At 39.8% G+C, this 72,089-nt stretch overlaps 2 protein-coding genes across 3 annotated transcripts; one reads left to right on the forward strand and one right to left on the reverse strand.

The window, feature by feature from the left end:
* The first annotated feature begins 1,587 nt into the window (after positions 1-1,587).
* Positions 1,588-14,813, forward strand: ZNF518B (zinc finger protein 518B). Of its 2 annotated transcripts, XM_068404120.1 has the most exons (3): positions 1,668-1,863; positions 2,181-2,359; positions 8,518-14,813. In XM_068404120.1, exon 3 carries the CDS (start codon positions 8,728-8,730, stop codon positions 11,974-11,976), a length of 3,249 nt encoding a protein of 1,082 aa, XP_068260221.1. In that variant the 5' UTR covers positions 1,668-1,863; positions 2,181-2,359; positions 8,518-8,727; the 3' UTR covers positions 11,977-14,813. The 2 variants fall into 2 exon arrangements, with proteins under 2 accessions (XP_068260222.1, XP_068260221.1); XM_068404121.1 differs by lacking the exon at positions 2,181-2,359 and having other exon boundaries at positions 1,588-1,702.
* Positions 14,814-15,706: 893 nt separating this feature from the next.
* On the reverse strand, positions 15,707-57,314 carry CLNK (cytokine dependent hematopoietic cell linker). Its single transcript, XM_068403125.1, has 19 exons — positions 57,213-57,314; positions 53,923-53,927; positions 52,282-52,353; positions 50,974-51,023; positions 46,426-46,463; positions 43,800-43,962; positions 41,312-41,391; positions 40,961-41,006; positions 38,075-38,103; positions 37,702-37,721; positions 36,113-36,241; positions 32,124-32,151; positions 28,849-28,867; positions 27,639-27,714; positions 26,400-26,440; positions 22,298-22,431; positions 21,847-21,924; positions 21,561-21,716; positions 15,707-15,850 (listed from the first exon to the last, which is right to left on the reverse strand). The coding sequence occupies exons 1-19, from the start codon at positions 57,312-57,314 to the stop codon at positions 15,707-15,709; spliced, it is 1,410 nt and encodes a 469-aa protein (XP_068259226.1).
* Positions 57,315-72,089: the final 14,775 nt, after the last annotated feature.

Genomic DNA, 72,089 nt, shown 5'->3' on the forward strand with positions numbered 1-72,089 from the left:
CACAGGTTTTAAAAATGTATAGTAAACTACAGTGTTCCAAACTCCACTGCTAACAATGTTTTCTTAGACTGCTGATCAAAAGATGTAACAGACTTTGAGGGCAATATCTCATTTTGGAACTAAAAAATTAATAGTTGAGAGGATTCTTTTTCCCCAAAGTTCCCTGTCTGGTAGCTTCAGCTTTCCCTTTCCTTTTTTTGTGACCCAAAGAGCTATCCCAAAATCTAAGATCCCTTAAGATCCGTGTTCATGTCTAGACAATGGTAAGGATAGGTCAAACCCTGTTTCCAGTCATTCCAGTACAGAATTGATCAGAAGATGTAACTTGTGGTTCCTCTTATCACACAGAATCCAGGCTAACAGAACAATCATCAAAACAGAGTATAATGATGAAGTCACATACCAAAAAGCTCCATTTTAAAGACGCCATCTGGAAAGACTTTAGGCCCTATGCTAAATATCGTTTCCTTTTTAAGCAGAATGGTTAGATACTGCAGTGATGTTAAATGTACTTTGAGGGCAAGATGCTGGCAGTTAAAATCCTTTTTTCTCCCTTCAAATTTGACTAAGAATAGTTTATTTAAAGAAAAATTTGGATTTTATAGGAAGCATCTGAAAATAGGCAACTAGTATGTCATCGTGCTACTTAACTGAGCAATCCCCATGAAATGTAGGCCCATGCCATAAGCTAATAAAGCACAGCGGTATCAGGGGGACACAGTGAGATCAGCGGGAACAACAGCTTCTCCTTCGGCCGCTTCTCCTGTCAGAATCCTTGAGGGATGGCTAGCAGGCAGCAACCCGATGGCGCACCTCCTTATATACCCTTGCCTGCCATCTTGCAGCTGCAAAGGGTTTGGAGAACAAGTCTTATGAGGAGCGGCTGAGGGAACTGGGGTGGTTTAGCCTGGAGAAAAGGAGGCTCAGGGGAGACCTTATCGCTGTCTACAAGTACCTGAAAGGAAGTTGTAGCAAGGAGGGTGTCAGTCTCTTCTCCCAGGTAACAAGAGACAGGACGAGAGGAAACAGCCTCAAGTTGCGCCAGGGGAGGATTAGATTGGATATCAGGAAAAATTTCTTCACAGAAAGGGTTATCAAGCCAGTGGAACCGGCTGCCTAGGGAAGTGGTGGAGTCACCATCCCTGGAGGGATTTAAAAGACAAGTAGATGCAGTCCTTAGGGACATGGTTTAGGGATATTTTTTTAGTGGATGACTTGGCAGCGTCAGGTTAATGGCTGGACTCGATGATCTGAAAGGCCCTTTCCAACCAAGATGATTCTGTGATTCTGTGTGTGATTCTGTGATTCTGTTTCAACACCAGCCCAGCCTCTTCCCGCACGGCTCACACCGCGTTCCCCGCGCGGTGCTGGGTCCCACACGGGTGACAGGTCCCCAGGCGGGTGCGGGCTGCGCTCCCCGGGGCTCCTCGAGGTGTCTCCTCAGCGCCCAGGCCTTCCCCGCGGGGGCCCCGCCAGGCCGGGCCGGGCCGAGGTGCGCAGCGCGCCTGCGCGGCCGCGGCCGAGGCGCCTCGGTAGAGCTCTACACGGCGCCGCCGGCGGGAGCAGCGGTGCGGCGCTGGCCAATGGGGCGGTGCGGTGCTGCCGCGGCCGCTGAGGTCAGTTCCGTCGCTGCGGTGGGCTGTGCTGAGGCGGCGGCGGGGGTCCCGTCCTCGTCCTCGTCCTCGTCCTCGCCCTCGGTGGGGTAGGTACCTCAGGGCGGAGCGGGAGGGCTGTGGGCCGGGGAGGATGAGGATCGGCGCTGCGCTTCTTACGCGTCTGGAGACAAGGGGAGCGGTGGTGGTTGGCGGAGTGTGCCCCTGCGCGAGGCAGCCCCTTTTTTCTCCCCGTCCTCCTCCGAGCCAGGTAAGGCTCCCCGGCCCTCGGCCTGTGCCAGCCGGCGCAGCGCCGCGGCTGTCGGCTGCTCGCCGCTGCCCGGGCGGGGTGGGGGGACCCAGCGGCAAGCGCGGGCTGCGGGCCGCGCGGTGCTGCCCCCTGCCGGCCGGCGGCGGTACTGCGCGGCGGCGCGGGCGGAGACGCCTCTCCGGTGTTGGCGGCGGCGGGCGGAGGTCTGCGCGGCCTGCGGAGGGTCCGCCAGCCGCTCGGCCGCCTTCGCCCAGGCAGCGGCGGGGCTCGGCCTCCGGCGACGGGCCCGGAGCGAGGGAGGCCTCTGTTCCCCGCAGAGGCGGCAGCACTCCTTCGTGGATGGGCTGGATGCCCAGGAAGATGGGATCTGTGGTGGTGGCTGGCGGGTGCTGCAGTCTTGTGGACGCCATCAGGCTGCTTTAGACTCGACTGGGCTGTGAAGCCGTTGTCCAGGTTTCTCATCTTGGTTTTCTTCCTGAAGAAGAGAAGCTTTCGGGTTAGTAACTGTATTTACTGAGCAAAGTAAAACATCCTGTGTTTTTGTATGTAAATTTTGTCCTTTAGAGTATTTGGGCATGAGATTCTTTTAATCAAATCCGACATTAAATTTTGTTGCAAGAGAATCTATCATAAAAAAAGTATTACATTGGACACTTAAGATAATTTAGAGGTATAAAGTGACTTGGATTTCTTCGAAATAAATGATCCAGTGTTCTCACAGATGTAGCCTAAGTGTCCTGAAATATACCTTTAATAAAAAAAGTCTGTTTTAGCATTAAGATGACTAATGGTATTCCACAGGATTTTTCTAGCATTCTCTTCTGCATTGTTACTACAGTAAAAGGTTATAGTCAAGGCCCTTTTCTTGGAGATACATATGTATGTGGCTAGTTTTAGCAGGAATTAAATCTGTAGAAATGAATTTTAGCATCTACATGAATGTTTTGAGAACTGGACACGGAGGAATATGTACTTTTAATGGGACTCTCCCCGCTCCTCTCCCATTTTCTTCAGTGCCATACTTCCTTGCTTCATTGCTTACAGGCCTTAAAGCAAGATAATGCTGAATACTAGTAAGTGTGCTTTGGATATACAGAGAGATTTTTTAAAAGGGTTGTAAATTGTGTGAAATGCTGAACTGTGCAGCATGAATTTAAAAGTTGATCATACATGTAATGATAAACAGCTGTATAAACATCTCTGAGCACTCTTTAAAATACTACTTTTGATGTAGTAGTTATTTGAGAATGCGTTGCTTAGCTTATTGGAAGAAGATCACCAAGCAATTGAATGATATGTCAGAAACGTGTATCTTTCAGATACAAATAAAGCTAGGCCTCAGTCCTAGAGCCACAGAGAAGCAGACCTCCATTTCAGTAGAATACTGTATAGTACATATAGGTACCTGTCTTCATACAATGCCAATAACTGTCAATAAATTGGACATTTTTTCACCTATGCATTCAAAAAATAGTGATCTACTTTTAATCAGTATTTTGCATAACTTTATAATATAAGTAGTTAAAATTTTGAATGTAATTGATTTTTTCCTGTAGAGTGAAATAACTGTGTATTTTATAATAAAAGTAAGTTATAAAAACCTGATGCTTGGTCTTTGCTCTTCTTTATTCTCTGCACTGACATTCCTCATTCATTTTGATGGAAAAACTTCATGTGAGTTTCAGATACAAAAAGTGTTATGACTGTGTGATTAGCTGTTATTGTGAAAGAAAATGTATTTTTAAGAAGAAATAATTATAGAAAAAATTTCTTTGATGTATTTGAATCGTTTGTTTTAAATACAAAATCAGTTCTTTTAATTAGTACAATATGTTGTACTTGAGTGAAGCACTTCGGATCTCTCCCAGTCATTAGGCCTAAAATTAGTGACTGATAATTGGCGTCTGCGTAGCTGGGTCAGTAGAACAGTTAACTCTGCTTAACAGAGATAGTCAATTGGTGTTAAATGGGTAGTATATGGCATATATAAAATTGTAAAATACAGACAAGAAAATTTTAAGCTGACACAGGTCTAAGTTTTTCACAGAGGCTCAGATTTTACACACTGCATCTTCTTGATACAGTGATGCACAGTGTCTTCCAATTCTGTTTAAACTTCTTTCTCTTAGGAGATTACTTACGTGGGCTTTTCAATACCGAAGCAAGCCTTGATTGTTGGATGCAGGCTGTGAACTTAGCGTGAAATGTGTGCTTTGCTGAAGTAAGGTCTTATTTGATAATGTTTGATAAATGCATGCTGCTTGTCACACCCATTTCATTGATAGCAGCATATAATTTGAGATTAAAAAAGGAACTAAACCACTGGAAAATAAATATTTTTATTTGAAAGGACGAACGAAGTATTACTGTATGTGAAGTAAATGGAAATTTCAGGAGTCTAGAATAATGGGAAGACACTGGCAATTCCTGTCTGACAGTGGCCACGTCAGTGGTTTATAATGTGCTGCAGTGCAAAAAACCTTGTGCTGGATGAATTTGGCAGTCACGATGCAGAGGATGTTTCTTCCTAGTTTTCTTGGTTTTAATTGATCTTCGTTTTCTAACCTTTATGTACATGTTTGGAGTGCCTTTTGACTCCTGTGGATCTGTTGATTTCTTTGTGTTGAGCAGCAAGGTTCAGGATATATTAGTGTTGTGTGAAAGGCAGGAACATTTCCTTTTACTAAATGCCTGACTTTTTAATGTCCCTGAATTGCAGGTGTTTGGTAGAAGGAGTGAATGAGAAAGTTTGATTTGTCTTCCTTCTGTTGTCCTTTTTCCATGTACCTCTAAGTTTTTGCTTCCATTTTTTTTCAAAAGTAGGGCCTCTACGTTTTTTTTAATTTCTCCTAATTCAGGTACCTTATTGTATCTCAGAGTATTTCTAAAAACTTTTTCTGAATCTATTCCTGTAAAGACAGTGACTGGAATTTTAACATTCCTAGTGTCTCTTACTCCATTCTTCCATCTATCCTGTTCTTGTGTTTGCTGTTCAGACTACATGTACACTTAGAGGTCCTCCTTTAATGATATCTTTGGATTGGTCTGTGTGCTCTGCATTTGCTTGTAACTTGAAAAATCGAGTATGTATCTTTCAATTAAATCTTCTGAAGCATGTCTCTGCTAACCCTTTAAATACCAAAACAAATCTTCAGGGGAATTCCTTCCCGCCCCCCACTGGTATGGAGTGAATGGATACTGGATTACACCACCTCTCTGTACATTGATGATCTCATTTTTCCGAAGTAACCAGAAAAAGCAAATTATTTTTTTTAAATATAAGAATGAAATTACAGTGTACTTTTGGGCTTGTTTTATCCAAAATAATGATAAAGTGGACCTGTGTGCATCAAAACTTTTTTTATTAACTATTCAGTGTTCAAGAAAGATTGCTGAATAACCAGCTAGGGAGACAACAGTGATGTCACTTCAACATCAACTGATTATTCAGTTCTTTTTCACCTTGTACTGTGTCTGGCTGGCATGAAGTTAAATTTCTTCAAAGCAGCCTGTGTGGTGCTATGTTTTGAATCTGTGGCTAAAACAGTGTTGATAACACACCAGTGTTTTGCCTGTTGCTGAACAGCGTTTGCACAATGTCAAGGTTTTCTTTTTTCCCCCCCTCTCTGCCTCCGCTACAGTGAGTAGGCATGGGGTGGGCAAGAGACTGGGAGGACACACCGCTGGGACAGCTGACCAGAATTGGCCAGGGGCATAGTCCATACCATGTAATGTCATGTTCAGCAATGAAAACTGGAAGTAGAGGAAGAAGAAGGGGAGAGGGGGTTTGGCTTCCAAGGTGGCTGTTGCTCAGAGTCTGTCTGGGCATCAGCCTGCTTGTGGAAGGTGGTGAGTGATTTCCTTTGCATCACCTCCATGCCTCTTTCCTTCACCTATTAAACTGTCTTTGTCCTGACCCATAAGCTTTCTTGCTCTTTTTCTCCAGTTCACTCCCCTTCCTAATCAGGGAGGGATGGGGACCCTGCGAGCGGCTGTGTGGCTGCTTGGCTGCAGGCTGGGATCAACCCACCGCACATCACAGAATCACAGATACGAATCACAGAAATGAATGCATCTGAAATTCAGTCGCAGTAACTCCCAACAACGTTTGAAACGTGGATTCTAGCATCATGGTATTTGTCACAGGTCTGAACGAAAGCTTGGTTTTGAGGTTATATAACTATTTGTTTTCACTTTCACATATAAAGTTGTTTGAGTTAGGAAAGTTTAGAAGGATTACTAGCCTCTTCCTTGAATTACCTCTGTTAAATTTTTCTAGCATCCTCTTGGATGGAGCAGCCCAAATCTGTCTGGTAAATTGAAGCTTTCTTAAAATGTTTGACAGTTTTTCTTGTACTTTCTTGCTCTTGAAAGGTGGTGGATCCTTTTTCATGTTGTCCCGTAAGGAGAAGTTTACAGTGTTAAAAAAATATAAGAAAACTCTCCATGTTTTTAACACTTTTTTGTGGTCAAGGATGTTGATGGCATAGAGCGCTCTCTGCTTATCTTTTGAGCAGTTCATATGGAAGGCGGTTTCAGTATCAATGGATAGCTGTTAACAGCAAAAAAAAAGCAAATATTGATCTAACTTCACCCTTTCCTTTCAAATGCAATTTTAGTTCTTTCTTAAAGCTGTATAGAAATCTTCAAAGCATCTTTGGTCTGGATCTTGAGCTTATCAAGATCTCTTACTGTCTTTCTCCTGAAATAAAACAGTGGATCTCATGAACACAGGCCTACCATCACATCTGTGTATCATCAACAAGGTTCATCTTACATCTAAGAAGTGATATTAGCAGGGGAAGAATGGTCCATCTGAGACTACCAGAAACATTTCTTTTTCTTTCCTCTTTAGAATCTGGATAACAGAGGGCATAATGTTACCAACATTAGAATTGCTTAAAAAAATCTTCAGATCATGATACAGTAGTCATGTGTACTTTACTTCTTCCTGGGAGGCTGCCATTGATTTGTTTTTCACATCGGGGTATAGAGGTTTTTCACACAGGGATGTACAGCTGTCTGCATTGCAGTGAGATGACATTACTGTAGTCCTAAGAACTGCCTACTGAGGAGTTTTACAGGTGTGCAGCCATCCATCTGCTAAAGAGTGAAAAGCCCGTTATGTCATCCCTAAACAGTTTTCTAACTTCTTTTTAATGTTGTTTGAGGTTACATCAGTATACTTGCTCTTTGCAGAGCCCCATCTTTAGGGCAGCATTCCTATAGCAGTTAGGGCTATTGGCAGATGAAGCACAGGGAAATGCAAGAAGAACTTTCTGGATCAGATGCTTACTCCTGTCAGGCCATTGTGGAGATGTACCGTAGTGTAAAGTTTTCCTCATTCATGTAGGATTACTATAATAGGATGCTGCTTAGGTGATGTCAGTGCTGTGCTTTTGGAGCCCAAATCAAACCCTGCTATGTGTAGACAGACTTGGAGAGGAACTGGATTTCAGAAGCAGAACCCTTCTGTAGGATGTATTGATATCTAAAGGAATCTAGAAATAACCTCATGAAATAGGGGCTATACATGAATGCAGATCTGTGCAACAGTATGTCTGTAAGCAAGAATGTTTGAATAAGAAAGATGTTGAGTAGATTTTACTTGTTGCTGTTAGCTTTGGATTTTGTTTTGTTTTATGTATGTCTCAAAAGGCTAATTTAGTTGTTTATTTTCCAAATAACAGTGGTCTCATAGTCTTGGCAAAAGCTTAAAGGCCGAGATCTTGTTCATGTTAAGTATAGAAAAGAGACAGTAAGAGTGCTGAAACCTGTGGGGCCAAATATACTGCACAAGTTAATGTGGTGGTTTTACACTGATACTACTCCCTCTGCCTTCTGTTGCATTGTTTTATTTTGCTTGATTGACACATTCTGTATTATTAGGATGGAGTGAATTATTTATATGCTTGTCCACATACATAGAAGTGATTACACTGTGATATTAATAGAAGTGAAAGTAATTAATTTTGCAGCCGCAGATTGTTTTGACTTCATTACTTTGAGAACACGTGAAGTATAAATCACATCTTGTGTTCACACATCAGTGTTCAAGACTGTTTGGATCTCAAATATTGGCACTGATTAGAAAAGAACTTCCTTCTGTATTTCAGGAATTTCCATGCTAACTTAAAAATCCTTATATTTAAGAACAAACTCATAGTTGCATGTTTCTAGTAACCATTGTAGTCACTCTCCTTTTTCCTGCTGGGATTCACCAGTGAGTGGCACTTGCAGTGTTTCATAACATCTTTTCCAGAATTAAGGGCTGTATATGAACTGAAATCATGTTCTGCTGCTCATTTCTGTTACCAAGTGTCTTTCTTGTTAGACTTATAAATACATTTCTTAAATGTTAAATTTTTCATGACATGGAAGAAATAGCATGAACTCTTCAGGCTTTGATGCATAGCCGATAATTTTATGAGTTTATGAACTTTTTGAATAAGAGCAAACGTTAAAGGGTCATTTGATTGGGTATGTTTTGCTTAGAGTTAATGGTTGTATGTGCAGAATACAATCTGGTATATTAACAATAGCCTTGCACTCTGTAATTCAGCTGTAGTCCACTAATAGTTCAATTATTAGTTCATTGTATTTCAGTGATCAGTGAATCATAACTGACTTAATCTTCTGCTTTTTATTCTTTAGTGCTGCAAGTTGATTCAATAAAATTAAGAACATGGAATATAATATGGATGCAGTTGCTTGAGCACCGTTTCTTTCCAAGTGTGTATTCTGCAGATTGGTGGCCTGAATGATTGACTGATTGATAAGCAGCACACACAAAACTAACATCAAGAGAACATTGTCTGTTGCTGCTGTGTTTGACAAAGCTGGTGCAGAGTCACGTCTTCTGAAATGCAGTTGAAAAAAATGAAGGATTTTTTACCAAGATTATACCCTGGCCAAGTTAATGATAAAAATAATTCCTTAACTACATCCCCAAAGCAATCTTCTGAGGATAAAACAAATCTGCCAAAAGGGGGTGATGACCAAAACTGCTGTTACCAAGGGACTGAGGCTGAGAACAGTAAGTTGTCGCCGGTAAGCTGTGTAAAATGCAGAAGTGTTCAGAAGATTTCAATGCAAGATATAGAAAAGCATAAGAAGCTTGGATGGACTGAAGACAAAAAGTTCATCTGCAACAAGTGCAGTCATGTTACACCACCAGCTTTCCATTTTGTTCCTGAGGGTGCCGATGCTGTAGGCTATGAAAAACATGAAAAAAAATCCCCAAGTGAAACCCAGAAAACATTTAAAGTTAAAAACTTTCTACCAGGTAAATACTACTGTGATAAATGTAGATTTTCAACAAAGGATCCTTTACAGTATAAAAAGCACGTAGGACAACATGAACAAATTAAATTTATTTGTTCCCACTGTAGTTACGTATCCTACACCAAAGGAGAATTCCAGAGACATTTGGTGAAACACACTGGAACTTTTCCGTATCAATGTGAATACTGTGAATACGGTGCTGTTAGACATGACTATATAGTAAAACATACGAGAAGAGTACATGAAACACCCACAAAACGTCTGTCAAATACTATCATAAACCACAAGCAAAAGAAGCGGAGTCAAAGCACTTTATTTGAAAAGCAGAAATACAATAGAATTCCTTTTCAGAATGAACTTTCAAATTCATTTGCAAATTTGTCTTCGAATATAGTGTATGAGATTCCAGCTAAAGCAACTAAAACAGTCTGTTCATCTCATGATGTAGAATGTAGTGTAAACACAGCATCAATCCAGGATAAAATGATATTGAAGCCGTCTGAAATAATTGTGTGTGAAAATCAAAGTGTGGAAGTTGAGGTTTATTCTCCAAAAACGGAGCCTTTACAACCTGGGATGCCTTTAACAGTAATTGCACCATCTGAACTTGTAGTTCCTTCTAACTGTTTAGCTCAGATAGTAGAGATTAAAATAGTGAATGGAGCACAACAACTGGTTCTTAAACTAATTCCTATGAAAGAAGCAACTTACAAACCTGTGAACAGTGTCCAAGAGGAGCTTGAGAATCAAGGTATAGAACGATCTGCAGAAGGAAAAAACCCATCATCTGTGTCTCAAAACGAGTTACTAACCATGGAAGTGAATGTAGACAAATTATCCAGTGTTAGTAACCAGCTTAATTTGAATAGTACCTATGATAAGATTTCTGAACGTCTTTGTTTTTCTGATTCTCAACTCTCAGACTGTAACTCTGTACCTATACAGAGGGAAGATGCATCAAAATTATGCTTTCATTTGGTGAAGGGTATTGATGTCCATTCAGGTGTTATAGAACTTCGTTCTCCGTCTCTGGTGATGAATAATACTGAAAAAAACAGTGATCTTAACTCTTCAAGGTGGGAAGTAGATGGAAAAAATAACTTACATTATGACTTGTTTTGTTACGAAGAAAGTGTGGATATTCCTCCTCCAAAAAACGCTGTTATTTCTGAAGATAAAAGTTCCAAGAACATTTCAGTAGAGGCTGCTCGGGAGGGCAAAAATTATTCTGCAGTCCTTAAACAAAAGCATACGTTGCCTCTGAAGAGGGATGACAAAGAATGTAGGAGTCTGCCAGTCAGCTCTGCAGAAACACATTTAGCTAGTCAGGGTTTTGATAAAAAATCTGTTACGTCTTCTGAAGCAGAAAAAATCTTTCATGTCACTAAAACTCCACCTTGCAAGGACCTGACTTCTGGCTTTAGCAAAGTAAAGAGGGGTGAAACCATAATTCAAAAGAACAATCTTCTTCTGGAATCATTAGAACTACAGAAGATGGAAAATAAAGGCAACCCTTTTGAGGGACCTGTTATTTCATCTGTATTTTCTCTTAGCTCTGGGGCTGAAAACGTTCCAGAGGGTGTCAGATGGGATGACACAACATGCAATAAGAAGTCAGCAACATTGCTGTGTAGAAAGATTGCTCAGCTAATGTCCGCTGCTGAATCTAACATGAAATCTGTGCCTTTGAGATGTCAGGCTTCTAGCAAAAAGGTGATTTTCCCTCAAGAAAATTCAGCAAGCTGTGAGAGAGTTGTTCCTGCCACTGAAGTGGAACAGTCTGCATCTTTGCCTCAAGTGCATGGTGGAAACAGTGTGATTAGTAGTGAAGAACACAGTAAAGATCAGCTGCTTACATTTGCAAGAACATCTAAAAGCAGGGTGACTAAAAATTCCCACGTTGCTACTCCAGTATTTATCCCCAAAGGGACAATGCTGAGAGTGCTGAATGCTACTGGCAGCCAAAACTCTAACGGAATAGAAAACGGGACTGAAACATCAGCTACTTCTATGTATTGCAATGAAATGTTTCTGCCTCGCCCGGTTCCTGTCAGTGTTCCTGAGACACTTGGCAGTAATTTGCCATGTTTGCCTAATCAGAGTGAACTGAATGCTGAGTCCCTCAGCGTATCACTCAGGCAAAGACCAAAGCGAGAGGCAAGTGTTAAAAATAATAGAAAACAAACTGGTGCACCGTTTCAGAAAAGCAGTGATGTGAGTAAGCAAAGAAAACCCTATTCAAAAAGACAACTGCGTCCCAAAAATAAGGCGAAACAAGCAAGCCTCAGGGAACTTCCTAAGAGGAAAACAAGAACTCAGTCGGAAACCAGTTCAGGTTCTGACATGTCGTATCTGTGGACAGCGAGACGTCTTCGGCTTGTCCCTCTGAGAATGAATCAGTTGATAAAATGCCCTCGTCGTAACCAGCCAGTTGTGGTACTAAACCATCCTGACGTTGACTCGCCAGAGATAATTAATGTCATGAAGACTATCAACAAGTATAAAGGTCAAGTCCTGAAAGTAGTTCTATCAGAAAGGACAAGTAGTTGTCTTGGTGTCAAACGTTATCGAAAGCGTCTTACTCTTAAGAATGCTGAGACAGGAAACCAAGCAAAAAAACAGAGTATGCTAAAAATGAAACTAAAAAAGACCCATAAAAACAACTACCAGGTGGTGGAAACTTCACCAGCTGAAACACTTCAGTTTAAGTGTTGGTTTTGTGGAAGAGTATATATGGACCAAGAAGAATGGATAAGTCATGGACAGAGGCACTTGATAGAGGCGACCAAGGGTTGGGATGTTCTTTCTCTTCCAGCAAAAAAGCATTAATTGAGAGACCAGGGAGGGTTCCCTCTCTTATTTTTAATGAGTGCCACTAACTTGCTTGGAAAGTAAGATTGAAATAAGTGCTTTATTTTGCCAAAAGGTCTCTACTGTTAGCAAAGTGTGAGAGGAGAACAGAGTTCCAGAAGAAGCAGCTGAACAGAGAAGCTGAAAGTGAGGATTAAGCACTACTTTGCACTGTCATGTTTGAACTATGTATTTGACGTCAACTTCATCTGTCCCATCGGAGAAATTTGAAAAATATTTGCTATGCAAGCATCTTTCTAGTTACCATTCTCTGTGCTAGGATACTGTGCTGTAACTGGTGTGTACTAGGTCTGTATTGATTAAAATCTTAGACGATGAGATCTTTGTAAATTTAACAGGGTTTAGTTAGCTTTATTACAGCATGGTATTTCAGAGATTGAGCATATGTATACTGAAAAGCACCTTTGATCCTCTGTGGGCACCAAGTGTATATCATAGGTTTTAGTGGCAATTAAGCACCACACATAAAAAGTAAAACTTAAATGCAAGTACTCTGTTTCAGTGAAACAAAAACACTTCTGCTGACTTCAGAGGAGATACAAGGGTGTAAATGAAAAATCTGTAGGATGAGAGTGACTCCCTCTAGGTCAGATAGCACTAAAAAGTTTAATTTTGTTTAGTACTTAGTCTTTACGTAGCCTGTATTGTGTAGATGTGAGAAAGAGAGCAGAACACTGTCAGCTTTCTGTACCATCTTTGTTCTGAACAGGCAGAGCCAAAGATACCATCAGGCTTGGACTGATTGGAGAGAGAAGCTTTTCTCTATATGGTCTCAAGGCTGTTCTGAATCTAAGAAAAGAATAACCAGACATAAACCCTCTACCACCACATGTGTCTAGCCTGATAGAAACACGTTTGCAGAACTGGGCGTTAGGTTAGAACTCTAGTCAATGAGTTAATGCTTATTTACAGGGGGAACTTGCTGAAGATGATGACTTTTCAATGTGAAAAACCATGTTGCACAGCTTTTACATTGACAATGTTGAACCAGATTTTCAGTGCAATCTTTCATCCTTAATCTTAAGAATTTAGATGATGTTAGAAAATATTTTTTGTAGGCCTCAATTCATACAAGCATGTGCCTAGTTACATGTATACGTCTAATGTGTATCTGCTGACTTCAGTGCAGTGTAAACATTGCGGTGTTGCTTGAACACTTCCTAGATAAGGGCCAAATTTCAAGTTTTTAGTGAAGAAGAGGGATGGATGATACTGAAGTCTCGTGTTTCTGTACGTGAACAATAGATGTTAATGTAGAATGTGAACATGTAGACTGAGCTATATTGAAGCACATATTTATAATTCAAATAACTTCTTACATTTTTACAGATAAGGAAAATCAATACTGACTCTAATGCTGGACGTGTGTTCTATGTTTGAACTGGAACTATTTTTGAAAAACTTGTAGTTCCTGACTCTTTTCACTGTTGGTACATTTTTGTAAACAGTTTAAGCTGGGAATATTTTTTTTTATATACTCCAGCAGATTATACATTGTTTTGATAAAGTATGTATCATATCTGTATTGAAATGTAAATATTTTAAAACTACATCTGACTGAGGCTTATTTTCAAAACCAGTTAAAACATTGCTTTCCAATCATTTTGCAATACAGTGTTAAAATCCTTCAGGTAGTTGGTGCTTTAAGTCAGATCTTCTTCGTCATGTACACATGGAAAATTTTTGTATCATTTGGATCGGACTAACGTATTCCACAGAACAAACGTCCTTTTCTCTGTTTTATCAGTAGTAATGAGATGACAGTTCTCACTTTGTATTCAAATGGAATTATATTTTTTTAGATGGGTACACTAGAGGGTTTTTTTCGCTTCATATACTTTGATGCCAAACCTAACAGTACTATTTGCATTTTTGATTGTGAAAATAGCTTTCATTTTAAAATTCTGGCATATCACATATAATAAATATTGAAATCGCTAACGTAATAAAAACCATGGTTAAAATTCCTCCTTTGTTGTAACTCCTTCAATCCAGGTTACTGTTTGATTTTGTTTCTGTAGAAGCTACTAAATAAATAGTTTTGAATTTGCTTCGTAAAAGTTGTCACTGGCAAAATTAGAACATTCCTCATGAAAGCTGTGCTGGGGGGGTGGGGAAGTGTTGCTGCTCAACACTATAAACTTTAGGTGGTTTAAGAATATTAGTAATGCCTGTCTTTTGTAAGCAAGTTCACTGTTTTAGTAAACATCTGCAAAGCTCTGTGTGTCGCTGCCATAATCTGCTATCTAAATTGTTAAGCAGTGGGTTTTTTTATGGGTTTAGTTTAGAAAATACTTTTTTTTGTTTTAATATGAAAACCTTTTGTAAGTTAAATTGTATGGTGGCTATGAAACCCTTAAAGCAGATTACGTCATGCCTCTTTTCCTTTTTATGAGCTCTGCCAAGCTACTTAGCAGCTTCTGTTTTTTTATTTTTCATTCTTATGATTAGATAGTCATGTCAGAATAATTTCCTTCAAGTTTAACAGTCTCAGTGGTTTGAGAGAAATAATTATAATGAATGTCCTCTTGCATTTTGATGCAGCATTGGGAAATAAAAAGGTTGCAAGGAAATAACAACCAACCGCTAAATTTTTTTAGAGCTAGTTTGTGCCACTGCATACTACATCATAAATTGGGTTGGAATGTCATGTTTTGGGCTTGAATGTTTTTATTCTTGTTCCTATTCTGTAAGGATAAAGTAACTGAGGTTGCTTTCTTGATATGTTCCAGTTACCTAGTCAAATTTCTGAGTGTGCTTAGAAAGGAAGGTTACGAATGCTTTGCAGAAAAATACTGAAGTTTGTTTTTAATATTTATAATTAATTTAGTTAAGCCTTCTAAACCTCAAATGATATGAATAAATATTATCATATTTTTTGCTGGAAAAATATCACCTTCTCGTCTTCTTTCATACACACTGGAACACGTTTTCTTGCTGAGTTTGAAGCACATCTACTATTCCTACTGATGATTTTTATCTCTATATTTGCACATGGTATGAACTCAAAGGGACTGTTTGCATAATGGTCCTACTGTGTGTTTGAAGGCTCAGATATGGAATACAAGTATCTGCTACTTAAGCTAAAGAACAAGTGTTAGTTAAGTAATAGAATTTACATAATTAAAGCTAGGTTTATAATCTCTCCAATACCTATGAGCACCAGCTGACACTCACTGAATTCAGTGCACAGCTTGTTATTGTACAAATACATACACACACTGAAGTTAAACAGTGAATACTCAGATAAATAGCATTTCATGTCTATTTTTAAAAGCAAGAGTATTTTTTTAATATGACTGTAGTATGTTTTATTAGGTTTTGCTACTAACTGAGCTTTAGTGACATTTAGGTAAGTAAGACTGAGTTTGGTTTTCATCTTGTGTTAGAAGGTACAGTGCAAGATAAGCAAATTGCTCAATCATCGTCAAGATACCAGGAATCAGCCCCTCTTCGCACTTTTCTGTGAATTTATATAATGACACATACTTTACTTGTAATCTCAAAGTTAAAAACAAATTGCAAAAATCAGAAAATGTAGTAGATCTGTATTCTCAGTTTGAGAGAATTTTTTTTTTTAGTGGAGCATTTAGAATATTATGGGGAGCTCCTCTCTCAAAGGCTAATCTGATTTTTGACACATTTAAATAATTTTTCCATTTACATCTATACAAAGAAATAGATGACATTAAGGGAGAAAACATCTGTGCAGCTTGAATGGATATGTAAGGTAGCATTGTTCTCTCTGGATTCCTGATTTATCCTTTCCGTCAATCAGTGTGATGGGAACATATTTGTAGAAGTCAATGATCTCTGCCACAGAATTAAATTTCTAGGGGAAAAAGAAAAATTGTAATCAGTGACTGAAAACGAAATTGCTAGATGGTTTTATCTATAACTTTAAAAGACTTGCAAATGACAGCATTAGAAATAGGTAATATTTTGCATAGAATTATGATTATATTAGATTAGATGGAAGCAATCATAAAAGGAAAAGCACCAGATTTTAATCCTCTGGCTTCCTTTGTGTCTCTGTCTTGTGTAGGGGAGAGCAGCTGGCTGCTTAGGGCAAAAGGGGAGCATGTCTAAGCCTTGAGAATGCAGTATCTCTTGTAGAAGTTTGTGATGGTAGATGTGATGGCAGATTTTGAAAAGATGAAGTAACTATAAATCATTACTAACTTTACCCTGTCAAAGTTACACTTCATTAGCAGTACATGATACTTAACATGCAGGTGTCTTTGTACCTTCTTAAATGTACCTTTTATTTTCCCATTCAGTTTGCTGAGAAAGTTGCTATAAAATCCCTTTAAAGTATGGAACAAGAAGGATCTCAGCAGGGTTTTAGTCTTGTTCTCTGGTGTTCAAAAAAATGACATTCTCCAAGCCTGTTCCTAAAATGATAAAGGTGTGGTTCGAGATTCCTGAAATGATCAGACAGCAATGGAAGGCTATCCAAGGTATTTACCCTCATCTGTCCTGGTGGGAGTCTCTTAATCCTGCCATTCCAATGGTTAGCAGTCCTTCAGTTTAAATAGTTCTCTTCCCTGTGTGTAACTTCTAAGCTCTCGTCACACCACCAAGCTGTCATCGCAGCACGATTTCTCCTCTTGAGCTATTCTTTGGACTGATTGATATTAAATCACTAGAACTTGTACGCAGTAATGCAAGCTTACTGTGACATTAATGCTTATCCTGTATCTATGTTATATCACATTTACTGCAAGCATGGGCATTCGTTGTATATGTGGTGGTATCTCATGGTAGTCTCATCTCCACCTGATCCACACCTAGTTTATAACAAGAGAATCTGATTAAATCTATGATTTGATGAAACTGTTCCTGTATTATTTTAGGATGAAAATTATTTGATCTCAAAACCAGTGTGCTAATTTTTTAAAGTTTTGTTGTGATAATTTTTATTTATATACATTTGTTCCACTTTGCTGTTTTGTCTTTGCCTTACGTTCAAGGTCACTATTGCTACTAGAAATCTAGGCAAAACTGTGGTTTGTATTTTATGCCATACCAAAGTAATCCTAACTTTTTCTATTCTGAACTTACTCTTTATCAGCACCAGTTCTTTTCCTGTTTTCTAATGGTTTGTGTTGATTAGAAAGTTAAAAAGTCTAACTGTAATGGTTCATTTGCTTTGGAAATTTAACTTGGCTTCACTTGGCTAACGTCACATTATTCATCACTGTACCTTTAGGCTGTAGCTCTTTGGTAATGAGGGAAAAATGTCTCAGATGTTACTTAGATCTTTTTTCCTATTTTATTTCATCCTCTACTCTTGTTTAAGTTAGTCAGATTTAAAATATTAAGCATGAAGTTGACTTAGATATCATAGTGGTGAGCACTGATGGTCCAGAATTATATGTCCTCAGCTCTTTTAATGGAACCCTACACTTTGTTAGGTGTAAAGTGTAGGGTTCCATTTAAAGACACCTAAAGACATGAAGAAAATTCAATAGTTCAGATTTGTTCATTTCCCTTCACTGTCTGGAGAGACTAAAACTGACCTCTGCTGTCATAGGAATGTCCTGTCTGCTGGTCTCCTGACTGCTCTGGGGTGATACGAATAGGGTCTCAAGGTGTAGTTTTGAATTGCGTTGGGGTGGTGGTAGGACTCTGAATTACACGTCGCGCATCCTGAATGAGAACAGCTGTCCTTGAACTGTCATTTAAGCTGCAGACAAGACGTTTACCTTATAAACATCTCTCTCAGTTGAAAATATTAGCATCCCCTGACAGGTGTTCGCAGTGCCCATTTTCCTGGTGGTAACTTTTGACATAACGCTGTCAGTGGAAGACAGCGTGGAAGTGCTCCCTCATCTACTCTAAAGGGTCAGGCCAGCTTAATGGCTGATGAAGGTAGTTGGTGCTAATCCATTTGACTCACTTTGAAATGAACCAAGTTGAATTGATGTGACTTGTGTGAGCAATGGTTTGAAAATGAAAGGTAGCTGCAAATAGTGATGGGGAGTGATGAGGATGGAGAAAACATCTGTGGCCAGAACAGCGAGATCCAGAGATACACTTCAGGCCATACTCTAAGCTTCTGTGTAAAACAGGCACTAACATGAAGAGGAGCCTACTTCTGCCTTTGATTTTTAGTTATTGCATTGTGAGTTGAGCGTGATGCTGCAGACATGCTAAAAACATGTATTTTGTGTGTGACAGATTTGGTTTTGCAAAGGCGGTAAGAAAAATTTTTCGCCATGATCATCTTTAAATTTGAGCAGGGTTTCAATTTCTTTATCTTCAAAAGAACTGTATACATGAGAAGAAGCAGCATTACAGGTATCTCTGGATCTTTAATATTGAAAACTGACTGGAGCGGGGGAAGGCAACAGCCAAGTAAAGGGTTCTCAGCACAGCAGTTTTGAATGTAAATGCCTAAATTTCACCTATGTCCCATTTGGGGATCTGGTCTTTATAGCTTTATGCGATTTGGCCTTTAGTGAGCTCAGTATAATATGAGAAATATGTATGTATATGAGAACATCTGTGGCTAAATTGCTAGCAAAAGATACAGCTCTACTAACAATTAGTTTTTTTTTTTTCTCTGCTTGTATTTGTTGTCTTCCAGCTTGATACTATTTTAGCTGTATGGGACTTCAGTTATGTGCCGTTGATCACCACCACATTGACACAGAAGTAACAGTTTATTTAAAAAAACAGAAATATGATGATCAATGGTTTTTTCCCTCTTATGGCCTTAGAAGGATATATGAGAGCTAATGATGCACTCATGAAAGTTGAACTGAATACATTAAAAAACTTGTTAATCAAAAATCTTTTTTGATCATACAAAGAGTTAACACCTCGTAAACTGTATATGAAAAATCAAGAGTTGCAATCAGATTATGTGTAAGAAAAAACGAGTTTAATGGGTGGAAATAGACTAATCCAAAAGTGAAAACATGCTGCAGAAAATCAGTAAGATTAAACCTTTGAATAAAATGAACAACTGGGGAGAAATGTAATAGGTCTGCACCTGTTTGTTGTTGTTTAGGTTGCTTTCTCTTTAGCAGGTGAAGAGGGAATATTCAGCTAATCTAGATAAAGCAGCTGGTCTGTCTGCGTTGCATACTGCAAAATGTGGTGTAACTAAGGGTTTCCTTGTGGAGGGACAATGCAGAGCACTCTGGAAAGCATTTTAACAGGCATTGGAAAATTATAGACAGCAATTTTGCTGTAATTCAGAGTCTTACAAATTTTTCACCCTCTAGAGATAAGAACCTTAAGCGAGCTGCAGAAGTTGAAATGACAGTTTTCAGGAAAGAGCATTTTTGGGGAATCCTTTCAGACTGCTTCAGATGGAAGTAGCTCTGCTGAGCAAGTTTGGTGCCATTGATTGTTCATGATTGCACATGTGCTTTGTGCCCAGTCCAATGTTAATTTTATTTTCATGTCTGCTGCTGAGAATAATGCATAGAAGTGGGAGGCTGTCATTTGTGTGGCTCCCCGGTACTACGCATAACAAAACAATTCTGAAATTTTTCTGTTGTAGTTGATCTACGGGAGGATTTCTGAATTCAAGAGAAACAATACTCAAAAAAGAAGGCTTAAGGTAACATGTCATGATTACAGATTTGGCCTGGTAGAGCCAAGTCTTAGATATACTATAGGTTATTAACTAGATGTTTGAAATCCTTGTTCTGGAATATTCCAGAATAAGGAATACTTTTCAATTGGGCTGTTGTCAGTCCAGACCCAGTGTTTAAGATACATACTTTCTGTGCACGAGTGGGAACATACAACAAAGTCATATGTTTTGGTATTTCCTGAGATGGGAGGGATCATGTTCTCCTTCCTTTTAGTTCAATAAAAATTGTTCATGTATTGTTCAGGTAATTTTCTAGTTCCCTTAATTGTTAAATCTGTTAAAATGATGAAAATTTAGTTTTATGTCTTTAATGTAGTATGTGTACAGTACACTACAGAAGTGTACTGTACACATACTACATTAAAGACATAAAACAATATTCTGTAGTGTACCGTATTTCAGTTCCATTCTATTTTTTTAGTCAGTCATTGTTTCTAATCTGAGCCTTTTTTTATCCGGGCCATTACAGGAAGACTAAATAATGTAAGAACCATGGAAAACTAAACTTGCTTTCTCCTAAATCACACTAAAACTCCAGGAAATTTTCTGGGAGGTTCAGTTCAGAAATGCAGACAATGTTTTACAGAAGACTGATAGTTCACTACAGCAATGTCAGGATGATGGTACCTGCAGTACAGTTGTCGATTTGTTCTACCCTTCTGCTTCTCGAACCGTTTCAGTGTGCTTGAACAACGAAGGATTTTTTTTCCTTGTTACTAAACCAGTGTTCCTGAAGAGCAACTTGCCAGTAAACCTTGCCCCTCATCTCTGAAAGCTCATGAATCCTATACCATGTTTTCTAACAAGAATCCAAATGTAAATCTTGGACCTGCCAAATTTTTCAAGTTAGCTTGGGTCAGTTGTAATTTTGTTGTTGGTTTTTGTTTTTTTTTTAATCTATCTATAGAAAAGATAAGTTTTGAAAGTATTGACATGCATGAAAAGGACATAATTGAAGATTCAGCTACAGAGGCTTTGCTGCTTCACCTTGGATTTCTGTCTGTTGCTTGCATAGCTAATAACCCTCACAGTAGTTTGTTGCTTTGCTTTTTTTGCTGTGCAGCCGGTCCCTCCTTTATGCTGAATTTCATGCTCAGCTGAGCATTCTTTAAGTTTCTTTTAATTTTCTTGGTGAGTGTAACATCTTCATAGAGATGACTGTTGCCTGTTGCAGTTTTAACTTTTTTTTTCTTACGTGAAAGATGTGCAGGTACGGTATTTGTTATTTGCCTTATTTGTTATATGCCTTATTCCACATAGGCAGAATAAGGATTAAACTCTTATAATGAATATAATTGAATTTAATTATGTAAAAAAGCATTGCTAATGCAAAGGGATTTTCTAACTGAAATTTACCGTATCTGAAAGACTGATTGGTGGAGACCCACATGATTTAATTTCTTCTGAATATCCATGACAACTTTTGTCCTATTTCCTCATTTTTTTTAAAAGATATTGATTCCCCTTTTGCTATATGAGGGACAGACAATGAGAGACATTATGCAGCAATAACAGCAACAGGCCATGCTGTCAGATATGTGGCATTGTATACATTTAAAAATATATGTTTATATTATAACAAGTTAAAAAATATGCTAAAATAATGTGTATACTGGAAAGGGAGGACTTTTCTTTCCCCTTTACTTTGCAGGTGTTACTTAGAGTAGGTAAAAGTATTATAAGTAGTTAGGAAATTTTCACATCAGTTTAAATCTGAATTTGAGCATGGTATGTAAAATTCAGTTTTATATTGTGACCTTGAAGTTGCTTGAAACTTTGAGACATACTTGAAGTAAGAGTGTTGGAAAAGAAACTTTAATGAAACAGCGTTTGTTATGTGGGAGAGTTTGTAAATAATCTTTAGTATTAAGAACTTGTGAAGTGTGACATAAAAGCAATAGACTATAACATTAGATGGGATTTTACTTACGTCATCTCCTCTGAGCCCTGTTCCCAGTGCGTATTGTTGGCTCTCTTCCAGAAAACGTACTTTAATGTTGTATACTCTTCTTCCGTAATAGACAACCAAAACATATGGTTCAGTGTTTGATTTCTTTGAACAATCTCTAACCAAGAATGTCTCATCCTGTATGACACAGATTTAAATTATAGATTTTATGGTTAGTTCACAAAGGTTTTTTGTCCACAAAAAGCCATTTTTACAGACATTTTCTCCAAGAGTTTACACCCCAGGTTTTGAGGTAAATTGTACTTACAGTGTTTTCCTGTAACAGTGCCTTCTCTGCTTCATGGCGATCGTATTCTCCAATGTACCATTCATATTTGTTTAAATCCTTAGTTTTAAGATAGTATAATCAGTGTATAGAAATTAACCACAGCTGGCAGAAGCAAAAGCCAGTGAAAACAGATTATCTAATCTGCATTTAAAGCAAATCTAGCACAGTTTATAAAAGTAATTGTAATGCGTCTGTATCGAGAAGTGCTGTTAGGAAATCTGAATCAAATTAGACATGTAAATTCTTATCCGTGGTTTCAAGAGCTCACATTGGACTGTTTCCAGGGGTGTTGAATGCCCACAGCTTTCAGAGCATTTAACTTCTTAGGGAAATGTTTTCAGTAAACAGCAGTTCTTATGGTGTGTGTGTCCTATAGTGATAATCCTATTTTCTAAAAACCTGTCTCCTCATAAAGTGAAGCGTTCTTTACCTTTTCAGTGGGTTGAGTAAGAGATTGCATCTCCTGTTTTACAAGTGAATGTTTTGATTTGTTTTTGCGTGCTGTGTATGGTGTAGGAGATGGTGACCTCTTCACTGACAAATTCTCTACGTTTAACATGGACCCTGTAAAAGTAAATTCAGAAAGAAAGAAGTTGTATCTTTTCAACTGAAGTTACAGTTTCATTTTACCCTGTCGGTTTTGCTTAGTAAGTCTGAGAATAGCATTTACAGTTTAGAAATACAGTATTGTGATATTAACCTTTAAAACTTAGAGCTGTCAGTTATGAGTGGTGGTGTGCTAATGTAGCACCAGTGATTTCAGATTCATGCCCCAAGAGATTTAACACATTAGTTTCCTGATGTTTTTTAATTGACGTCACTCTGCCAGATTCTTGCACACATAAACATTGCAAAATATTAAAGATAAACTATTAATAAAATAGCAAATGCTAAATAAAATAATACATATGGGACAAGTGTAACGGTTCATTCTGTTCTACTTTCACCTTTTGAGCCCCTTGTATTTGTGTTGGATCAGAGCCGCTGTTACATTGGATCATATTAAAGCCCCTTGTTATCCCTTTGCCAGCTAGCATTGTTTCTACCAAGCTGTTGAAACCTTAAAGGATTCGGAGATCCTGCCATGCTGATGAATTTCAGTCTGCTCTGTGACTTGTTTCAATTAACAAATTTAGGACCAAGACGTGAGGTTGCCCTTGCATTAAGAAAAAGATGAGGGTGGTGGTCCCTGGCTGCGTGTTCCTGCTCCATGCTGCACTGCTGAGAAGGCAGCTGCCTGGGGGAGCTTAGATAGCTGAAAACCAGCCTCTCAAAGCATGTGTGATTCACCATCTGTAGATCTAGGGCTGCCATTTACTAGCTGGACCCAGCTCACCACGTCACTGGAGAGCTGTGTGAATTCAGGGGATGGGGCAGGAGCACCAAATGTGGGGTAATGCGGGGGGCTGGGGTTGAGTCCGATTAGGATGCAGCAGAAACAGCCTGAGAAAAGCAACGGCATGCTTTCAGTGTATAGGTCAAATGCAGTTTGCAGGTATACAACGTGGGGAAAAAATGGTTAATTGAAGATAAAAACCATCATATCCTGCTCTACAACAGAAGGCATTTTTGTTTGTTTCATGCAATGCTGGTGGGAGGAATGACCTAGTGTCTATTGTAAGAGTAAATGAGAAAAATGGGATTATCAATGGCTTCCATCGTTTCCTTTGGGTTACTGTCACAAGAGACAGTACTGTTTGCCAAAGTGGTGTTTCATTATGTTTTATCTATTGTTCATGCTTTATCTGTTTATTATTTTTCTGCCCATAGATAGCAAATGACAGAATATTAAAGAAATTTTACTTGGAAGACGTTCTTTTGCAGACGTATTATACTTTTCATTGTGTTTCACTGTTTCATGCATACATGTACCATGTTCTGGTTTATAACAGCATTACATTTATTTTTAAGCCAGTAAAGAATGTCCACTGATCTCAGCAGGCAAACAGCCATGAACTTCAGTAGGCAATCAGTCTGTTCAGAAATGAAATCACTCTTTGAAGGGTCTGGGACCAGACATCTACATTGTGTTTCTGCAATCAGTTTGAGTTGTCAAAATGCGAATATGTCACCATTCAGCTTACTGGATCCTGATTTTGGCATTTGGGTTCACATTGCATTTTTGGTGGCTAGCCCCAGATACTTTAAAAAGAGACCCCACAACTAGGACCATGTTTGTTTTGTGACCGGTGTTGTGTATGTTCTGTAGAATTTTTTTTATGGTATGTCATAAACTGTGGGACAAGAAGTGGAAAATTCTCTTGCAGTGCACGTGTCTGGCTGGGATGGAGTTAACAACAGCTCACTGAGAAATTAAAGAGGAATGTTTTAGATTTTTGAACAGAAAATAATTTGTTTTCAATAATAAAAGCTAAAAATATCAGAGAGAGAAATATATACTTAGATAGGATAAAAAAGGGTATTTGTGTAAATTTAATAACATCAATATTTCTTCTTTAAATATTTTTAATCCAAACATGGACTTGAAAGGAAATTGTAGGATAGCAGGGGGGTGTTTATTTGTTCTATCCCTGTTTCATGAGGGCAAGGAATTTACAGAGGGAAAACGAGATTGTGCCATCCCAGAGAGCCTGAACGACCAAGAGCAGTGGTAGGGATGGTAGGAAGTGTCTGAGGTGGAGATGGGCGTGGGGCACCTAGGAAAAAGACTGAGAGACTGCTGAGAACAGCAGGAAACAGGGACCTAGATGAGCTTTGTGGAATCTGTAAAGACAAATTTTTAATAGGTAATCAGAGGAGAGTATGTGGAATTGCACCCCCAGCACAAGGAGGATGTTAGTAACCAGAAGTGGCTCGGTGGAAGGCCACCACCAGAGTTGGTGAGCTGGAGCCTATGAAATAAAGTTGGAGGAGGTGGGCTTGTTTAGCCTGGCAATGACCAAAGTGAAGGTGAATCCTCCTTAATCTGAACAAATAATACAGTCTGTATGTTCTTCCTGGTGTTACTTGCTTTTACCATAAATCCACATTATGCAACTCATAGGTTCTTGGCACAGGTTAAGGGTTTTGATACAAAAGGGCATTTGCAGAGGCAGTTAAGGGAAAATATAAAAGTATAGTAAGTGTAGTCAAGGATGGTAGGAAGTTACCAGCATGGATGATTCCTATAGCTCCTTGGTTCCTAAAGCCCCTGGGTCTCCCAAGGTACGAATTCTCTTTTTAAGGAATGGAGATACAGCATGAGCTAACTTGGCTGGTGCATTTTAATGACATTCAAAAAACCAAAAAGACCAAGGTCATATTATTTATATGTACTCCATCTAAGGTATAGATACACCTCTTTATCCATGAATCTGTTTATGAAAGACAAATATATCAATTTCCTTTATAGCATCTTTTATCTTTAGCATGCATTTCTGTAAGAAGAAATCATATTTACACAACAGAATGATAAATGTTTCTTTTGCATACACAATTCTTAGGAAATTTGGCTAATGAAGGAATTTTGCTTTTCAAAAGGCTCTAAGGAGATGCTGGGGTGTTTTTCTGTCTCTTTTGGGTTTATGGAAATACTTTTTAAAGCAGGTGTAACTGTTGAAAGGTGGGAATGAGCCACAAAAATTTTGGGTTAAATACTAATGAGGCCATATTTTTCTAAAAGAAATTAGGTAGATGGGTTGGTGGACAACAGATATCACATGACAGCAAAAAGGTAACGCAAATTTTAATAGTGTTTGTAGAAGTATCATCTTCAAGATTAGGGAGACTGTGCATATGATACTGCTCCTGCGTGTTGCATTGAGTTCTGGGAATCTTAAAGAAATCCAGGGAAAATGAGCATAGGGACATTGCCATGGTCCCTGGGCAAGCTGTAGCACAGGCTGTTTCTTGGGAGGGCACCACACCGATGTTAATGTCGGCTTCCAGTGTGTTCCCTTAGGTAAAACCACACAGGGGATGTCCTATTTCCAACCATAATAATTTGACAGACCTGCCTGATAATGGCACCTACAAGTCCTTCTCTCTAGGAATCTGGGATAAATCTAAAGCAATTTCTTCAAAGATCAGTGTATTTGTTTATACAAAGGCATGAAACCCACAGTAGCTGCTCTATAATATCCTGAACATCTGTAGCTTCCATTTAGCCCAGCTGATTGCATCTCTGCCTGGAAAAGCAGAGACTGTTGTGCTCACAGCACGCTCTTTCTCCCAGGGTGTCTCTTTCTATTCCTAATTTGTCTTCTCTTCCTCTCCTCATTGTCCTTCAGTGGCTTGTCCACATCCCCTTCCTTTTCTGGGTGTGGGGGTCTGCAATGGTTTAACACTTGCATTCTAGGTTGGGCGTTTCTTAGCTTGAACCAAGCATGGGATATAGCCAAGCAAGTAACTTTGTTTGTTTCTTCGCTGCTATTGACCGTGCCATTGTTTTCTGCTTGCTGTCTTGAACAATCCCTTTGCACTAACTCCGTGCATTGAAAATCCCCAGTGCAGACATACGCATGTAGAAACACAAATCTCTTTCTTATTGATCCCTGCCTGGTTTAGTTTTCAAAGCAATCTCTGGTTCTTACCTGAGCTGCAAATGCTTTGAGAGGTCTGTGTACATCGAAGGCTAGGAGAGAGCAATGAATGAAAGCAGCGTCAGAAAAATACTTGTTAGTGACAAGTATTTAAGTAAGAGTCAAATCAGAGAGCAATGCATAGCTGTGCTTCCCCAGAAGCAGATTCTTCCCTTCTACCTCTGCAGATTGCAGCTTTGGGCCTTCCTGGATTTCAGGTGGTAATTTTGTATTTAGCATCTTTTGACAGATTTCTCTTCCATTAATTTCACCAGCCACTCTTTGAAGTTGTATAAATTTTTCCTCTCTACAAGAGTCTTTGGCAAGAGTTTCACATTTTAACTGAACGTGTAGCGAAGCACAATTTGCTTTTGTTCATTTTGAGCCTGTTCCCTGCTAATTTCACCTGATGTTCCCAGTCCTTCTTTAGGAAGACCCAGGGAGCAGTTGTTCCCTGTCCTTTCTGATTTTCCAGAACGCTGCTGAGTACCCAGCTGGTATTTTGTGGTGCTGTTAATTAGAATAGTTACACTGGGAAGAGCACTGACCAAATAACTTCACATAACAGAGCTGCTGGTACCACACAAGAAGAAACAATATACTAGGGGTCACAAATACTGTCACATTTACTCCAGACAATAATTCTATCTTGGAGAAATGCCATCATTGTAAACAAGGCTAGATGAGAAATTCACTGTTAGTCTAGGAAAGATGTGAAATCATTCATATACTTCCTATACTTTATCCTACACTTTTGTTTTTTGTTGAGTATTTTAGGAGGATATAGATTTTAAAAAGCATTTAGAAAAGAAAGAATTGTGTAGGTTACAAAAGAAAAATAGGAGCAACTGTGGCAGAGTTCTATGGAAGAATGACTGGCCTTTGGAAGGCCAAGTGTGTGGACTTCGCATATAAAAATAGAAAATAAGGGGGAGAGGAAATGCTGAGACTGGAGGTGGCAGAGCTTCTTTATACAGTATATTTAACACCCTATCACAGAAAGTGAGGCAAAAATGTAATAGAGTGGGATGCTATTAAAGATAAAAATTCAATTTGCAATTAGAATAGCTTGAAAGCAACTCCCAAAGACGGTTATTGTCATGCGTCAGGGCAAAACACAATCTATCACTACATGGCATCAGAAAGCGATACCATCTTGCTTTTATTGCATAGAGAAGTATAATTTTCTAGGGCAGGATGTTCAGTCCTTGAAGCATCCAGTACAAACTCATGAAATTCTTATATTCCTACCTGGCTTCAGGATGATGCTTTGGTTTATACTGATGGGCTTGAAAAGATATTTCAGGTTTCTTCCCCAAATCTGTAGCTATTAATAAAAAGAATAAGAACTTATTATTCCCTCTTATGTGTAACTTCGACAATATCTAGCAACTACCGTGGAATAAATTAACTTAATTAAATTCATATAGGAGGGGAGGCAGTTCAATAGAAAAAGCTAATAGGGTACAATCAGTCTGTCTTAAATGAGTGAGCTAAAGATTTCAGTGGGAAACTTTTATACTAGTACTGAATGTTACATGGTGAATGTTACAGGTTTTGCTGATGCCAAATATGGCTTAACATAATGGTAAATAATGCAGAATGCTGTACTAGAAGTATACAGAGGGTTCATAAATCCTTTTTATAGGACAGGATAGATAGGCGTTGAATGTATTAATGCAGTCAATACTATTTCTAGCTGAAAATCAGGAAACTGTGTCTTAATCTGCAAAAGGAAGTGCCAGAAAAAATTATGAACTCATTAACACGGAGGTGTAAACAGCATAAAAATCATGTAGCCTGTATCTATCTTCGAAGTATTTCAGAGTAACGTTTTTTTTTCATGGACCTTCATGTACACTTACACAGCGAGTGGCTTAAGATGCTTTTTCCAAGCTGTATGTACATCTAAAGTATTGACAGGTTTTTAAAGCATTTTTTTTAAAAAAAACCCTTCTTTTTGTAGGTTTAACAACCTAAAGCTTTTAAAAATCTTTCTTTCAAAATTCTCACCCTCAAATTATGGCAGAGGAGCAAGATGGAGAGAAGGGAAATATTCTCTGTGCAGATCTAGTCTTTTCTCTCCAGGATATCCTTCCCACAGTTTTTTAGGTTCCAACACTGTTTTCCCCAGGACCTTAAGATTTTGATTTCCTTAGAACAAATGTGACAGCCTGGTTCCCCAAATAGCTGTAGTTAATGCCAAGTTAAATTATCTTTTTCCGCTACGTCTTCCACAACCGTTGAGGTCACTTTAAATCTCTCTGTTCTCATCAGATGTATACCTGGGTGATGTCACTTACTCATTTACATATAGAGCCAGACAGCCTGATGTTACATAGCAGGATAGATGTCAGGTTCCTATACTGATTGCTTCAGCTGGAGTTTTAAAGATAGAATATTTTGTTCTTGGAATATGAAGGAAAGACAACAAATTAATGTCATATTATTAAGTACTCACCTTGTTCTCTGCCAGGTGCCTATATAAAATGATAACATACATAGTAAATATTTTTCTTTTCATTACCAACTTGAACTTACCCCAACAGACCCAACTATCTTTTAACTTTAAAATGATTTATAGACATTCAATCATTAATACCTGATCACTTTGTCAAAAACTCAGGCTGAATGTTGATCTCAGTCCACTGACAACAATCAGAACTGAATTTTTTGGTATATACATGAACATATGGTTGATTGCAATGATCACTGTTTCATAATGACTGTTGTGCATCAGTTTAACTTACAATAGGGTTTTCCATCATTGATGTTGTGATTAATCAAGAGATTGATTTTGATTGACTGGAGATACACTATCCAAAGATTATAATCAGTCATTTCTTTTCAGGCTCCTCAACTGACAGTACAAGTATGTTTACTGTCATGGCAGATACTTCATTCAAAATCACTGTGTGGAGAGTCTTAATTCAGCATATTTTGTCACAAAGAAGTGAATGATGGACAGGTGTCTGGAGACCAGATTTTGACTCATAACTTTCACTGTATTTCTGTATTATTTGATTCACACAGGAAACATAATTATTTTGATTCAATTGATACACACAAGAGTATAATAAATATTAAAGATAAGAATTTTTTACTCTTTGTAGATGTTGCGCCTTGAATCTTCCTTAAAAGTTACTTCCCCAGTAATGTTTTCCCATTACTTAGAAATTCATAGTCCCATTCAGGTTGGAAGGGACCTAGGCAGGTCTCTAGTCCAAGCTCCTGCTTAAAGCACAGTGAACTGCAAGATGAGACTTGGCTCAGAGCTTTATCTAGCTGGGTCTTGCAAAACTCCAGAACATTGATTTCACAGCTGCTCCGGGCAGCCTGTTCCAACACCTTCATAGTTATAATTACTTTTTCTTCCTTATTTCTGGTTGATACAGCCTGATACGCTGTTAGCCTTTATGCCTACTAAGGGCACACCAGTGACTCATGTTCAGTCTATGGTCCCCACATCCTTTTAAGCTGAGCTGCTGCCAAGGGGATTAGTCCCTCTCGGGGCAGGATTTTGCATTTGTCCTTTCCAGTTTCAGGAGGTTCCTCTTGCCCCTTTCCTACAGCCTGTCTGGAACCTGGTGAAGGGCAGTCCTGCTCTCAAACCTACTGACCCTGACAAGGGCACACTGTCTCCTCCTACAGGTCACACTGAAACGATATATGTCTTCAGAGCTATATCAATGGGAAGTGATCTAAATTAAGTTTTCTTTTCCATGTTACAAGATATACAGTATTTCTCCTTAAGATGTAGGCAAACTAAGAGCCTATTAGGAGCTGCAGTATTTGTGCAGCTGTACAGTGCCCAGCCAGAAATATTAATTACAGATGTAAGATATTTATTGTTCTTGGGGGTGTTTTGATATTTGGTTTGTAATGAGTCAGTATCTAGCATAAGACAAAGCTTTTTGTGTTAAAATACTATCTTTCTTGCCAATATCTCACTTTTTAACGTTAAATGTTAATTACAATATTGCAATCAAGCCATGTTTTGTAGTGATCTTTCAAACTAAGAGTTTCTAACCATGGGAGGACTGAGGTTGTGGGTCAGCCTCCCAGTTAGAAATGTGGAGAAGAAAAATCCAAAGAATTTGAAAGTTAGAGCTAGACCAGTCTATAGATTTGTGCTACAGCCCACTGTGACAGGAAATGACTGGATTTTACTAGTATAGAGTTTCCTTTCTTTCCTCTGTTCCCTTACAATGAGATAAAAAGCAATACAATAGAAACATATTGGTGCAGTAAATAGAACATGCAGTGAGAAGTTCGAAATGCCATAAATTACAACCTATCTCTGAATTTTACAAACATCCTTTAACACTCTGCGTTATTTTAGGGACCATATCTCTTAATATATCTTATAGGAAACCACTTGTCATAACTAAACCCCTTTATTGCTAAACGCATTTCTTCTGCTTTACTTCATTGGCCCGGGTAGAAAGTGAAGGAACTTGTTAAAAACTCTTTACAGAAACTGGGATCTGGAAAAAAAAACCCAACCCCTTTCCTTTACCAGTCTCTATGTAAAAGTTACTGCTTCTATGCCTATAGGTGAATTCACAGCATTGCCTCTCAGCTTCTGTCCTCTGGCCACAGCCAGCTGGTGCAGGGGACCGGTAGCCGGTGGCTGTGCTGGGAGGAGAATTGGTCACCTTGGAGGTGCAGGGAGGGAGGGAAGAGCCCTTTTAGCCTCTGTGGCCCAGGGGAACTGGGAGCTGCTGCTTCAGCATCGCTGGCATTGAGAGCACACACGTCTCAGCGGTGCCCGGAGCCTCGAGCTGCCCTTGGCAGAGCTTTGCAGACCAGCTGTGAGGAAGGTGGGTTGTGAGCTGGAGGATGGGACCAGTGGGAGATGAACTGGGGGATGTACTGGGGCTTACTGGGCTGCCCGTGGCTCAGGAGGTTTGAGGACCTAGCGGAGTGTGAGCTGTGGCAGGAGGGCAGGTGGGCTGTGGTGGGCTCAGAGGGTAGCAGGACCATGCATCGCTGTGGCTGTGGTCCCCACCTCGCTGGGGAGGGTGGTGAGGGGTTTGGCTGGGGGAAGCCATGGGACCACTCAGGCACCCAAGCAGCAGTGGGGTGGCCCCCTCGGTTGCTGACGGAGATATTTTGCAGGCAAAGCTGCCATTTGTCTGAGGTGACGGATTTTGCAGGGCTTGTGAGAAGCCCTAGGGAAGAGAGGGGGAGGAGAGGGGGAAGGAAGCTGGGGGTAATAGGCGAGGTTCATTCTGCATAGAAAATTTGTCATTTTTTATTTCTCTTCTTGAAAAGGTTCATGTTGTTTTTGAGGTACCCTCATATTTACATCAGAGTAATACTATTACACTGCTCTATTAACCTTATTATCTTGGTTTTCTGCTTTTAAAAATTTATGTGGACTCTCTATTTCTCTGAGAGTGTCTCTCCTGCTGCTGACTGTCCATAGGCACCCGCAGCATCTGTCAGTTACGAGATACGCTTTTATGTGGATACTTGGGAAGGGTGATTTACACTGTATGTATGTTTTTATTTCTGCAAGCAACTTCAGGGACTACTTACCTTACCATTCACAGAGTAGCAGTATTGAAAATGCTACACACATCAAAGATAGATACATTTATGGCCCAAAGCTAACATGATTCTTATAGTATTTTTACCTAATACACTAAAACACCATTACAAGAGAGGCTGTGCAGCCATGGAATGTGTATGCTTTTTATGGTCATAATATATACAACGATGATTACTTACTTCGTTTAGTTCCTTAACAGATAGATGTCTGGAAAAGAAAGAATTATATGCAAAACACTTCATTATCATAAAATAAAAATCACTTTAAGTATTTAAATACTTTGATTACATCATCACTGAAAATTAACAGCCCTTGGCAAGGGAAGGATTTTATTACTGCTGTAGAAACTCAGAGGCTGGTTATTTTTTTACATAAATTATTTGCAGGAAAAGGTTATGGACTTCCATAAAAAAGAATAGCATCCACTGAATTCATTATGGTAAATGAGAAAAGTTTTTTGTTAAGGATTTATTCTGGGAGGAGGGGAGAAAAGATATGAATGATTATCAGCTTTCTTCACTACTTTTCATCTCATGCCAAAATGTCTTATTACGAACTTTAAAGTCAGCTATAAATGGAGGTAAATTCCTTCAAGAGTTTTGAAAATGAAACATTCACAGAGGCAGGATGGAAAGTGTGGAGGAAAGGAGATGCAAACCAGGAAAAGAGGAATGGAGAATGCTCCTCGTGGTCCTGATTCAAGCAGGTGTTTAGGTATTTTTCTGCCTTCTCCTCGTATACCTGATCAAAAGGAGTATCTTCCTTTCCTGAAAAGGATCATCAGGAAATATTCTCCCTCAAAAGGGACAATGTATCGAGTCTGACATCTTTTGTTAGATGTCCTGTGTTTGATGAACACTCATGCTTTTTTGCAGCTTGTATCTCATAATAAAACACTTGGAGGACCCGATTTTAGAAGTTATTCAGCAAGATAAGGTGTGGAGAGGCATCTAATAGTTTTTTGAAGGCTCCAGGGTTTAGTCCCTGCTTAGCTTACCTTACCTCCTGGACTGAGAAAGTACGACTGAGTTATTTTGCTAAATCAGTCAGAGAAAATGCAAAAGGAAAACATAGTCTAGAAAACCCTGGGAGCTACTTTTCAGCTCGTGTTCAGCGAGAAGCGGTCTCTTCTTTGTGCCTGTGCTGAAGACATCAACATGGAGAGTTAAAGAGGCAAGAAATTTGGGAACGATCTGTTAGGGGAAAGTTTCAGGAAGGCTAAGAGAAAGGAGAGGAACTGTTTTGGGTTTGGATAGTTGCTTTTGTGCTAGCTTCTGCAATTTGTGAGCTTGGTCTTCAACATCATTATTTAACGTGTGAAAGCTTATATTCAAGACATTGCATGGTAAAGTTAATTGATAATAAAGGTGTGCTTGCAGGGCTGGCCTCCACCACGAGGGGACATGCCACTCGTATGGTCTGCTTACTGCAGGCATGTAGAAGTTTAAATCTCACCAAAGCTTCTAAGATACATTCCAGGATCCTGCACATGCCTATATTTTCTATGAGGCTATTTATAGAGTGTATACATAATCACAGAATCACAGAATCACAGAATCAACCAGGTTGGAACAGACCTCAGAGATCATCGAGTCCAACCGTTGCCCTGACACCACCCTGTCGACTAGACCATGGCACTAAGTGCCATGTCCAGTCTTTTCTTAAACACATCCAGAGATGGTGACTCCACCACCTCCCTGGGCAGCCCATTCCAATGTCTAATAACCCTTTCTGAAAAGAAATTCTTCCTGATGTCCAACCTGAACCTCCCCTGGCGAAGCTTGAGGCTGTGTCCTCTTGTCCTATCGCTAGTTGCCCGGGAGAAGAGGCCAACTCCCATTTCACTACAACCTCCCTTCAGGTAGTTGTAGACTGCAATAAGGTCACCTCTGAGCCTCCTCTTCTCCAGGCTAAACAACCCCAGCTCCCTCAGCCATTCCTCGTAGGTCAGACCCTCCAGACCCTTCAGCAGCTTGGTCGCCCTCCTCTGGACTCGCTCCAACACCTCAACATCTTTCTTGAAGTGTGGGGCCCAGAACTGGACACAGTACTCAAGGTGCGGCCTCACCAGTGCCGAGTACAGAGGGACGATCAGTTCCCTAGACCGGCTGGCTACACTATTCCTAATAGAGGCCAGGATGCCATTGGCCTTCTTGGCCACCTGGCCAAGATAATGATGTGTTTGATTTTATAAGTCTTCCAAATCTTGTTGGAAACCAGGACTTGCCCTGCTAAATCACATCTGCGGTTTGACAGCTTTGCTTACAGTCTAGCAGATAATGGCCGTAGTGCCGTACTCCTCCACGCTGCAGCTCACACATATGTTTTCTCCTTATAAAGCTGTGACTGGACTGAAGATGTGCAAGAAATTCTTTACTGTGAGGGTAGTGAGACACTGGAACAGGTTGCCCAGAGAAGCTGTGGCTGCCCCCTCCCTGGCAGTGTTCAAGGCCAGGTTGGATGAGGCTTTGAGCAACCTGATCTAGTGGAAAGGTGTCCCTGCCTGTGGCAAGGGGGTTGGAACTAGGTGATCTTTAAGGTCCCTTCCAACCCAAACCATTCTGCAATTCTGTGATTCTGTGATTCTATGAAGAAATATTTTGAGTGAAGTGTTTGTGTGGGAAATCAGTGAAGTGTCTTCCCCAGATCATGTGTGGTCTTTGTCTCTTACTCATGCAATTAAAAAAGCCCAGTACAATTAAAAACACCCAAACCTATTAGAAGTATTTTGGTATCAATAACTCCATGTGGAGTTTGGTGGTTATGATTTTTGCTGCTGCCTTTTACTTCTAGCATAAGAAATGACATGTATTTATATTACAGATTTTGGCTTTATAATAGGACCTTTCAAATCCAAGTGCTTTGCATGCTGATGTCTGCTGGCAAACATGGCTTATAGCAGTTCTCACAGAGCTTTCAATGTATGCGCTGCCCTACCGAGGGAGGGGATCAGCCATGGGATTTGGAACTTTGCAGCAGTAGGTCAGGTCATGCATCTGAATATGAAGCTACTTTATAGTAATAAAATGTCTTAACAACCAACAGCTTTTGGAACCTAATCCATGAAAGAATTTAATCACCATTCAAGAAAAAAAAAAACATACTTAGAGCTCGCTCCTTAAGTATATACTTAACTTTAAGCAGAAGATTACTTCACTGATTTGTTAGCTTTTTTCCTTTCCCCATGGGATTTGTAGTGACCTTTGTAAAATGAAGAAAAATTCCATCCTGATGAAGTGAGATTGAAACTATTTATGGAAGGACGGACAGGATTGACACAGCTCAGTTGTGCCCAAACTTCTGGCTGCAATAGGTTTTCGTCAAGAGGCGTTGGAGCGTTATACCCTGTGGCCCCTGGATGTGTGTCATTCCTGTTCCCAGCACGTGTCCACCACCATCCCCATTTACGAATGCTCATTTTGGTCACACAGCAAGAGCATGTATGTTGGTTACCTGGCAGTGAGCAGCATACGTACATGCTCATCTAATTAGATATGTGTGTTATATGAAAAAAGCAACTAGTCTCATAACCTGCCTATGCATATGCTTGGTCATACAGCTGGACACAAGCGGTTTGTGCTTCAGGACTCAGTGCTCATCCACACTGCCATGCCATGTCAGGATGCTGAATGAACATGGGTGTTGTATGGTGGAGGAGGGCAAGACGGAAAGGGCAAAAAGCAACTCATAGTCTGGATTCATTGGTCTCATGGGCTGGAGCAAGACTTCTGGCCACAGATTAGACTTTTTTTTTGCTGAATGTAACGTCCTTGGGATGTGGAGTGTATTTCTGTAACTCTGGTGTCGTCAGTGTATTTCCCCATCACTTGGTTCACCAACTGTGCTAAGCAAGTGTAATTGTTTCTACTTAGACGTGGTTGCAAAACCTCTAAATGTTAGTAAGAAAAAGTAGGACAAACTTTAAACAAAGTGTTCATGAGAGTCCCACCTACTTTTCCACTCCTTTACCATTATTTTGGCAGTTTTTTCTTTAAAAAATGCTAATGTCGCATTGCGTTAAATACTTCTTTCATTTATTCTCAGCAGTTTGAAGAATAACTTTTTTTTCTTAAGTAAAAGCAGAGGTGCGATGGAGGTAAAGTTTCATGGTTTGACTGGGGAGAGTGTTTTGATTCTCAGGGAATGAGGATGAGGAATGCACCCGTACCTTGTGACTTTTGTTGATACTGGAAATGTATGAGCTTGGCTGAGCGTTTTCCTCGTGTGAAAGAACTGGCTGCTTATCTTTGGCTCTGGAGGAAGTGGCTGATACTGCTTTGGCAGTGTCTGCAGAGGCCTAGAGAAGTCAAAGGAGAATTTGAAGAACTATTAGGGAACAAAGGAGGCGAAGGGACTGTGTTGTAAGTGCAAGCTCAAGAAGTAAAACACTGGAATCTTCCAAGAGTATTTCAATGTCTTTGTGCTGAGCTTAGCTCAGGTCCAGGAGCTTCTTGGGGCCCTTCAACAGCAATAGTAATTTTGGATAATATTCTGCGTTTGCAAGACATTGGTGTACTGTGTTACGGGCCACTTAACACCGCTTCCCTGTGCTTCACCAGCACGTGCCAAGAACAGCTCTCCAGTGTTGGTGTTTGTGGGTGGATATGGCTGCGTATAAGGCCCAGCCAGGGAACACACTGCAGTTCAGATACAGAGGAAGAAATGCTCTTCATCCCAGAAAAACTCACAGCTAACACGTGCCCAGTTTTTTCTGGCAGATGTGGACACGCTCTGCTCATGCTTGGAGACCAGCCAGTCACAGCCCAGCTCCAGCTGGAAGCCGTAGCATGGAGAGCTCAGGTGAGTATAACTGGAGGTGCATCTGTGCCGCACTGCAGACCTGTCCTTCAGCTGTGAGCTCCTGGGAATGGAGCCTTGTGCGTTTGCATGATACAGACCAAAATTAAGTCAGGTGAGAGAATTAAGAACCGTTCTGGCCACCATAATATAAACAGGAACAAATAGTGAAATTTTGTAGAATAACAGAATGAGAATGTTCTTATTTCTGTGCTTTTACAGTTTTGAATTTGTGAAGCTACACTGTCCTTTTATGCTCTTATTTCATATCTTAACTTAAGGAATAATCTGAATATGTCTGTAATGCTAATCATATTTTAAACTTTCACGGCAGTCAGTGTAGGCACGGAGGAATAAGCTTGTCACTCCTTGGTGACCTTTTGGAAGGATGTCTTAATTGTAGCAGTTATTGTTTGGGGTTGAAAAGATCAAGAAGCGATTAATTTTTTGTTTGTGGGCATATCATAGAAAAATTTTTTGCAGAATAGAGCTTGGTCCATCTTCTGTGTGAGTAAGTGGCAATATTCCAGTTGATTTCTACGGACATGATTTAGATTTGTAGCAAAAAAAATCGGCAGAAAGATTTAAGAGTCAATGAAGTCAATATTATCATGGTGAACAGAGCCTAAGGCACCAATACAAATCGATGGAAGATTTTTTTCCCAACAATTTATATCTGTATTGAACCAAATTCAAGATTTCTAGGCTTTTGACTTGGTCGTAGACTCAGCCAAGTTGATTTTGAAGATGCAGGCCTGAGCTCCTGCTATGAACGCTTAAGGCTCATTTTTTGTTCTCCCTAATTTCATTGCAGAACCTAAAAAAGTCCAAACAGAGCCAGTTAGTAAAAGGCTCACTTCCAGTCCTCTCATTAGCATGAGTGGTACAGATGGATGTGAACATTCATTAGCATTGAGTTCCCCAAGGACCACAGGTACGCAATCTCTTAAGTGATCTTACCTTGGGGGAGGCACAGGGTCCTGGAAAAGGGAGGAAACAAAAATCTGTGTAAGCTTTTTTCCTTGTTTTTCCTTGTTTTCATAAGAGAAATGTAAAGACTTTAGATTAAGCAGACATGCCTGTGTCAACAGTCAAAGGGTTTATGTACTCTACAGCACATAACATCATACTTTAATATGCCGTTTTAAAATCACTGAGGGGTAAAAGACATCTACATAAGCCATGAGTGCAAGTAAGTGAGATAACGTAGGCCTGCAGATACGAGTTCTCTTATCCTTTAGTTCGTGCTAGCAAAATCGCAGCCTGCTTTCAAAACTGTATGAAATGGCACAATTACCTGTAAAAATTTTAATTGATGAGAGATTCTGCTTACCTGGGATCTGTGTATTTTCATTCTTTCTCCTAAAAATAATTATTAACAATCATTAATAGAGTGCTACCCATATAATTCACAAATAAAGGTGTAGCTTTATTCTGGTATTGTTGTTATTATTGGCCGTCCAGCCCCATCCCTGTCCCGCCTCCCATCTCTACCTCCAGAACTCTTTGCTCCAAGATCATGTTGCTGTCTCCAAGCATTCATCCTACCCATCACATCTGTATCTCTATAACTTTTCCTGCTTCTGAATGGGGAACATTAATTTCTGTCAACCTAGAAGAAGCTGGAAGCTTCGGAAGTTCAGTGGGAGGTTGTTATGTGTGGGAATGGAAGCAAGTCACAGCCTGGACCTGAGACAGAGGTCAGTGAAGTGCATATTTTCTCTGTTAGCTGTTCTGCACATGAGGCCAATGGGCTCTGAATGAGGCTTCTTGGAAGTGGAGTGGATTTTGTTTGATCTGTACTTTATTTAGCCTTTCTTAAGGATGGGTTCACAGATGGATTCAGGTGCAACTTGTTCTCAACCATTTGTGCTTCTCTCCATGTAAAACACAAGACTAAGTGTACTTATTTAATTATCTAAGTGATCATAGGATTATCTATGGTGATCATAGAAGTGTCGAGAATCTCCTGTGCTCTAGCCAATAAATCTTTTTAATGTCACTCACAAACACTCATTTCATAAGAGACATAACTAAGAAACAGCTAAGCAGGACAAGTATTTTTGTTTTTTTCCAGCTTAAATTATAAAATAAAGGAAATAAAAAAACCGTCATGATACTTGATAAAACAGAGTGAACTTTGGTTTTACCTCTGGCTTTCAGAATGAAACATTTGAGCGTGATATTTATTCAGGTATTGTAAATTTAAATATTGTTCAGAGACTTTATATATATGCTTATCAAGTTGTTTGGGTTGCAATTTTTGTCTATTTTGATTTTTGTATAGAAATTTATACAAATCTTGAAAAGCAATGAAAGTAAATCTATTTTTTGTTTTCAAATTTACCAAAATATGACTGATTATTTAAATGAACATAGGGCATCTTACTAATAAAAACTTATCTCACTCTATTTGCATTAGATTTTGATTTTGAAAATATTTTCATAAGTTCTACATACTGAAATCCTAACTAATGCAAAAAGAAACACAATATACCTTAAGTTCTCCTTCAAGTAAACGATAACAAATTGCTCTAAATAAACCAAAGGTACCTTAAATGTTTAACAGTTATAGAAAATAAATGTTGACAAAAATTTCTCTGTGCAGTTCATGCCATCTTCTGGCAGAGCCACTTAATAGCACTGGGCCTGAGAATAAATGTTAAGATACATTTAGTAACAGCGTAGTTTTTATCTGAAAATAATGAGTCCTCTATAAGCACTATTAGCTCACAATGTACTAAAAATATGTATAAGTTGCATTCTCAAGCTGCAGAGTGTAATTTACCTGCATGCACTGTCTTTGGTTCATCTTAATGTCAACACACATCTCAGGGAGGCAGACAAACATGTAAATCCAACCTACTAAATCCTGGTGGAATGTGAAGCTTTGCCTAGACTGGCAAACTGTCAGTGGGACCTTGCCTACCGATTTCTGCAGGTTTTGAAGCTCGCTTATTCGAGTTTCTCTCAGTTCAGCTTTTTTGCAAGTTACATCAGGATTTGCTCACATGAGTCAATCTAACCTTTCATTTTGCAAACTTTATAGTACTTACTTTCTCATAATCTGTAGAAATTATTTGGCTCTATGTTTTTTATGATAGTATGAACTAAAGGGAAAAAATAAACAAATTCTGTTTTTCATGGAATTCTTTGCGTTATTTTTCTGGCTGATCAAATATATACTTACTCTGAAAATCAGCCGATACAGCAAACATAGAAAAGATCATATTTTCCTGGCTTGGCAATTGCATTCTTTTTGACCACATTTAGCATATGGTTCAAAGATTTGAAAATGATAAGAGAAAAAATATCATTCCCTTTCAAGGTTAATCAGATATTTAATCCTTCAGTAGTTGACTTCATGAGATATTGCTACATTTAAAGTACATAAAATAAAAATAGTACATAGTATATAGAGACCTACTTTAAAATTATCTTATGATTGAGTAAAACCATCAATTAAAAGGTTTAATAGTTGGACACCTCGTTAGTAAGATAGCAGTCTGTCTCCGATTTCACCACAAGAAACAAAACAGAACAAACAAAAATTAAAGGGACATTTGTGACTCAAAATTACGGGATTTTGAAGCAAATTTACAGTTAAATGTAAAGCAGAAAAAATATATGCTAGGTGATATACCACATAATTAGCATATTCTTAGTAGGAGAACAGTCAAGTAGCTTTTGTAAATAGTTACCCTAGGATGTAAATCCTTAATAGGAATTGCTAAAGTTGATATTACTATTTAAAAATAATTATTAGATTATGCTTTACACTATATTCGTGCAAAATGCCTGAGAAGGATAGGTAGCCAAAAAGCATGAGCGTGAGAAGGAGAAGTAAAGCATAGCAGGGATCTTGCAGCCTTTTGGTGGAACAGTTCAGGAGACACGGGCTTCCTCCCACACTCTCTTGTGCCCTTGTAATTGTAGGAAAAAGGAAAACCTGATTTTTAAATTGAGTGGCTTTTTTTTCTCCCCCTTGAGGAACAGGGAGCTCATGAGATAAATATGTCTCCTTTTGTAAATAATTACTTTGATGTTAGATAGTTGAAACAGTATTGCAGAATTTGCAGCATGATTCTTTTGGAAAGCAGCTGTTCTGAACACCATGTCTATTCTATCATCTGCAATCTCTGCTTATGTACAAAAGCTAAATATGGAAGCAACAATTCCTGTTTCTGATTGCAGAAATGGGTAGATTTTTTTATTATACCTCTAACACTTGGCACACTCCTCCCCTCCAGAGTAGACGTGTATTTCTGTTAATAAAACAAAATAAAGATGTGATGTTAGTCATCATCCTTGAAACTACGGCTGACAGAAATGGCGCTGCTCCTGATGGGGATGCCTCTAGTGCTGGGTAGATCCCCGGCAGCCAACAAGTGAAAGCAAGTGGCAAGGACGTCGGAGCAAAGTGAAAGAGGAACGGCCCACAGGAACTTGTACGACCTTGTACAATTGAATGTTACATGGCTAAGACTTTAAATAGCCTGCACTTAACTTTAAATGATATTACAGAAAAGGGGAAATCTGTTTGTGAATAGGGTTTAAGATCTTTACTTACAGCTGAGTGTTGAGGGGGCTGAGGTATGTGCTGGCTGTTCGTTGGGGAAGTGGAACCTGAAGGCCTTAAACAACGTTTATCTGTAAAGGAGGAAGAAAAAGCAAGCCTGAGTAATTCAGTAATATTATGTTTTAAGATGAAGAGGTTTTAATGTTGAAGATATTTTTTGAAGATATGGTCAGATCTTGCCATTTTTATAGCATCTTAATTTTTTCCTTCTCAGAACTTAACTGTAATACTTAACATAGCTGTATTGAGGACATAAGCATGACACTGATAATAGCTTTATGGTTAACCTCCTCCACTGTGGTTAAAAAAAAAGCATTCATAAGCTGGTACACAGTTAAGGCAGATATTTGACCCAATGTTCTGGTTTGGCCCAAACCAGGCCAATTAGTCTTAGAGAAACCAAGGTCACTGCTAAATTCCTCAGTGCTTGCGAGTGAAGAGCCAAATGGGGGTCGCAGCTGCAGGGGGGAGCAGACAGGGCAGGTGACCCAAGATTGACCAACGAGGTATTCCATCCCACACACGTCATTCTCACTTTCCTATTTATCACTAACCCACTGCCTCCTGGAGGTGGGGCCCAGGAGGGAGGGGTCCTCCTGTCTCTCACTGATTGGTACCAGCTTTGCCAATTTTCCAGTTAAAAGCCTGCAGGTGTGATGGCAGGGGGAGCTATTGCATTTTGCCCTCTGTCTGTGCTGGGGGGAGGTACTGCCTTTTCCCCTCTGCCTGTACTGGGGGGAGCAACTCTGCCTGAGGAGGATTTCCAAGCTCTTGATCTTGGTTTTGTACATATTTGTATATATTTGGTTATTTCTATTATTATTGTTATTATATTCTTTTTCATTATTATAGTTTATTAAAACTGTTTTAACTTTCCAACCCATAAGTCTCTCTCCCTTTTCCCTTTCCCTTTCCCTTGCGGGGGGAGAGGGTTAACAGAGAGCATCTGCCACCTGGTTAATAGCTGGCCCAGCTTTAAACCGTGACACCCAAACTGTGACTAGATTAGTGAATTTGTTTTTCATTTGAACCTCAGTTCTTGGCAACGCTGTTGTGTTGTTCTGGCTTTGTGAGGGGTGTGGTGGGGGGTTTACTCTCTAGAGAGCTTTTTAATTTTTACTTTAGCTTTTAATAAATATTGCTCCTATGGCCATCGAAAAGAAGTGCACAGGTTGTACACTAGCATGTGTTTTCGAGTCATTAATTTTATATCTCAAGGGCATTGTTATTTGTCTAGGAAAGATGGCAAAATGGGATGTTAGCATTGATTTTTGCCTTTCTGAAATACATTTTCAGACTTTTCATCACTGTTGTATCCTGCCACATCATAGTTACTGGGCGTAACACACAGGCAAAAAGCAGCTTTTTGTTTAATGTGTTTTCTCTGAAATCACAAAACAAAAATGGTGTCTTTTTGGTATTTCAGGACAGTCTTACATAAACAACAAAAGATGCTGACTGCTGACTGCAAGTCTTTACTACTAACCAAGATAAAAACGGTATTTGGAATTTACTTCAGATTTCCAAATAAAATGCACAAATGAGTCTTTGGAACATAATGTAGAATATCCGGATGTTCAGACTGAGTGTGATCTGCTCACACACTGATAAATTTATTCACATTAAAAGCCATCTATTTGTTTAGACATCAAACTAACTTCCACAAAAATCAGCAGAAAAATCTTTGCTGACTTTGCTGTGAACTGGAGCAAGCTTTCATACACATATTGATCCTGTATTTTCAGATATTTTTGGTTTCTGATTTCCATTCTTCCTCGTCTAGGATTTCCCCCATTTTTTCAATGATTTAAAACCTCCACAGTATGTTTATAATGGCTTCGAGCAATGGATAGCTAGGATGATATTTCACTTCCATAAACGGGATATTAATTGGCTATGTATGTTTGGGTATTAAATGTGCCTTAGAATGGCTTTAGTAAACCAAAACTTGATTAATGCATCTATCTTGCAAGGTTAAGAATGCTTGAGAAATACACTCAAAGTAATTGCTTATTACTGCTATTGAAAGCAGCAGAGAATGCCTTTAAAAAGAATACTACATTTCTTCGTCTGCAAATTATCATCTGGAGGAAAGTTTCATGTATTCTGTAATATGTTTTCCATCTTAAAGGTTTCTAGGCTTAAATAGCAGTGGGCTTTTCTGAAACGGTTGTGGGTTTGACTAGTCAGCTTTTTGCACATTCCGGGTGAAATGGGATCATAGAATTTCTCTCATGAAGTTAATATTAAAATTACAAAAGCAGCATGTAATTATTAATTAACATAATCTAATGGAAATAAGGGTAACTGTTGAATATGTAGACGGAGACGAAGCTCAGCTCTTGTTCCTGCCCACCATTGTTTTATTTTTCAGTTGAACCACTTCATTTAAAAAAATATCTGGACTGAAAACCCCAAGTCTGTACTGTTCTTATTTACCTCTAGGTTGGGCTCACTTTCCGCAGACAGCAAAAGTTACCTGCATATTCAGATTCTTGTAGAGGTTTGGCAGGAAGTATTCTCAAAGCATTGATGGCCTCCAGAGTGGAAGAATTTACAATCTCATAATCACCTTCTTCCTCCTCAGATATGTTGGAGGAAGATTGTAAGTCACTCTTGCCCTTCATTGTCAAATCTTTGTTCTGGAAAGAAGAAGGGACACACAGATAACACAAATAAATTTAATTTCGAGATTAATTTCAGATTGGGACATATTTGATTACCAGAACCAGACATTCTGGTACACAGGAAATTTTCTGATGGAAATTGAAGGGTTGGAAAGTAGTTGAGCAAGGGTCTTGAGGATCTAAATTTTTTATTTAGATACATAAAATAGCCGTTTGGGAGACAGTTTAGGTCTCTCTCTATATTCTCAAGAGTGGTGACAGGCCAAATTCAATGAGGGTGTTTGTTTGATTTTATCATCATTGCAGACATTTGAAACTGTACCTTTCATTATAATATTATCCATGTGGTATTTGTATTGTATTGACTGTTTACATATGTTACTTCCAAGAACATATTAACTAGCTCATCACAAATGTCACTCTTTAAAATAAAAACATGCACTGTTTTTGAGAATTTGTGCTAGCAAATGTGCAGTCCAAGTGAACGCGAAAGCAAGTATGTATGGAACAGTGGAGTCCACAGAAATGTGGTGCTGAGAGGGACTCAGGATCTCTGGATGTGTCTATACACTTGAACTAGGTTTGTTCAAGATTATTTTCTGGAGTCCTGCTCCACCCTTCATACTCGCTGTTTACATGCTGGAACAAAACAGCTGGCTTCTTTCAGGAGGAGACGTACAAACAGCGCAGAGCTGAGATTACTGCTGAGTGAACTCAACTGAGGGCAGCCAGTGCCTTTGTAAGTCATATTTTGCTACCAGAGACAGTATAGGTGCATCCACACACTTGGCTCTTCCCTGATGTTTGTTTTAATATCACTAGCAATGGGGAATCAATACCTTCCTGAGGTGTCTTCTTCCACTAGTGAACTGATTTTTCAGTTCATGCTTTTTCTCGAGTGCTACAAATTAAACCAATTTGTTTTACCCTCCAAGGACACTAAAAAAATTGATTACTCTCCACTTTATTTCAACTTTTATTATGCTTAATGCCTATAATTATATTTCCTTTTAGTCTTCTCTCTAAGCAAGTACAATTCTCGAAAGCTTTCCCGAGTTGTCCACCAACTGAAAAGATTTTGAACCTTGTATCCCCAGTGTTACTTTCCTGTGAACTCTCTACAGGTTGTACACATCTTTATTACAACATCAAGCAGACCTCCAAGAAGTGTTCTTGACAGTACAGTTCAGGGTGAGGTTTGTTTTTTTATAACAGTACAGAAAGAAATACTGCCACACCCGAGACAGACCCCTGCAGGATACCGGGGTTTGCAGGCTCTTCTGCTGCGTAACTTTTACCATTTCAGTAGCAGACTACTGTCAACTAGGCTGAGGGTGGATATTTTTTCAATCAATTGTGCAAACACTTCACACATTTCCGTTTAGACCAGGTTTCCAGGTTTCTATTTGTGAGACTGTCTTTTGGGAAATGTCAAAGACCTGACAAAAATCGAGGTATATCACATCTACTGTTTTCTTTCTCCCCATTATGGTCATATTTCTGCCGATAAGGAAATTACTTTGGTTTGAGGAGTTGATAAGATGTTCTTCATGTCCACATTAGCAATTTTTTAAATAATCAGACATTATTTCCAGAAGATGCTTTCAGTATGACTTTGTTTAGTAGTGTCTCCAGGTATCCAATGAACCCTCAGGATTTCCTTTTTTACTTGTAAGGAGTTGAGGTTACCATTGTTCTTTTCCATTGCTTTAGGAACTCAGGACTCCTCGAGGAGTTCCCAAAGATAATCAATTACTGTCTCAGAAATTACTTCAAATAATTCCTTAAGTGCTTTAGCATAAGTAAATATTCTCCTGGCTGTTCTTTCCCTCTTCTGCTCTGTGCTATTGCTGCCTTCTAGATTGTTTCTATGATTCTGTAGATGGTATTAATGCCATATAGCATCTGATTGTAATTAACCTTTCTATGAAACCTGAAGCAGCCAAAGTATTGATTGCTTCAACATTCTTTGGTCATCCTTTACTTGTTCAACTTGCTTATTAAGCAATAGACCTGTGCTTTCTTTTCATCTTTCTCTGACTTGTATTTGCAGTCTTATACGCCTGAGCTGAAACTCAAAACCAGCTTTCAGATACAAATGGGAAGACATTGAAATGTGTACTGTTAGCTTTTCAGCTTTCATTTGCATTGGTTACATATTAAACCTTGAGGTTTATGACTTACATACTTGTTCAGTTTGACTCCTGTTATTTTCACATGATCTTATGATAAAGGTGTATTTTAGATTCAGACCATAAATGGAGAATTGACTAGCAAGTGAGTCACTTCTCTAATCTAGCTCCCACTAAAACAAAGTAAAAGTCCTCATATATACTTGAAAATTCTCATACTTTATTTTGCATTAACAAACAGTGAGGATTACACTTTCTGTTACCAGCGTTATAGCCAGGAAGATATTAACACACATCAGGAAGTGAAAGAAAAGTAAAATTTTAGGAAGAACAGTGTGATACTTACAAAATGATAGGTATTAGCAGGAATAGTTCTTCTGTTTTCTGTATGAAATGGAGAAAAAATGTCTGCAGGTGTGTCCTGGTTTGGCCTAAACCAGGCCGATTTTCCTTTCAGTGATTTTTACTTTCAGCTAAGTCTCCTCTAACTAACTGCATGTTTTTGCAGACAGTGTCTGCTTCCAGGACTGATAACGCTCGAAGTTTGTAGTTATCACTGAGGCACCGGTAGGGATGTTGTGCAGAAAGGCTCTTGCTGTACTTATTCTTGAGAGAAACCAAGGTCACTGCTGAATTCCTCATTGCTTACGAGTGAAGAGCCGAAGGGGGGTCGCAGCTGCAGTGGGGAGCAGACAGGGCAGGTGACCCAAAATTGACCAACGAGGGTATTCCATCCCATACACGTCATTCTCGGTAAAAAGTGGGGGGATCACGAGGGTCTCGCTCTCTTTCTTGCTATGGCGGTGTCCAGGGAGGACTCGTCTGTTTTCCTGCTGCCCGGATCCCGATCCGTGCGTTCCTGAATCCAGCTCTCGACCGTCGCTAGGCCCAGCCTGGGCCTTCCCGGAGCCTGCCCTGCAGTGCCGGTGGTGACGTGGCTGACTTCAGGGAGCTCAATCTGGTTTGTATATATATTTGTATATATTTGATTATTTCTATTATTTTATTATACTTTTTTTTCATTATTATAGTTTATTAAAACTGTTTAATTTCCAACCCAGAAGTCTCTCTCTCCCTTTTCCTTTCCCTTTCCCTCTGGGGGGAGGGGGGGGGGGATAACAGAGGGCATCTGCCGCAGGTTTAATCGCCAGCCCAGCTTTAAACCGTGACAAGGTGTCATTCTGTAGAAAATAATACAACTAATAACTTATATAAAGGAATAAAAATCTGCCAACTGCACAGTATTTTACAGATACTAAACCAAAGGAGGTGGAGCAAATCCACCCATGAGTTTGTTGACCTATACAATGCATGAGGAAGTAGCTGTGTGGAAATGGGATTCACAACCACTAGCACGTCTAAGCCCACCCACAGAAAATACCCAGAGAAGGATGTGCTTGAACTCCTCTCTCCTGAGTTTTATTCCTTGGTGCAGATTTGTAAGGGCTCACCCTGGTGATCCTGGTCTGGAAATCCCTCTTCTGAATAGAAACATATCTTGTTCCTTTGGTGCCAGAAGAAAATCTGACCTCCTGCTTTCAAGATTGAACTGGAAAATGATTTTCTACTGATATCTTTTCTGTAGTAGCACTTGCCCAGGAGACTGGAGTCCTGGTTTCATCTTCAGAAGCTCCAAATTCATGTTCCCAAAACCGAGAACGCTTCAGTTACCAGGCTATAAAACTATTCTAGGCAGTGGCTGTCTGCCCATGGAAGTTTGTCTCATGGTATGGCCAGGAGAGCATGAGTTACCAGGGCCAAAGAGCTGGTGAACAGGAGAGTGAGTTCACTTAAGAAGAGACTCCCAAGTTCTGCCCTTAACCTGATTTACACATTTCATCCAGTGACAGTTTAATGCAAAACAGCCATGGTATGTCCTTACCCAGTACGTGCTCTTGTTCTGGACTGCTTCTGCCTGTAGCCTCACAAATCTTGCATCTGTGGCTACCTAACAGCCTGATTTCAAAAGCAGAGCATGAAAGTCCTTCTGTTAAGCCTCACCTATAACATATAATTACAGCATGCTCTAATGCTTAGGAGGAAGGGAGAATTGTGGACTGAAACCCTTTTATGCCAAGGAGAGAGTTAAAACCAGACCCCCTTCTTGCCCAGGTGTTGTACCCTGTGCAAGTGGGTGAAGGATGGGCAGCATCCCACAGCCCTCCCATCCAGCTGTGTTTTGAAAGAAGCCAGTCTTTACCTAAACAGCCTCTTTACATTTGTCACTATTGTTCTTTTGTCTGAATACTTCATGAGCCTGATATTGCAGAGTTTTGTACACACCAGCAGATGGCATTGAATGTTCATTTATTCAATATACATAGTACTTTTATCTCTGCTTAGAGGGTCATTCACGGGGGGGGGGGCAGGGAAGAAGGGTTATTCATGCAAACTAGTTGTCTGATTTTCTATTTAGTTATGCTGGGGCAAATCAGAAGTAAGCCCAGTTAAATCAATGACATTGATGCAGACGAGGATAATTGGGTGGTACTAATATAATAATGAAAAAAGGCATTCAGGATCTTAAATTGTAGCCTTTTTACTTCTGTTAATAAAAAGTAGTTATTCTGTCCTGAACAATAAGAAATGAATAACAGTGGTAAACATTGAAGCTATTAGCCATTGTATTTCATAGCTTAATGCTAAAAGGAAACTGTTTGACACAAGCCTTCGGGGTGGTTTATTGCTATCCAACATCACTTTACAATTTGATGTCCAGGTTAGTTTATAATCTATTCTGTTACACAGGAATCACTAGAGTATGGAGGAACTCCTGCCCTCCCTCTCCTTTTCTTCCAACGCCTCCTTTGCACAGCGCGAGTGAAGGAAGAGGCAACATTGCTGCTTTCCTGCGGGCATTTCTTTTCCATAAGGCAAATACCCAAATATTTTCTCTGTGCTAGCTGAGGAGAGCAAGCCAGCTAGAAACCACTCCTCGTGTTATTTAAGGATGACATTTTGGTAGTGAAGACGAATATTTCATTCTGTCAGCTATACTGTACATATGGGGCCTTCAGAATGAGAAGTGCTGTTTGCTGTCTGGGTGGTGGAAGACTGTCGAAGGTCTCACTGCTTGGAGGGAGGCTATTTCTGCTATTTACTATATATATATATCACCCTGGAACATTCAGTTTCCTGGCTTCTGTTGCACTGACTGTTGTATGGGGATGAAAGAGGACAGAATCTTTGTGCCAGGTAGTTGCAATCAGCTGGACCTTCTGACATCAATATTTTTTCACTGCAAGATAAAGACCTACAGCTGGCAGGAGTCAGAGCCTTCTCAAGCTATAGGGACTGACCATATTTTATTCAGTCTGAAAATTTTTTGTTGCTTTGCTCCATTCTCTGTGAAATTGGTAAACTGGGTGTATCAGTCCTAACAATAGTAAGGTGTTATATTTCTATGGCATATGAATGAGTGTGTTTCTGCCAGTTGACAGAGAATGCCTGATGTCAAAGGACAAAAGGGAAGACATTAATTTCTCTTTAATTTGCAAGGGAATAAAATCGTGTGCATTTTGTGGCAACCTTGCCTGCTTTTCAGAGTGACCTAAAAAAAGTTTGTTCAAAAGGGTGACAGGTTAGAAATTTGTACATGAAAACCCAACGTTGGAAACATAACCCTTCTTTAAATGAGAAAGCAGAAGGTAAATCCGTTCCCATTGACTTCTGTGAGTCTATGAACGCACAGAGGTTTTTCAGTCACAGTTTGTGGTGTTTCAGCCAGTGACAGAAAGAGATAAAGTATTGTGGGCTATATTTTAATAAACCTTGTGATCCTGACAGAGTGTCTCCTAACCGCTTCAACAGAAAAAAATGAGGCTGGAAATGCTGCAAGGAAGAACCTGCATAAGAGTTTTCAGAGTCACTTTTTTTTCTGTCTGGTCTAAAAGTATGGTGTAAAAACTTGTCCTGTTAAGTATATTGGCATCTTCCTCTAGCCTCTGGAAGGGTTAGGTAAGACAAGTAGAAGCTTCCTGAATTGCATAGGTTTAATTCCAAGACCAAGCAAAGGGTAAGCAGGCTTCGCTTCAGAGACTGAAAAAGGCATGTGAATAAATGTCAGTTATGGTGAGCTTTTGTGAAATGGCCAGCTATCCACGGAGAATAAAAGACTTGCAGTAAGATGATAGACTGCTGCATTTTATTTTTCCAGAGCTGCTTTTTCCAGCCCTAAATCTAAATCTTCTGTATTATATTGACATTGAATGCATTTAAGCAAACTTCACATAACACAATAAACATATGGTATGCCAAATAAATTTATCTGGCTAGTTGTGCCCCTATTTAGTTAGATAATTTTATATGCTTTGCATTAAATATCTCTTAGCTCAGCTACAGTTGTGAAATACAGTATAATTTTCCACCGACTTAAGTAGGAGCAGTGTTTTACTTATGAAATCAATGTGATTTAAACATATGCTTACTACTGACCATAATCTGTCATGGAATTCAATTTAGAGATCCTGTGTCATTGTCCTGCTGTTTTGGAACAGCAAACAGTAAAAAGAGGGGAGTCCTTCTTGAGTAGTGGCAGAGGAAAAAAGAAAGTTCCCTTAGTTCCTTTAGAAGTCATCAGCCAGTGTAATGTCTGCAGTCTCCAACAAGAGGATGGTTTAGTGTTGGTTTTTTTTGTGGGGTATAACATCACAAAGCCAACATTTTTTTGTGGCACTCTGGAAGTAAATATCTTTTTCTTTCTTCATTAATGAGTATCCAATTTCCAATTAGTGGATATCCATTTCTTTATCCTTTTTTCTTACAATTAATTTTAATTTTTATGATCTTACAATGTTCTGATCCTTTACGCCTTGAATGTTACAAACTACCACTGACTCTGAGTAATAAGTATGGTAAAATAGTACTTCCTTTTTCAGTACTGAAAGACTTTTACCTTTTGGATGTACATCCAGATTCGTTGCTGCACATATGTTTGGGCAAGACCTAAAGACATTAAAAAAAAGAAAAAAAAAATACAATTTAATATTAGAAATTGCTATTGTTCTATGAAACTTCTCAAAGAGTCTAGCTTAACAGAATGAATGGAAGCTGCAAGGATAATAATTAAATTTGAAAATCGATTTGGCAGATTCAGAAGTTCAGCAATCAAACCTTACATTTTTGTTCACTTACAGCTCCAAGTTTAGTGCAGTTACAGAGAGATCTACTCATGCTGCAAACATTCATTTTGGACATAAATATTGTAACAGCCTTATTGATGCTTTAGCATATTCAGTATATTGTTCGAGGGATGAATGTGCTTAGGGAGATACGAGCTAAACCCGCTCTTTTAGCATGCAGCTGTGCCACTGCACATGGCTCCCTTTGCATCCTGACAGCCAGCAAAATAAGTATAACAATTTCTCCTAGTCCTGATGTGGTATTCTTCCATCCTGCTATTACTCTGTTACAGGGAATATATGAGATATATTCAGTGTGGAAGAAACAAATAAACGGGTCTTGACCTTACTCTGGTGTCCTGGATGATGGTTCTCTCGCCATCACCCTCTTTACCCACTGGCCCTTAACTCTGTATCAGCCTGTCCAGCAGCATTTATGGATCATTGCAGACATAGTACTTAGCATTCAGAAACAACAAGAAATATTTTGCAATGAAGACGTGGCCAGAGATTACATTAGGACTGCATTAATGCACACTTATTTTATCTAGTATCTAAGCATCCACCCTCAGAATTGCCCAAAGTTTGTGAAATACCAACACAAATCTTTGAGTTTCAACTGCCCCACTCTTAGAATTACAAATATAATATACAAATATACGTCCAAAGGTATATAAGCTGAGAGCCAGGCTCCAAACTTCGAACGTCCGCAGATTGCTCCCACAACAAAGGTGCCAGCCCTGTAGCCTATTCCTGGCTGCAATCGTCCCATGTCAGCCCATTCACAGCCCCAACAACAATGAAGCTCCAGGGTTATTTATCTACCCAAAAGTCCAAAAGTTTCACACTACGTCCAAAAGAATATTAGCTGAGAGCCAGGCTTCAAACTTCGTTCAAAAGGTTAGCAGCAGCTTTTGAACGAAGAGTGAAGCTCAGTGGTTTCCTGTTCAGTGAGCAGGCTGTAAACCACACGAGAGTCATCTGGTCTTTCGCTGTCTGCTGCTTTGAGCATGGACACATCAATAATAAAACTTTTATTGATATTACTTATCAGTGCTTTAAAAAGTAATTTCTTTACTTACTTATTTTTTGGCAAAGTTGTCTTCCTGCTGTTTGAATCGGCTGGGCGATGTACTGTTGTTTTCCTGTTAGCTCTGACAGAATTGAACAAAGTTTACCATTAGCAAGCGGCAGTAAGGGGGGAAGAAATGTGAGTGCAACCAGAATTGAAAAACAAATTTTTGAATCTGGGAAACGCATATATGTAAATGATTCCCTTCTTCTCTACCTCAAACATTTCCATTCTCTGAGTATTTTGCTGATTTTCTTGTTGTTTTCAGCTATTTGGAAAAAAGAACAATGGTTTTCTGCTGAGAGAATGAAAAGCTGGAAACTGAATTCCTGCATCCAGTGTTTTGGTTTATTTAGAGTAGGGTACTTATTAAATTTTTGTACAGCTGAATAGGAACTAAAACCCAGGGGCGTCTACCCAAGATCTCTCTTGCTAATAAAATACTTGTTAAACACCAGCAATGTAGCTATCAAAGTAACAGAGATCAGTTGTCTTGGCCTCTCTACTTCTGGTTGCTCTTGAGCCCCACTTAGAAACAGAGCTCCTTATTTTACTCATGTAAAATAGTACTGATCTGAAAATCCTTGAAACAAACACCAAGATTATTTCAGCTTTTACCCTTCGACTACCAGAGACTTCAGTGTTTGCCGCAAAAGAGTTAGGATTATCTAATAAAATAATTCCTACAGATTGTGAAGATGGTCATGTTCTCTTCAACAATGTCACTTGGACCTAGTTCTGCCCAAGTTCCTCTCGATTCAAAGATTCTATAATCAGCATTGCCAAATCAAGTTATGAACATGCCCCCAAATGCCATAAAAAAAAATTCCTTTAATCAATATTTGAATGTGCGCATTGATAATCAATTTTTCTAACTGTCAGTGTGGAAATACTAAAGGTCACAAATGCAAAGATGGAGATTTGAGAAGAATGAGAAGACAATTTTATTTTCAGCTGTGGAGTTAGCGCGAGAGGTATGCTTGAGCAGTTGCTAGAACTATAGAGAATTTGGACTCAGCATTCAGTTTGCCAGACAAGACCTTTAAAACCTTTGTGGCACTCCCCAGCCACCAGAAGTACAAATGATTAAATCTGTACTGCTGAGTTATCTCTCTGGAATATCAGAAATACGAACAGGTAACTGATTTCTGTCATATCTATGCTCTTTATAATTCACATATAATTTTTTTTCTCCTTTAAGAGAACAATTTAATTCTTTGCAAAGCTCTTCCCTCAGCTCCTCCTAAGGAAGTGTGTATTACAAATGCAAAAGTCTGTTTCATATGAATATTATACATAAAGCGAATGTAATTTTTGTGTGCCTGAATATATTGCATTCCTCCGTGATCCTTCTGGTGGCGAATTTCCCAACATGCACCTGAAGAGTGACCTTCTGCAAGGTCTCCCTTGCCTGCAGCAGGGAACTATTTTAGTCTGTTTAGTCTGTCTGCTGTCTGTATGTGAGATGCAGCACTGAGGCTGAATACCTCTTTTGCTGGCTACCTCCATGAGTCCTTCAGAACTACATACCTGTTACTGGTAACTGGTAGCGTAAATGGCTCAGAAGTACAGGATTTGACAGAAACTTATGGGCTCAGACTATGAGGATATTTGTCACTTTTTGGGTCATCTATGTTAATAAAATCCCTACCTTGCCTAAGAAGATTACAAAAAGTCGTCTTCACTATTTTTGCTTTAAAATACAGCTATGCCATTTCAAAATCCCCATGTCTAATTACAGGGCAAAAGCATTTTTCCTTCACAGGATTTTCTGCATTCTCTGGTCAATGCTACAGTAACATTGCTCCCTCCTTCTGCAAAACGGTGGGATTTTATCATCTTTGCAATTTAAGACACTTTCACCTCTTTTAACCTAAGGGGAATGTGGAATTTCATTTAGTCGGCTATGTTCTATAACTTTTTCCATTTATGTTACTCATTCCAGATTGACCAGATACAAAACCCCAAATTGTGTGTCTGTGATAGTGCAGTTTAGTGGCATAGACAGAGCAGCAACACCCATTCAGCTCGAGTCAAGTTACATTATGTATGGCTAGGAGATATACCGGGGAGAAAAATTGAGAGTAGGCTTCATTTTAAGTGACAATTGACTAGTATTTAACTGCAGACAAACTGTAATGGAGCACCTACAGAAATACGGATGACATTTACATTAATGTCAAATGAATTCATGTTGATGGGTTCTGTGGTAATAAATTATGATTAATTATTTATGATGAATGGGATGTATAAAATATTCTGTTTCAAAAACCTTAAAATTTCCAAAAGTCATGAAATTACTAGGTAAATTGTAAGACACTCCATTTGAAAGTTTATTTACTTCATAGCATTTGACAGGATTATTACTAGGGTGAATTTTACTTGCAGGAATATAAGGTAGCTAAGTCAGTAGCTGAAGGACAGATGGTTAAAAGAGAGAAAAGTCCATTTTGTCTTATCTGTACTCTCTCTTTTCTTCCATTTCAACTGTGAAACAACAATAACAACAAAAGTAGCTATCATATTAAATAGCTCTCCTCTGACTGCAATACTTTACAGGAAACAGTTCAATATTGCCTGATGCTTTGTTCTATCAATTACTACATTCTAAAGGCCCTGCCATACTCGTGTGTCAAATCCTTCTTCATGAGAGACTGTAAATGGCATAATTTGGCCCAAAATATTCAGAAGAAATTCCCTATTGGTTAAACATTATTACAGTTATCTGTTTTTGTAGTTACTTATTTGCATATTTATTTGGTTTTGCAGAAATGTTTGAGAGCTCCTATCATAGAAGAGATCCTCACTGTGCCAGATGATTTGCAATCATAAAGTCAGACCCAGTCCAAAGGATGCAGAAAAGAAGAGAAAACAGGTGGATGCAACTAACAAATGGGGGTTAAAACAACAAGCTGAAGGTAAAAAAAGTTTTGCTAGAAGGAAAGAAATAAAACATGGAGCATGCAACTCTGTGCTGCCTGTAGACATCTCAAGGGAGTCAGTCCCTAGTTTGAAAATCCAGGCACCTGTCAAGCCTGTGGAGGGAGAAAACCACTTTTGTGTCATTACTACTATTGAAAGAGGTCAGTATTATATTTTATGGGCTGCTTAATAAAACAAAAGGATCCTAAACCACGGCTTAAAGCCATTTTCTGAATAAATGTTTACCAGAGTGATTATTAAGGATGCTATCATTCAGAAACCAGCTTGTTTCCTGAAAAGGCGGCTGAAGGTGGCATGTGCACTGCACGTGGCAGTGTGATTGGATTTGAGGGGACTTTGCAATCACAAGGTCATTCTGTTACACGGTGGTTTGAAAGTGCATTGTACTGTTAATTTTGTTTCCTGGTAACATACATCTCTATAGATGCTGTTACTTAATAGTAGGGTTTGGGCTGGGAGGAGGCTTAGCCACCTCTGCTGTCTCCCTGATTAAGCAGAACTGAAGTCAGTAGGGCAGAAGTAATGTTTAAATCTAACAACAGATAACGTCAAAAAACCCTAAGAGAGTGCATAGCAGAGAGGTCACTTTTGCAAGTGACGCAGGCAAGTAAGAGAACATGAACCTGGCTTGACTGGGCTATCTCCCTATTGAAGATAAACTTGGATTTTGAAGCTGCCTGAACACAGATGTGCCTTGCCATTTTGGGTGCCTGGGTATATCCTGGCCTCCAGATGCTGCCTGGGAGGGAACTAGGTCTTTTGCAGACCTTGGACTGAACTTCTTTGGCTGGTGCCTGTAGAGTTACGTATCTCAAAGCAGGGTCCAAAATCTCAAGATTACTGAACAGAGCTGCCATGAGCTAGTGAAGAGCAGCTGCCTGAAATCACAGCATCAGTGGTTAGTCAGGCTGCAGAGGAGTGCATCCCTGTACTTGCAGTATGCAGCTGGGAGCGTAAGGCAGACACTTTCTTCCAAGGAAAAGTGAAGGATAGCTATCCACCATCTTTTGTATGAAATAATGTAGTGATTAGTGGAAGTATGTTGCTTAGTACCTTGATCATTACTGTGTTCTGCTTATATTTCCTCTGCACTGAAAAGAAAACAGAGGTACAGGAACGTGGTGTGGGCTCCCATGCCCCAGCTGAGCATGTGCACCTCTTGGCTCTTCACTCGCAGCCTGCTCTGCTGCATATGATGAAGGAGGAGCAGTTTTTCTGCGTGGTGGTTGGGCAGGAGATGAGTGCCTCTCACCAAAATACCATGCAGTCCTCTTTCTGTGGGTACTTTCCAGAAAGGGGGCTTGGATCCCCCAAGGATGTGAGACCATATCTTCCTTTTCCCAAACACTGTAGCTATGTGCGGAAGGGCAGTGGAAGAGTTTCACTGCTCCCCCCATCCCTCCTATGGGACAGCAATCAGAGGTGGCTTTGGGACTGATCCTGCACCAGGATGGGAGATGCAGATGGGGAGAGCATATCCAAGCAAGGCTGTTCAGGGCCTTTAACAGGCTGAGACAGAGGCTCAATACCCTGACTTTCCTGTGGTACATGCTCAGCTTTTAAGTTCTTTTGAGGTAGCTTTGGACAGGCAAAGAGTTGCCTTTCTACGTACATGAGATAATTTGCAGTGCGCTGTACTGGCTCTGGCTGGGGTGGAGCAGCCTGTACGGTGCTGTGCTTTGGCTGTGTGACCAGAGCAGTGTTGGTAACACTCCTGTGTTTTGACTGTTGCTGAGCAGTGCTTGAACAGCATCAAGGCTTTCTCTTTTTCCCATTCTGCCCTCCCAGTGAGCAGCCTGGGGATGGGCAAGAGGTTGGGAGGGGACACAGGTGGGACAGCCGACCCCAACTGACCAAAGGGATAATCTGTACCGTATGACATTGTGCTCAGCAATAAACACCAAGGGAGGCGTTTTTTTGAAGGTAGCCACTGCTCAGTGATTGCCTTCACACCACTTATTTTGTTTCCTTTTTTTCCTCTCTCTTTCCTTCACTTACTAAACTGTCTTCATCAAGTTTTCTCACTTTTGCTCTTTCATCTCTCCCTGGTCCCGCGGGCAGCGAGCGGCTTCGCTGCCGGCTGGGGTCAGCCCGCCACATGCACCTGGGCAGGCAGAGACAATGGGAAGGGAGGGAAGAGTCGTTTGACCTTGCAGCTGTCACAGGGGTTTCAGGATCACAGTTTTGACGCAGGCATATAAGCGTTGCCCAAGTCTGAGGCAAAGGCCTAACCACTTTTCTGAAATATGTCCCATATACTGCCCTAAAATGGATTTTTTTTTTTTTTTTTTGCTTTTGATTTATAAAGGTCAGTTTTATGAATCAGTAATGAGATCATCCATGGAAGCATTGTGCTCAGTGTTGTGACACTAGAAAAAAACTCCGTAAAACAGATGCTCATATGATCAACATATTTAAACTACTACAGCTGTGGTCCTCCAAGTGTGTCATGCAGGAGGAGACTTGTTCTGTTTTGGTTTTTTTTTACCTAAAGTAAATGTTAGGAACATAATAATAAATATTAAAGGCTATATTCTCTTAGCATAATTATGTAACTGATCACTTGCAAAACTATTTAAAAGTTATGACTGGCACAATTCATTTGAATTATTTTCTTCAAAAAACAGTGCCCCAGGTTTCCCTGGCAACCTTTAAAGTGGTGTGTATAAACACACCAACCAATCAGCGTAATATCAGTTGAAATAACCCCACAAAAACCAAATACAGTGAACATTAATTAATTATTGTGCTGGTTAAATGCAGATTTTAGAAATGTCAAATTGAAACATTTCCTTAGTCCCAAACTGCATTAACAAGCTGCAAAATGCCGGCTCTTTGCAAGTCCACCTACGAAATATTAAAAGGTATTAAAAACTAGCTTTATCAGGGAAAGAGGTCCCCTGGCGAATGAGTTATGAATCCCGCTTCTCTAGTACTGGTTAATACAGGTATTCAGGCTGACAATTAGGATATACAGAATGCACTTTTATTTGTATTACAGCCTCATCTGGTTTGGAATTGCTGTAGTGAATCCCAGCCAGGTGACTTTGCACTGGATGGGAGAGATTAAAAGGAGAAAAAATGATAACCATTGTGGCTGAAGAAAGGAATGGCACTATACTAAGGTATGTTTCAAGCCAAACGTTCATGATCTTGTAGGAGAAGAAAATATTTTACTCAACCTTAATTGTAAATACTCACAGAGACTGACCCTTCTAAGCCATTGCTGTTGCAAAACTGAGATTTGTTTTTTGTTGTTGTGCATGACACCATGCTGTGCAGAGAAATGCTCAGAAAAGATTTGGTGTTTGGCACGGTTTTCTTCCCACAGCTCTTCTATCGAATCAGGCAAAACATATTCACACAGCAACAGAGTGCTTTGGGACACTTCAAGCCAAATGCTGTAATGTAATCTGAATCACATTGCGAAGATTCCTCGGGGAGGTGTGGCATGGAAATTTTGCCCTTGTATAAAATAGTATGAACCGTGAGCCTGCCTACTCCTTGCCTTACCCTTCCTGTATGTCTCCTTAACGGTATACATTGCACAAGGCGGTACCATGCAGCTTCATTAATAATATGTACTTGTTTAAGCATAGCATCTGCCACCTCAGTCCACACACTTGAGACCAGCATTTAGTCAGGTTCATGTACTTTGAGCCACTAATAAATCGTCAGGCAGAGGCTTGCTGGCTGAAGAGATGTCTATGTCTACCTGAAAGGTAACCACAGACATTTGACACTTGGAAAAATACTAGTGGGAGGCTTTGGTACCCACGGTTACTGTTCATATTACTGTGCATGTTTATGCCAAGCACGTCCTTATCTACAACAGCAGCTCTGCCACGGCACAGTATAGAGCAGGGAGATTAGGCAAACAGTGGGTTGAAATAGAAATGCTTATTAAGTGTGAATAAAAATAGTCTCTCAACGACTTTTGCTAAACTCACCTGAAATCATGTATTCTATGAGAAGATGAGGAAAAACATAAATGAACCAAATCTATCATGTGGATAGGGTTTTCATATTTTTCGGTCCAAGAAGCTAAACACTAAAGTGAGTAGGCATGACTGAGGGAAGCCTTTAATGCATGTAAAATGGTTTATAGTAACATCATAATAATAAAAAGATGCTTTTGAAGCACTGTGGTTTGTGACCATAGAAGTGGGAGTCATTCAATTACAATGCCTCATTTGAATTTGGTCCTGAGATGATATTAACCCTTTGTAGAAGTTTAAGGTTGCATCACTGTGACTATTTTCATTTTTACATTTCTTAGCTTCTCTGCACCCCTTTGGGATTTTTCACATATAAATGGTAGAGAGTTTCTTCTGGAATAAAGAGCAAAGATGTGAATGGGTAATGAATGTGTTTTACTTTTTCATTAAGATCTTGGTAACACAGACACACTCAGAGGACATGCAAAATTTGTAAACATTCCATCTAACCATAATTCTGTTTGCATTACTTGTCTTTCAGAATGTTCATATATATATATATATATATATATATTTCAGATTATTTTCTCTTTTGCCTCTCTCTTATAAGCAGTATAGTTTTCAGACTTGTTTTGTGTTGTTACCTACCAAGTTGTTTTTACTGGCTTTTTAAGTCCATACTTCAGGCTACATTGCTTATCTCTGCCCTTGCATCTTGTAATGAAGAGTGCAAATCCCTATTCACCTGGGGAATCATAGAATGGTTTCAGTTGGAAGGGACCTTAAAGGTCATCTAGTTCCAACCCCCCTGCCACAGGCAGGGACACCTTCCCACTAGACCAGGTTGCTCAAAGCCCCATCCAACCTGGCCTTGAACACTGCCAGGGAGGGGGAATCCACAGCTTCTCTGGGCACCCTGTTCCAGTGTCTCACTACCCTCACAGTAAAGAATTTCTTCGTAAGATCTAATCTAAATCTACCCTCTTTCAGTTTAAAACTGTTCCCTCTCATCCTATCACTACATGCCCTTGTAAAAAGTCCCTCTCCAGCTTTCCTGTAGGCTCCTTCAGGTACTGGAAGGCTGCTATGAGGTCTCCCTAGAGCCTTCTCTTCTCCAGACTGAACAACCCCGACTCTCTCAGCCTCTCTTTATAGTCAGTGAGAAAAATATTTAACTTCTTAATTCTCTCACTAGTGCTTGAAATCTCAGGGTTACCACCTGCCAGACCTTTTGGGGACTGCTTGGCGTGAAAAGGAAAGCTAAAGTCTTCTAGCTTTCCACTTGCCTAAAGAATACCTAGGTATCTCAGTCTCAGTGGTCAGAGGAGCTGACGGTTTATTATCTTCCTCCTCTGCAGATGAGCAACATCCTGGGAGCAGACAAGAAGCCAGGCAGATGATCTCTTATCTCAGAGGATGTGGTGCTGGCTAGAGCTACTTGCCAGAGAATCTGGGGAGGTGCTGTGCAACCCAGCACTGCCCAGGGTGTTGTCATCACGTGTGTAGCTCTTTCTAGCCTATACCAGCGTCTGGCAATCTTCCCCATAGCCCTAGGCAAACCTGCTGTTTCAGCAGACATTTGACTCAGAGTTGTGTCTGAATCAAAATTCCTTCCTTATTCCTGTTATGCTGATGGTTTGCTGCTTCTCTACAACAGCAAATCATAAAACAACTTGAGCAGACCTATTGCACATGACAGGCAAGTAACGAGATAGATAGAACTCAAAGAAAATGTTGTTTCTGCCCTTCTTTGCTATCTGCTGTCAGCAAGGAGCTAATAGGTAAGCGGCTTTTAATTTAATTTCACTCTGTCCAAGTCAAGGTGGAGTAATCTGCATATGAATGTAATAATGCAAGTACTTGATCCCTCCCTCACAGACATAAAGTCTAACCTAAAATATGTCTCTTAGTATCTAGGGAGAATAAAATTACACTGCCCAAGGTAGGAGAGGAATATGTATCTAGAGAAAAGAACAGCGTATACTGAAGCCCTTCAGTTTACAGCTACTGCACTGTAAACTTATATCCACATCTTTAGTATCCGTGAACCCAACAGCATTACAATGCAGTTACAGGTTGCCAATGAAATCCAGTTTATAGGTGGATGAAAAAGATTGATCCAAGTATTCTCACAGGAGTGGTGTCCATGCTGTATTAAAGGTAAGTATAGTAGTCATTCTTCGAAGTAAAAATGAAAGCAAGCAAGTACCTTCATAGGTGGTTCTTTCATCTATATGCATATTGTTGGAGTTTTTGAATCATCAGCAAATAACAAACAAATATAATTAATTTGATGATTTAAAAAAAAATATTTTAAATTATCTCTTTGGGTTTTGTTAGAAAAACAGCCATCAACATTTCCTACACACAAAGTTCTTCATGGAGGACAACAAATAGTAAACCAGTGGTTTCTGTAGGGGTCTGACTGGAAAAGAGTATCTATTAATTACCTGTAAATTTCACAGGATGTTTTGGTATCTTGATTTAGCAATCTGTAGAACTCACATTGAAAAATCAAATGTAAGAAATACTGCAATTTGGGAGAAAGAGAAGGGTCTTTGCTGATTAGATTATATTTGCTTAATTAAACATTCATATCGTTCAGATTGGGGCCCTGAAATATAAATTACATGTTTGTATTAACCTGCTGTTGACTCAGTGTAGGCATTCATGTTTGAAAAGACTGGCTTTTCTCTAGCAGTAGCTAAGTGCCCCTGAAAATTAAAACCCCCTCCATTTAAGAGATTTTTTTCTCTCTCTTGCTCTCTCTCTTTCAGTTATCCAACTTGATGTAAAAACCCAGTTCTTGACCAGTCCTAGACTGTCATCTGTGTCTGTTCCTGACTAATCTCAGATTAACCTTCTTCTTGCTTTTGACCACTCTTATACAGTTGTACCCTTCTCTGGAAGGTGTAAACTCTACAGAAGTAATGGTTGAATATTTGCTCAGTGAAGCCAGTTACCCCATCTTGTGGATTCCTGGGATTTCAGTTCATGCTGCCTGACAGCTACAGACATGTACGTAAGCGAAAAGTTGGATGTCTACATGAAAAGCTTAGTAAAGGAGAGGGCCTGGGGTGGAATAGACCATGCTGTTTCTCAAGCCTTTGTGAATAAGTGCCTGATTCTGGTAGCTGGTAAAGATGAAAACAGGACACATTTCACAAGCAGTGCAATGTTCCTTTCAGAAAAGATTTCTTAAATCATTACTTTCAACTGCAGCCTAATATTTAATCCTTGTCCCAGTTCTTCTTTCCTTGAAGGCCGTTCAACAGAAGCAGAAACATCCAGGAACCACAAACAAACTATTCTCTGAATAACTGGGCACGCTGTGTTTTCATAATGGATCGGAAAAGAGTTATCTCCAGTTCGTCTGTGACGCATGGGGATTTGAAGCTGATAAAACTTAAACAGTCCTCAGGTTGTCCATCCTTTCTACAGTGAAATAGTCTTGGAATCAGACCAGATATGGGGCTTGGCTCCACACTGGGATAGTTAATTTCTTCCAGTTATGCTCAATGGTTTATTTTTATTTCTGTATTTATTTCTTGCATGTAGCAACTTTAGTTGCTGTCAGACGTTGCTTTAGAGGAGCAGAGACCACATATAGTGTTTCCGTATCTGGGGAGAGCACAATGGTTAGGCTACTTGGTAAAAATCAGCAGTGCTAACTTAATGGCACAACCTTCTCAAAACACCTCCTTCACCTCTGCTACTTCTGCAGTTAATGGCAGAATCATTAATATTACATCATTCCATCAGCAAGTTAATTCATAATCTAATGAATGACCTAGAGCCAAATAAGTTTATAGGAAAATTCCCATTTATTTCACAGAATCACAGAATCACAGAATCACAGAATGTTAGGGATTGGAAGGGACCTCGAAAGATCATCTAGTCCAATCCCCCTGCCGGGGCAGGATTGCCTAGATCATATCACACACGAACGCGTCCAGGCGGGTTTTGAATGTCTCCAGAGAAGGAGACTCCACAACCTCTCTGGGCAGCCTGTTCCAGTGTTCAGTCACCCCTTACAGTAAAGAAGTTTTTCCTCAAATTTAAGTGGAACCTCCTGTGCTCCAGCTTGCACCCATTGCCCCTTGTCCTGTCAAGGGATGTCACTGAGAAGAGCCTGGCTCCATCCTCTTGACACTTGCCCTTTACATATTTATAAACATTAATGAGGTCACCCCTCAGTCTCCTCTTCTCTAAGCTAAAGAGACCCAGCTCCCTCAGCCTCTCCTCATAAGGGAGATGTTCCACTCCCTTAATCATCTTTGTGGCTCTGCGCTGGACTCTCTCTAGCAGTTCCCTGTCCTTCTTGAACTGAGGGGGCCCAGAACTGGACACAATACTCCAGATGCGGCCTCACCAGGGCAGAGTAGAGGGGGAGGAGAACCTCTCTCGACCTGCTGACCACACCCCTTCTAATACACCCCCAGGATGCCATTGGCCTTCTTGGCCACAAGGGCACACTGCTGGCTCATGGTCATCCTGTTGTCCACTAGACCCCCAGGTCCCTTTCCCCTACGCTGCTCTCCAACAGCTCTGCCCCCAACTTGTACTGGTACATGGGGTTGTTCTTGCCCAGATGCAGGACTCTACACTTGCCCTTGTTATATTTCATTAAATTTCTCCCCGCCCAACTCTCCAGCCTGTCCAGGTCTCTCTGAATGGCTGCGCAGCCTTCCGGCATCTCAGCCACTCCTCCCAGTTTTGTGTCATCAGCGAACTTGCTGACAGCGCACTCTAATCCCTCATCCAAGTCATTAATGAATATATTGAATAGAACTGGTCCCAGAACCGACCCTTGCGGAACTCCGCTAGACACAGACCTCCAACTGGACTCTGTCCCGCTGACCACTACTCTCTGGCTTCTTTCCTTCAGCCAGTTCACAATCCACCTCACTACCCGATCATCCAGACCACACTTCCCCCAGTTTAGCTGCGAGGATGCTGTGGGAGACCGTGTCAAACGCTTTACTGAAATCGAGATAGACCACATCCACAGCTTTACCATCATCTATCCACCGGGTAACATCCTCATAAAAGGCTATCAAGTTGGTTAAGCAAGACTTCCCGTTGGTGAAGCCATGCTGAGTGCCCCTAATGATCCCCCTATCCTTGATGTGCCTAGAGACAGCACCAAGAACAAACAAGTTGCTCCATCACCTTTCCAGGGATGGAGGTGAGGCTGACTGGTCTATAGTTACCCGGGTCCTCCTTCCTGCCCTTTTTGAAGACTGGAGTGACATTCGCTTTCCTCCAGTCCTCAGGCACCTCTCCCGTTGCCCATGACTTAGCAAAGATGATGGAGAGTGGCCTAGCAATGACTTCCGCCAGCTCCCTCAGCACCCGCGGGTGCATCCCATCAGGGCCGATGGATTTATGGACGTCCAGGTTGCTTAATTGGTCCCTGACCCAGCCCTCATCAACCAAGACAGATTCCTCCTCTGTGATTCTGTGATTCTGTGATTATGTTGTTAAAATGCTGCATGAGAGTGATTACTTTTATACATTAAAAAAACAGCACTTGTCCACCCAACTTTGATCATATCAAAGTTCTTCTCTTAATCTATATGCTCAGAAAGCAAACGAGAAAATATATCCCAGTTATAAAACCCAAAAAGCGTCTGCATTACTTGTTTCCTCTACTCAACAACAGCTCTTCTTACACTTAATTAAATCCTTCCTTTTTATCAATGTCCTTAGAACAAAAAGCTTTCCACCGTGAGTTTTCTTGTCTCTTTCAAAAGGGTTTTGATTAGATTCCTATAATATCTTTTTTTTTTTTTTGAATAGATGTCTGTAGACATTGTAAATATACTGCTTTCCCACACAGCCATTTTCAATAGTGGTACCATTACTGCATGCCCTTATTCTAGCATAGCATAGAATACTTTCATACGTGCATGCTATTGCATAGATATACACTTTGGCTAAATTAAAGAACATAGTAAAATGCACTGGAGATTCACCATACAGCCATAACATGACACTTAAAAAAATGCTGTCCCAAGAGTCTAACGTTCAAATACCATGCCTAGTGAAACCAAACTCTGACGTCCATGCCTAAATTAAACAACGCAAAATTAAATGTCAAGGAAGCATGTCCAAAATATCTGTGAATAAAAACCTATGGTGGGAAAGGCAGTCAAATGAGCACTGGTAGGCTGCACTGCCAGGAAAAAGATACTTCAGCAGTATCGTTGGTAAAAGCTGAAGAGAGTTCTAGTAAGTTTTAAAGTAAAGATTAATCCATTTACAGAAACTTAAAGTTTCATTCAATAAAATCTACAAATCCAAAATGACCATTTTTAGTATTCTTTCACTTATTAGAATATGGAACAGAACCTAGAGAAAGAGGTCCAGGAGAATCAAAAGGAAAGCAACATTTATCCTCATCTGTCTTGACCATCACTACAAAGCTATTCCACAAACTCCGTACCTTGCTCAGTATGTGTACACACTTTTTCAAATTAATTACTTTCTGTTAATAAAAACATCTGTTCTCATGTTGTTTGATTTTACATTTGTATTCATGTGCGTCAATAATTTTTTTTTCCTTCTTGCTGTCAAAGTGTCAGTAATAACCACAGAGAGATTCTCTTTTGACAGCAATATAAATTTCATGTCGGAGACAGAGGGCTGCAAAAGTCTTCTACTTTTCTTTGAGGATGCCACCAGTAGCATCATCAGGATGCTACCAAAAGGAGAAGGAACACTTTGGCAGCTTAATGGCTGCCAAATGTGAGCATGTGCTGGAACAAGGGGAGATTATTTTATTTTACTAACACGAATTAACATACTAAAAACTGGTTTATAATAATACATTTTTGCATTATTAATCCTGTAACATAGTCCTATAATACAGTTGTCTTTAATGTTTCTATAATGTCTATTACAGTAAAAAGTAAACAAACTGAATTTTCATGGTGCGTTCACTGGAAGGCTAGATTAGTCTGAGGAGCTGCTCCTTCCTTCCCTGCCAGAGAGAACATTACTTCATTTGTTTAAAGACATGTTCTTTTGTAATGGAAGACTTTGCATAATTAGATCAACTTTTTCTGTTGTGACAGCACACTCAAGTCTCTTCACCGGCTGTACAGGACCCTCATTCTTTCAATTAACCCACTGCCACAGTATTAGTGCAGGCTTTGCCGCTTGCCCTTGCTGACGTTCAAAATGCTACCAGCAGAATTACTTTCAAGGATAAGGTCAGTAGTGCTGTACTCAGGCAGCTTTACTATGGTGGTGTATCCAAAGTGGTGACCTAAGAAAACTTCTGTGAAAGGCTGGCCAGTTTTCCATCTAGGTCCACAGATCACTGAAATTGCTAAAGCCCAGATGTTTTGGTTTCAGCTTCAAACATAATATTAGTAAGATCTAATTACATGTCAAATTACAAATGTCAATTACAACCAAAACCTCTTCGGAAGGGGGATCCACATTCAGTATTTGTCCATGCTGAATTGACCACTGACACACACACACAGAGAAATCTATTTTTCTTAAGGAATAAGTTTAGCCAAGGCCCTTGTCCTTGCTTTCAGCTGATATGCAACTTGTTCTTGTTCACACCCACAAAAAAAAAAACCAAAACAGAAAGCCGTTTTCTTCCTTTTTTTTTGCCATTTTGGCTTCTTAGTAAGCTCAACCAATACTTGGATTTTCAGTCCCAGTTGGCAAAAAATGTCTTAACCCTCTAGAGAGAAACTGCAAGACAATGTAGTCTCACCCTAAAACTAAACACAACTCATTCACCCAGCCAGCCGCAGCTCTTATCCTAGCCTTGACTGATCCAGCAATAAACATGCCTTTTACTATACCACTTACTTATTCCCTGAGTATAACTTAGCCTTAACTGTACTTGAACGATACCTGCCATAGACCTAACCATGCTACTGCTGTCAGCCCACATCCTAATTCTGTGGGTTTTATCTGACACAGTTTAAAGCTATCTACCTTCTCAATCTAGGTCTTGAGCCTCAATCCCAATTCTGAACCTTGAAGGTAGCTCAGGGACTCTTGTAACCCCTCATCATCATCATCTACTGTCAGGGCTGTGAGGGCACTAATAGGCTTTAATTGTCCTGACCAACCTCACCTGGGGCCTCTCCCCACCCTTGCTCATGGCCCAGGAGCCCCATTTCAGCTCAACTGGACCATCAGACCCTACCCAATGAACAATGTCATAGAAGTTTCAGTCTCCAGCTCAGCCACAGCTATGTCCATGTCTAGCCATGGACCCTGTTGATTTAGTCCCCAAGCCAAAAAAGGACTTCCCAGCCTGACCTGGCACCTGCCTAGCAACCATTGGGCTGTGTCTGACCCTGATTACTCTCATCATACATGATCATAACCCTGACCAGCAAGCTGACTTCCCAGCTTGGTCTTGGCGCTGTCTCATTGCTGTGAACTTGTCTGATATGGACCCTTGGCTGAACCTGGCTGCCATCCCTGGATGTGCCCTGCTTGTCCCACTGGGGTGGTATGATGGGCCCTGGCTGGCAAAGCCCCTGCCCCAATGGTCCTATCATCCCCCTTGGCTTCTGGCTCTGTAACCCTTGAGGTGTTTCTCATCCTAAATCTACCGGTCTAATCAAATCCATCGGCATACTGAGTTCAGTTCATGCTCATCTAATTCCTTCATCTTTACTCCAGATGTTACTGCGTCTCAACAAACCATATCCTTCTGTAAAGTCACCTTCAATAATATGCATTTACTGGCCCTGTGGGTCTCCCTGGCATTCAACAACATAACCACCTTGTCAGTTCTTACTCTCTGAGAACTCTACACTAACTGCAGTCCTAGTACGAGTTTTAATATAGCCTCAAAGAAATATAAGCTCTCTGTCCGTAGCAGCAGCAGCCTTCATCTAACCCCTAATGCCTTGCAGAGTCCTGTAATAAACAAGCTTTAGTTACTTTAATCTCAAACTCCAGTCAGATCTGATTGTGTCTCGAATATGAAAAATGCCTCACAATCCCATCTCCGCATCCCACGCACCAGCAACTGGATTCACACTTCTACTGACTGTTTTCACCTCAGTCCCCAGTTCTTTCCATGTAACTACAGTGGCTTGATAGAGACTAGTGGATACTTGGCTGTATTTGATACATTTGGCCGTACTGCTATTGTAAAAGAAAATGGTGAGGTCCACCTAGCCCAGTTTATTACTTTGATTCCTTTGAGTGAGTAGCTCCCTGTTGTGATCAATTTCATGATTTTAAATAATTTGTCCTGAAACAGCTTCAATTTCTGAAAAGAGAACTAAAGTGATGTTGCATGTAATAAGGGGAGCAGCAAAAAAATTAGGAAATTCTGATTCTGTGCTAAAAGCTTAAGGATTGTTGTCTGCTAAAGCTTTGCTTTCCCAGCCATTGTTCCTGTCTTGCTTTCCCAGGGGCCAGAGATGCCATAAGCACCTTAAAAATAAAAACTTTGTGTAAGTGCTTCCATGTGAATTGAAAGGTGAAATTTTAAGCATATAATTTTTGAATTATAAATGTTTAGTATGCAAGGGAAAGCAGATGAGAAGGAGATCATGAGTGTGTTCAGATCAAACCGCAGGAGCATCAGATGGCCTACCAGTTGCTTCAACATTGACCTTAATAAAGCTATGACAACTCACACAAGCTGAGCTCTGTACCACAAAGCAGGGAGAGCCATAATGGCTTTGAACTGTATGTTTTCCACTCCTCCTTAATGCAGCCTGTAGTTATGTTGGATGTACATAAACTGCTCAGAATGAAGAATTAGAACGAAAAATTAGAATGAAAAAGAATATTGCATTGGGAAAAAAATGGGTAATCAGCATTACAAACATGTCTTTACTGTGACACAGTAAAATAAAGCTAATGTTTAGTACCAGTTATTATAATTGTTGCCTGCTCCCCCAATCACATACTATCTAGAAAAGCCTTTTCCAAAGTCTCATAATGATGCCTTACTTTAAAACTTTCAGCATTAACTGGAAAATCCGACATACTTTAACAATAACAGATGGCTATGAAGAGGATACAGAGCTGTATTTCACTCCTGGGGCTTTGCGGCTATTCAAAAGCCACTTGAGTTACAGGCTCATGGTTAATAACATCAGCAGAGCCACTCCAGTTAATTACAGCATTATATTTACTCCATAGCTCTGTATTATACTTTAAGTCACACTAAGAAAAGGGCAAGCATATAATCCCTCCAAAGACATTGTACTGCCCTTGTTAAAAAGACTGAAAAAGATTCATATCTGTAGGCAAAATGTAAACCCCAGTATGGAACAATAGATGCTCTTTAATGTCTCTTACACAGAGCAGCTTAATTGACAGTAATTCCAGACTGGCCAGATAGCAAACATGGTATTGCTTCTCATCGTGGGCTAGTAAAATGGAGTACTGCTTCTTGCCCAGAGGAGGGAGGGAGGAAATGGGAGGTGTAATCAGCATGTAGAAAGGACTCTTAGGAAGCACCAAGCTGTCTCCAGTTTAATTTAGTTTTTCCTCCTCATTTCATCTCATTCTCTACTTTCTTGTCCTCTTTTCATTTTATTTCCGAAGGAGAGGAAACATATAAATAAAGCCAAATAAACCACAACGTTTTGTTAATCAAATAATTAAGACAAAGTAATATAAAGCTACTTCACCAAGGAAATCTTAAGAAGTTTTTTGAGAGACCTTTTTGTCAGCAAGGCTGTAAATTATTGACTTAGCTTTTTCATTAAAAATAAAAGGGCAAACTCTTAAAAGTAGAACTTCATTTCAGAGGAAATAAAACCCATGACTAAAAAATGGAATTGACAGCCCCCAAAATGCCTGTTCTTAGATACTTTTCCACTCCTCCTGTTAGCTCAATAACCCTTTGTAGACAATGGATCAGCAGGGAGTTTTCCTTTTGTGTCCCTTGCCCAGGTCTAGATCCTCTTTAGACTCCAAACTTGGAAGGAGAAGGAAAATGGCAGAAGTACAGATCTGTGGATTAGGGATAAGATGGGGGGATCCGTATATTAATCAAGGAAACACTATTTAAAATTGTGTCATAGAGATTTTTTTTTTTTTAAACAATATTATAAAATCTGTGCTTTTTCCCCAGCGTGAACCGAGCTTCCCTTGCATGCAGTCTCTGTGACGAGGAGCTTGTTCTCACCCGCCTTCCCACACTTACGGAGCAGCAAAAGCCGCAGTCTTGCCCTTAGCTCTCCCTTCACGTGCCAAGCTGCGTGCTTGAAGTGTTTTGCTTATTTCTGAACTGGGGAATAATGCTAACACTCTGTGTAGTAGCACTGGCCTTTTTGCAGTGAACGTTGTACTTGGATAAGTTGTGAAGTCATTCCTCAGTATATTGTATAAATATTTCAGAGGCCTTGATTGATCATAGGAACAGTTCTACCTGACGTGCTAATAAAGGCAAATCTTACTTTCAGCACCTTACAAAACTACAGGAGGTTTATTTGTGATCCGTTGGAAAAGAAGGCCTCTGACAAATGTAAATAATTCACAAATGCTAAAACATCTACTTCATCTAAATAATTTTTTAGAGTGGAGCTATATTTAAAATTGCAAATTAGTGTTATAGATGGCTCCTAATTTATTAAAATGTCTACATTCATAAAACTGATGCTGGAAACCTTTGGATCACAAAACCTAGCGTGTGTTGAAGCTGGCATCTTAATTCTAGCTCTAGTTCCAGCTGTGGCATCTATGCCTTTGAAGTGCTCACAGCTGGGGCTGAAGCTCTCTGCAGACAAAGAAACCTGCTGTCTCAAAACATTGGCTTTACATTTGCTGTAGCTTAGTTGGAACTTGGCTTAAAGACTTGCTTCTCATTGCAGAGACATCTCTGTATCTACTTCAAAGACAGGTGATACCACAACATCTTTGGTCTCAGGTGTAGTTAAAAATTCACTCCCATAGCAAAGGTAGGTCACCAGCCTTAAAACACAGGTTAAAATTCAGTTTATAGCTATGTTACAATTAGGTGCAAAGATCTTAGCTTAAATTTTAGCCTCTTTCCCACGCGAAGTGTCATTTAATCAAATGCAATATTTCTAATGTACCTATCACCCTCCTATTTGAATACCTCTGTCTGCTGCTCAGCAGTTTTCCAGAACAAGCAGAAAGTAAGCTCTCCTGGTTCAGGCTCCTTGTTTTAAAACAGCAGGGCTTTCTCTGACGAGCTGCCCCTACCTGTGAGCACTTCAAAAGAGCTGTCGCAGCAGGGGCCGTAGCTGAAACCGAAAGCGGTGGTTTTATCTAGCGTGGGAGGTTTCACGAGTCTTCAGCCTCGAGGGCAACTTGTTCATTTAAAAAATATTTTTTTAAAGTGATATATTGTATGGCTGTGATAAGAACTTGAAGAAGATAATAGTAGCCACACGTTGTTTCCCTCTGGTCAGCTTTGTGCGAAAATGAAATAAAAAACAGAAAAGAAGATGAGTGCGCTGTTCCAGAAACTCTGTATTAACGCCATTTCTATACGGCACCCACAGAGTGACAGTATGTGGAAGGGTGAACCACAGAAGTTGTTTGTTCTCTTTGATGTTATTTTATGATGTGCAAAGACAGTACCATTTTAGACATTATTTTCCTTCACAGTCTTAGTTAAAAATATCAGGAATACTGGGTTATGCCTTTGCTTTTTGTGCTAGAGGACTGACTGTGGCAAGGTTTTGAGAGATTTTGGGAATGTCTTTGCCTGAGGATGAAAGAGAATGTTGACTTTAACATAGTTTAAGCTTATGAATTTAAAGGTATCTAGGTATTTATTTCCCATTGATTTCCAAGTTAGAGGGAATAAATGGCTTTGGTTTTCTTATGATAGCAGAGAAAAGCATGTGCATCTCCTACATGTTTTGTATTATTTTACTGACTATAAGTCTGATACAAAAAATGCTAAGTGACTTTATACACATGGGGTTTTTCCACAAAAATCATGCTGATCAGG

The sequence above is a fragment of the Nyctibius grandis genome, chromosome 6 (assembly GCF_013368605.1).
Source record: "Nyctibius grandis isolate bNycGra1 chromosome 6, bNycGra1.pri, whole genome shotgun sequence".
Lineage (NCBI taxonomy): Eukaryota > Metazoa > Chordata > Aves > Nyctibiiformes > Nyctibiidae > Nyctibius > Nyctibius grandis.

Bases quoted from the DNA above. Each gene is read 5' to 3' on its own strand.
- CLNK (XM_068403125.1), bottom strand. From the start codon at position 57,314: ATGTGGCGGGCTGACCCCAGCCGGCAGCGAAGCCGCTCGCTGCCCGCG. The intron at 21,925-22,297 runs GTAAAGAACGCT...CTTAAAACTAAG, and splicing joins TTACTCAACCCACTGAAAAG to GATTTAAACAAATATGAATG. The intron at 21,717-21,846 runs GTAAGTACAATT...TGTGTCATACAG, and splicing joins CACTGTTACAGGAAAACACT to GATGAGACATTCTTGGTTAG.
- ZNF518B (XM_068404121.1), top strand. From the start codon at position 8,728: ATGCAGTTGAAAAAAATGAAGGATTTTTTACCAAGATTATACCCTGGC.